Source organism: Parambassis ranga, chromosome 2 (genome assembly GCF_900634625.1).
Source record: "Parambassis ranga chromosome 2, fParRan2.1, whole genome shotgun sequence".
Classification (NCBI taxonomy): Eukaryota; Metazoa; Chordata; class Actinopteri; family Ambassidae; genus Parambassis; species Parambassis ranga.
Window position 1 is genome coordinate 36,341,484 of NC_041023.1, and position 71,418 is coordinate 36,412,901.

Genomic DNA, 71,418 nt, shown 5'->3' on the forward strand with positions numbered 1-71,418 from the left:
TGTAGGTAGCTTTTAATGCATAACAGACCAGAAATATATGATGTAACGACAACAAAAGAAGCTCAATTTCATAAAAATGATTGAATATAAAAAGACATCTCTTGCAATAGTTGGAGCTTGGCGTATACTTTGATGCGCCTCTAAACCGAAAAAGTGTATTTCTAGTCTTTCCTATGAGACATCTTAGACTTTCATGTCTACATCGACTCTTTAGGGATTTCACCCACAATGCTACAGTGACACAAAGATGAAAAAGACGGTGAAACATCGCACAGACACAGGAGCTTGCTGTATGTGTGTTAAATGTTGTAGTATCTCTCAGCGGAGTGTCAAAATGACGCAACAAGAGATGCAAAGGAACCTTTAATAAGACATCTTATGAATGTATAATGTAGCATTTAAAAAAACTTTTTTAGAATGAAATCTCAGAATTCCAATTGTTTTTCTCATAGTAATGATGATGAATGCAACAGTGTTTTTCTCATTTGTTTCATTTTTTTTTACTCAGAAAAAAGAATTCTGAAAAATACAGTATATCTCAGAATTTTGATTTGATTTCAAAATTAATATATAATAATTTGGCCCTCTTTTTCCTCCTCATAATAGTTTTTTTTTCTCAGAAAGCAGAATTTTCAGAAAAAAAGTTTTCAGAATTCGGAACATCCAACGTCAGACTTTTTTCTTTCTTTTTAAATATAAAAAATATTATAAAATATAAATTGGAATAATTGAATAATTAAATCATACTAATAATATATTAAATGTTTATATATGGATATATGTATATATGAATTCAATTTAAATTAATATATTTTGTATAATATATTAATAATTTATATTGTATTTAATTTTTATTTATATAATTATTTTTTAAGATGAACAGAAACAAATTAAATTAAATTAAATTACAATTTTGTTTGAAAGAATAAGAAAAATTCTGAAAGTCAGAATTGGATTTATTAAATAATTAATTAATTTAATTATTTTTACAGGGTTTAAATAGTCTGCCTCCCCTTTCATAAAAAATGTGTTACAGGCAGGCATCATGTGACTGCTACTGGATATTTAAAAACATAAATAGGCATCAAGGTGTTGTCCATTGTATTTCGATATTATTTGTCATATATACACACAAAAAAACCTTTTAATCCCTCCTATGAATCTTTAAAAGCCTTATATATGAGTCGTTGAATTTACTATAGAGGAGGGAGGTTTTATTTTGAAATAAAATACGGACAGGAAGTAACTTCTAAGGAGGGTGTTCGACCAAAAAACACACGGATTTATCGCGAGACTACCTCATTAGCAGGTCTTGTATGGGAAAAGTTTGAATGTCTGGAGGTTTGATGGAGGACGATGAACAAAAGGTGTTTGACGTGAAATACGTCACGGTACAGGGCGGACGGTGCTTAGATGGAGCTTAGAGGCTTACGTCAGCGAGTCTGAGCGAGGACAGCGAGGTGAGTGAGTTACTTTACGTGACATACGTAAGGCTAATGTTAGCACGTTGCTATTGCTTTAAACTAGCTTCTAGCATCAAAGCATGAATAAAAAAACGGCTAATCTCACATACAGGAAGTGGTGAGTTTAATTCAGTATGTGATTTCAGCTGTGTGCTTTCATAGAAACTTTTTAAAACAAATATTTAAATTAAAATTGTATGTTTTCTGTATATTGTGCTCATAATACCAGGATCTGTGGGTCTAAACAGAGTTATGTGTGTGTTTATGTGTCCTCCAGTGTCTGTTCTGACAACATGAAGTCCACAAATCTACCTTCATCTCTCCCTCCTCCTCCTCCTCTGCTGTTGTTGCTGCTGCTCTTGGATATGAGCCACGTCTCCCTTCAGGAAAGCCGCAAGCCCAATTTTGTCCTGATGATGGTGGATGACCTGGGTATAGGGGACCTGGGTTGCTATGGCAACAAAACATTGAGGTAAACACAGGCCAGACTGTCAAAGGCTTTATTTTATGTGTAGTGATAAAAATGTAGGTCACAGTATGTAGCAGGCACAACCTTTGTATTTAGGAAGATTTAATGTAGGTAAATAATTTTCTAGCTTTTTTTATGAGGGTTATTAAAATCTGAAAAACAAAAAATCAAACAAAACAGAAAAATTAATGAAATTAAATTCATATATATATATATATATATATATATATATATATATATATATATATATATATATTTTAATAACAAAAATATTTAAACAAGTGTGTAAAAATGCAAGTTTCCCTTTGTCCTTGAATGCATCTTAGGTGTATATCTAATCAGAACTGTTTGATTTCACATATTTAATATAAAACATTTCTAAAAACTCACTTATTGCAATGGTTAGAATTTTTTTAAAACGTTTTTAAGTAAATAATTACAAATCATCATAAACACATCATAAACAAACTGTCTTTGATTGATAAAGATTATAAACTGAGTTAGCATGTGGCTAATTCAAAGGCTCGCCTATTAGCCTGAAGATACCCATCAAAGTAATGTTTGTTGTGTGTAAAGAATCCATTAGCATTGTAAATATGGCTGTTTGTGGTAGAACTGCACTTTTGGATGAACAAATATCCCAGAGGAAACAGTCTTGAATATTTTAAAATTGAATATTCTACTGTCATCCCAGTTCACATTTACATGTTAAAGTATGAAATTCAGACTCATATATATATATATATATATATATATATATATATATATATATATATATATATATATATATATATATATATATATATATATTCTTTATTTTTAATATAATGTTTGAGGGCAAAGATTGAGATTATTGTTTACACGACCAACAAAGATGCACAAAAGTGCTGGTATCTTTTTATTTAATTATAATTATGCTAATAATGTGATTATCTAGGACCCCCAATATTGACCAAATGGCACTGGAAGGGGTTAAGCTGACCCAGCACATCGCTGCGGCCAGCGTCTGCTCGCCCAGCAGAGCGGCGTTCCTCACCGGACGTTACCCGATACGATCAGGTTAGTTCAACAATACCTCTACACACACACACACACACACACACAGTTTTAGGTTTTATCCCAGTTCTCTCTCTCTCTCTTTTAACAGGTGTCGTTGGTACATCACAGCTTGTAGTCTTTATATTTAATGGTGCAAGTGGAGGTCTTCCCAACCAAGAAGTCACCCTCGCTAACATAGCCAAACAACAAGGCTATGAGACGGCTCTTATAGGTATGCTGTAATTATCCACGGCGGTGGTAGTATTATGGTTTAACCCTGTTTTGGTTTCCTACAGGGAAATGGCACCTAGGACTAAACTGCAACACCAGTGAGGACCACTGCCACCACCCCGACGCCCACGGGTTCAATTATTTCTTCGGCATCACTTTGACCAACCTGCGGGACTGCATGTCTGGACAGGGTACCATTTTTCAGTTTAGGAAATATTTACCTTACAAGTCGCTGGCTGTCGTCTTCGTCACCGCAGTTGTACTCCACGGCAGTCGGATTCTAACCATTCGCAGAGGGCTGGTCCTCGGCCTGCTGTCCTTGGCGGTCCTTCTCGCAGGTCTGGTGGCGGGATTCCTCGCGGTCGTGCCGTACTTTAACTGCATTCTGCTGAGGGACCACGAGATTGCGGAGCAGCCTTTTACACACGAAAACCTCACGCAGAGGATGACTCGCGAGGCGGTGGATTTCATAGAGAGGTACACGTCGGGATTTCTGTGGACCGTGTTTTTAAAACAGGTTGTCTTCACTGCTGTCTTCTTTTTTTTCTGCAGGAATTCAGACAGGCCTTTCCTGCTTTATTTCCCTTTCATCCTAGTGCACACCGCCCTGTTCACGTCTGCAGAATTCAGAGGAACAAGCCGGCATGGCATCTACGGCGATGCCGTACACGAGGTGGACTGGAGTGTCGGTAGGAGTCAACCCAAGCACCCTTGTACTTGTAGAGGAAGGGGATAATGGTTCACAGACTGCACTGTGTTTTGTGTGTGTCCTCAGGTCAGATCATGCAGACGCTGGACAGGCTCGGCCTGAGAGACAACACTCTCCTTTACCTTACGTCAGACCAGGGGGCTCACCTGGAGGAAGTGTCGGCCAGTGGGGAGGTCCATGCAGGATGGAACGGAATATATAAAGGTACGGCATGAAAAAACATGGAAGCCAAGAATACAGCCTTGGGGAACTTCGCGTCCAAAACAAAGTAGCGCTTATAGCATATCAGGGTGTTAGGTTCAAACCCCAAACATTTGTATTACACAACCTGTACAAAAGAGACACAGAGAGTTAGATATCTTTTACTTGCAAGGAGAGTGACCCCAGAGACTGCTCAGTTACAATCTCCAAACTCACTCTGAAACGGTCTCTGGCTCGCCTGCCTTTTATTGAATGTAGGAGTGCCCTATTTTTACAACATTGTTACTAAGGGGAAAAGGGAAACATCTTGTTCAGTATTTAAATCACTCTTTTCATATCTTCACTGACACCCTTCTCGAACCCGTGGTGTGCTTCCTTCTCGTTTCTTGGTAAAGTTGCTCCACTGCCCCCGCCGTGACTTGTCTACCAGCTATTTACATGCAAGCTGGCTACAGAAGATAATGCATGATACGACACGTCTACAGAAAATAAGGAACACTTTTATAAGAATAAATGTATAATACTTAAACAAGTAATAAGTAATAAAATAACTCCAACATTTCCCTCCTGTTTATACATTTATTCTATCAATTTATCCTTAGCATAACCACTTCTTTTGATTTTCAGTTATGTAATCATTTAGACCGTTTAAATGGTACACTCAGAGGTCAGTTGTAATCTTCTGGGTAAGGGAACAGATCTGGGAGCTGTTCCTCTGGATCGTCGTCGTCCACATCTGCTTCGGCCTCTTGTGTGTCATCAGCTGTGTTGTCATTTGCAGGGATTAATGCATACATTTGATCAACTTTAGCTTGAACAGGTCCAATTGCTGTTGTGATAATTCTGGCGCACAATACTCTAATACATGGAATACAACAACATCCACATAAGGTGAGAATGGCTGCAAAAACAGCAATGGATAACAGTACTGACGTCATTAACGTTTTATATTTGCCAAATACATCACCAAATCTGTCCCACACGGTGGTGTCGACTCCAGAATGGTCCTTCATCTTTTGGTTCAGGGTACGCAATCCCTCCACTGCTTTTGTGAGGCTGCCATCAGCTGCTGTGTTGTTAGGAATAAAAGTACAACACTGTTCCCCGAAAATGGTGCAGACACCACCTTCTTTTGCAAGAAGCATGTCTACAGCAATTCTGTTCTGGAAGGCCATAAGGGAGGTAGCCGACAATTGCTCATGGACAGCGGTGAGTGCTGCTTCAGTTTGATTTCCTAATCTCTGCACATTATAGTGGATGTAGTTGATTCTGTCTACGTTTTTATTAATAGTACACCACCAACACAATAGAGACTCAAATCCTGTAGCAACCTGATCAGCTAGTTTGTATTCATCTGGAACTCCTCTGGGAACTCCTATAGCATCAATATAGGTCGGATCAGCACTGATGCTTGCACTTCTTTTCTTCCTGTACCAAGCATCATTCATCATTATGACAGTAAGTATAGTTGTGTGAACCAGCTAGAAGCTATAGTGGTAGTATTGCAAGGGTTATCCGTAGCTATATCATAAGCAGATGAGCTCTTTTTGACACTCTACTATTTAAGGAGTCTTCATACCATAATAGTAGAAAAACCAAGACCACACACAATCTTATGACGTCGTCCAAACTCCATATTGCCTGTAGGACTCTCCTATACACCCCACCAGACTTAGAGTACAATCTTCACCAGGGTTGAGACAGTTAAGATCTGTTATCAATAACTCCCTTTGTAACTGGCCTTTTAGTCTATGGGTGCCTATTGAGGTCCTCTAGCCTACTCAGGGAAGCAACTATCCTATGACGTCACAGAGGGTTGATAATTTAGAACTTTCTTACAGTGTGAGAGATGAATCCAGGTTGATCTTTCCGCTATTTTGAGCGCGGTGCCCGTGGTTAGCAGTACTTGGAATGGACCTTCCCACTTAGGTGAATGCCAATGTCTGCATTTGATGCTTCTAACTAGGACCCAATCACCTAGCGTGACGAGGTGTTCCTGTGAAGAGACAGATGATGAGTTTTCAGTTTCTTTGTTTGCTTCCTTCTGCCTGTGTTCAAACAGCTTCCGCATGTGATCTGCGAGTGTGACTTCCTCTGCTGTCTCCCATGTGTTATCAAAAAGAGGAAGTCTGTAAGGTTTACCATATATGGTCTCATATGGAGTTAAACCTGTTGTGCTAGTAATGTTAATGTGTAACTTCACTAGGTCTAGACACTGTGTCCATTGTCGTCCTGTCTCATCCATAGTTTTCTTTAATCTGTTTTTAATAGTTCCATTCATTCTTTCCACTAACCCTGCGCTTTGGGGATGGTACGCACAGTGATTTCTGAGGTTAATCTGGAAAGCCTGACCTATTTTAGTGATTACCTGGTTTACGAAATGTGAACGTTGTCACTATAAATGGTTTCTGGAATACCAAATCTAGGGATGATGTCTTTGCATAAAGCTTTAGCGACAGTTAGGGCGTCAGGTGTTTTAGTGGGAAACAACTCTATCCATTTGGAGAAAGCATCTATGAAACAGAATTTCTTCCCTTCACTCTGATTTAATTCAATGAAATCCATATGTATGCTTTGGAAAGGATATTGAGGTGTAGGGAATTTTCCTCGTCTTGGCCTGAGGTTTCCCTGTGGATTGTGTCGAGCACAAATTAAACATGCTCTACAAAAATTTTTTGAATAGGAAGTAAACCCATAGGTTGTATATGTCCTGTGTACCAGTCCTACCATCCCTCCTGTTGAGACATGAGTTGATCCATGGCTCAATATAGCCGCCCATTTATATAAGTTTTTTGGTAGGATTGGTTTGTTTTCAGGTCATACATAGATATCATTTGTTTGTTTTGCTCCATTTTTTGTCCATATGGCTTTTTCAGCATCAGGCGATTGTTGCTGCATGTCTTTTAAAGTGTCGTGTGACATTTGGTCTTCTGAGACCACACAGAGCTTCATTTCTTTCAATGCAGCCGCTTTTGCTGTTTGGTCTGCAAAGTCATTTCCTTTAGAGACTGTATCAGTTCCCCGTGTGTGAGTGGGACATTTGCATATTGCAACTTGCTTTTTTGTTAGTGGCTTGGGTGCTTGTAGAATTGCAGCTTTTCTCTCCTCCAGTATTGTTCTCCCCCCTGTACATAACTGGTGTCCTAAATATTTTACTTTTTCCTGACAGAACTGTAGTTTGCTTTTGTTTACTTTATGGCCCTCTTGTGCCAAATGTTTTAACAATGCAATCGTGTCCGTTTTACAGCCTGCCTCTGTTTCTGACGCCACAAGAATGTCATCTACATAAGTAAGCAATTGACTCTTACTTGGAGGTTCAAAAGTGGAAAGACTAGAAGCAATTACTTGTGAATAAATAGTTGGACTTTCACAATAACCTTGAGGCAACCTGGTGTATGTGTATCTTTTTCCTTTGAAAGTAAATGCAAACCAGAATTGGCTATCTTTATGCACTGGTACCGAAAAGAATGCATTGCTTATGTCTATCACAGTAAAATATTTAGCTTTTGGATTCAGTGAATTTAATAGTGTATGTGGGTCTGCTACGCATGGAGACCTCTGAATTACTGCATTATTCACTGCTATCAAATCCTGAACCATCCTCCACCCTGTAGATGGAGGCGCCTTTTTCACTGGAAAAATAGGCGTGTTCACTGGGGAGTCTGCGCATTCTATCAATACACCTGCTTTCTTTAAATCCTCAATTACCGGTTCTATTCCTTCCATTGCATCAGGCTTTAAAGGATACTGTTTTATTCTAGGACGATGTTCTGTTTTGGGCCTGATTATTACCGGTTGTGCTCGTTTCACTAGTCCTACATCCGTGGGTCCTTGTGACCATAGTTCAGAGGGAACTTGTTTCAATAAATTCTCCTGCTCATCAGTGAAGAAAATGTATCACTTTTCAGTTTCAGCCAAATGTACTCCTGCTTGGACAGTCACAGTCCAGAATAATGCTTTTCTGGTCAGTTCAGTTGAATCACTATACCAGGTGTTTACACCTGTTGCTGTCCAATCACAAGCTTTCTCTCCTCTATTCACTAGCTGTCCGAGATCTCTCCATCTAGCATGTGTGTGTTTACATAGCGAGATGTGCATGTGGTTCCAGTGTTGTCTGTACAAAGTTTTAACTTGATCTGGTACAGTGACTGCAGCTGCAGCATTTGCTATACCATCAGAATACAAGTATGTCACTGTCACTTTAGCAGGTGTGACTTTATCCATTTTATCTTTTTTATCTTTACACTCTGTTTTTATTTTTACCTGCAAAGCTTTTAATTCTGTGGTTTGTAATTTGCCTGAAAATCCATATTTTTCTACCCATATTTGTAATGGTTTTAACGCTTCTGGTTTCGTAATTTCGAATATTTTCCAATCTTTATTTTGCATTCCTTCAAGAAATTTGCTTTGTTCTTTACCCATGTTTAAATGTGTTTTAGATCCAGTGGGTGTCAATACCTGGTGTATTCTAACACTGGATTTTTGTCAACGAGTTTGGTGAAAACAGTCTGTTGTGGTAAAACTCACTTCAACCTTATTCAGGTGGAGTTTTCTTGCCTACATGCATCCACAAGGACTCACCAAATTTACTCTCGTTGTATTATATGAAACTCAATTTCCAAGTGGAAACAGAATTTCCATTCACACTCTCATTCACACTTTCATTCACACCTTTTTGTTCGAACGTGCACTTCACTTTTTACTTTTAATTTTAACACAGTTGCCAAACAGGTTCCGCTGACCTACGTAGAATTTAACTAGTCGTTTTAAACTAGGGGAGTCTACCCTCCTGCGGACTTTTTTACTTGACCTGATAGAGTCTAGAATTGTCAGGGTTTTATTCACTTTTTCAACACACAGAGGATCTCACTATCCTCTTGTCACTTCTTATCTTTTACTGCGCGCGTCTTTCACACATTCCCCCTTTTTAAGGAAATCTATACTCACACTCGTCTGTGTCTCCTGGACTTTCCGTCAACCATCGGACCCCAACCCGTAAGGGAGAGACCAGTCCCGGAAAGGGTCTTTATGCAGTGGCCACTGACTTTTCCTGGTGTCTCCCTCACGCGCTGGAATCGTCAGGTATCTTGGAATCCGGCTCGAAGGACCAATTAAATGTTAGGTTCAAACCCCAAACATTTGTATTACACAACCTGTACAAAAGAGACACAGAGAGTTAGATATCTTTTACTTGCAAGGAGAGTGACCCCAGAGACTGCTCAGTTACAATCTCCAAACTCACTCTGAAACGGTCTCTGGCTCGCCTGCCTTTTATTGAATGTAGGAGTGCCCTATTTTTACAACATTGTTACTAAGGGGAAAAGGGAAACATCTTGTTCAGTATTTAAATCACTCTTTTCATATCTTCACTGACACCCTTCTCGAACCCGTGGTGTGCTTCCTTCTCGTTTCTTGGTAAAGTTGCTCCACTGCCCCCGCCGTGACTTGTCTACCAGCTATTTACATGCAAGCTGGCTACAGAAGATAATGCATGATACGACACGTCTACAGAAAATAAGGAACACTTTTATAAGAATAAATGTATAATACTTAAACAAGTAATAAGTAATAAAATAACTCCAACACAGGGTCAGCTGCTCAAAGGTCAAAAGAGGATGGATGACCTCCCTTTTCATGACTTTTATGTTCTTTCCGAGCAGCCGGGAAAGGGACGAATTGGGAAGGTGGGATCAGAGTCCCGGGAGTTCTGAGCTGGCCAGGTAAAATCCCAGCTGGCATCCAGATAGATGAGCCCACCAGCAACATGGACCTTTTTCCTACAGTGGTGAAGCTGAGTGGAGGTTCGGTCCCGCAGGACAGGTGTGAGGCCTAGAATCTAGGTCACATTTTTGGAAGTCTCATTACTTCCACTCTAACTTTGTGTTTTGTGGTTGGCAGGAAGATTGACGGACATGACCTGATGGATTTACTGCAGGGGAGGGTCGATAAGTCCAACCACGAATTCCTCTTCCATTACTGTAATGCCGAAATAAGCGCTGTTAGGTGGCATCCCCGAGACAGTAAGTACAAACCAACTTCCCATAGACCCTTCCGACTTTGCTGCTCTGTCCAATGACGTTTGTTACAATGGCATTTTATTTTTTTGAATTTTTTGATTTTAATGAATTATAAACTGAATAATCTAGGATTAAAGAAGTCTAAATTTGAAAAAAAAAAAAAAAAACAGGACCCAAAATCCTACCTTATGGAAGAGGATTAGGGCCACAAAAAAAAAGGAAAACATTGTCACGACAGAAAAAGTCATTCTGACTTTAAGCTGAGAATTCTGACTGTAATCTGAGAATTCTGACTGTAATCTCAGAATGTTATTCTCAGAATTCTGACTGTAATCTCAGAACTTTATTCTCAGAATTTGACTTTGTTAGAATTCTACCTTAATCTGAGAACTTTATTCTCAGAATTCTGACTTTAATCAGAACTTTATTCTCAGATTTCTGACTGTAATCTCTGAATTTTATTCTCAGAATTCTGACTTTGTTCTCAGAATTCTGACTGTAATCTCAGAACTTTATTCTCAAAATTCTGACTAATCTCAGAACTTTATTCTCCGAATTCTGACTTTATGCTCAAAATTCTGACTTTAATCTGAACTTTACTCTCAGAATTCTGACTGTAATCTCTGAATTTTATTCTTAGAATTCTGACTTTATTCTCAAAATTCTGACTGTAATCTCAGAACTTTATTCTCAGAATTCTAACTTTAATCTCAGAACTTTGTTCTCAGAATTCTGACTGTAATCTCAGAACTTTATTCTCAGAATTCTGACTGTAATCTAAGAACTTTATTCTCAGAATTCTGACTGTAATACCAGAACTTTATTCTCAGAATTCCGACTGTAATCTCAGAACTTTACTCTCAGAATTCTGACTGTAATCTCAGAACTTTGTTCTCAGAATTCTAACTTTAATCTCAGAACTTTATTCTCAGAATTCTGACTGTAATCTCAGAACTTTATTCTCAGAATTCTGACTGTAATCTCAGAACTTTATTCTAAGAATTCTAAATGTAATGTCAGAACTTTGTTGTCAGAATTCTAACTTTAATCTCAGAACATTGTTCTCAGAATTCTGACTTTATTATTAGAGTTCTGAGTTTTTTCTAGTGGCCCTAATCCACATGCGTTGTTGGAGCCATTGTGGTTGACCTCTGTCTGGTTTAAAATGTGTCAATTTCCTGTTTGACCAGAAGGTGGAGCACGTGGTGTGGTGAAGATATAAGGTGTGCAGGAAGTAATCATTTCAGGGTTGTTGGCCGGAGGAAGCACACAGTTTTTTGACCGTCGGGTAGCGTGTCATGATAAATTTGATTTTATTTCAGCATGTAACTTAACTAGTGGTTCTCGTTAATAATATGTGGATCAATGATCAAATATCTGAGTGGACATGACGGTATCAGAATAAAATTGCACTTATTAATCATAGGAAGTTTGGACTGTGATTTATGACACGCTGGACAGGAGACGCGTCAGGAAGAAACCACCGGCATAACAGCACGCAGTGACTGATTTGTTTTTTGTTGTTAGGTTAGGGTAAATCAAGTCACTATATTAAGTCAAAAAACTTTGCTTATAACTGGGATATTGGAATCGGACTGGTTGATCATGGTTTGGAGCGCAACAGAGGAGGATGCGGAACGCCGGGAGCTGTGGTCATTGTCGTGAGGATGCAAGTCGGCGCATACAGAGGCTACAGCTGATTCGCCTGACGAAGGACGCCAATCGTCGGGAGCCACAGGGAGCCACGCAAGGACGCCGATCGTCGGGAGCTACAGGGAGCCACGCAAGGACGCCGATCGTCGGGAGCTACAGGGAGCCACGTTAGAACGCCGAGCGTTGGGAGCCACGCTAGGACGCTGAGCGTCGGGAGCTACAGGGAGATCACCCGGCCGGAGCACGCAAGAAGGACGCTGATCATCGGGAGCTATGGGAAGTGCACCCGGCTGGATCAGTTAAGTGGCGCCCGACAGTTCATGAGGTATGCGTAGCGCTACTAGTTAAAAGATGGCAATTTTTCTAAAATAGGTCTATGTGTGCACACAACATTGAGCGTAATTCCAATGCATTGGTTGCCATATAATACTATCGATCACGATCATCCCTGTGCCGAAGAAGTCCACCCCCGCCTGCTTCAATGACTACCGTCCAGTAGCACTCACACCCATCATCATGAAGTGCTTTGAACGGTTAGTCATGAAACACATCAAGACGGCCCTCCCTCCCTCTCTGGACCCCTTCCAGTTTGCATATCGGGCCAACCGGTCAACCAGTGATGCTGTTTCCACAGCACTCCACACAGCTCTCACCCACCTGGAAAATAAAGACTCATACGTTCGAATGCTGTTCATAGACTTCAGCTCAGCATTCAACACCATCATCCCACAGCAGCTCATCAACAAACTGGACCAGCTGGGGCTGAACTCCTTGCTGTGCAACTGGCTGCTGGACTTCCTCACCGGGAGACCTCAGACAGTGCGGGTCGGCAGAAACACATCCAGCACCATCATAATGAACACCGGGGCTCCCCAAGGATGTGTGCTGAGCCCCCTCCTCTTCACTCTGCTGACCCATGACTGCACGCCAACACACAACACCAACATCTTTGTGAAGTTTGCGGACGACACAACTGTGGTGGGTCTCATCTCCGGTGGAGATGAAACACAATACAGGAATGAGGTGCACCTTCTGGCCGAGTGGTGCACAGACCACAACCTCTCCCTGAATGTGGAGAAGACAAAGGAGATGGTTGTGGACTACAGGAGAGCACACAGTCAGCACACCCCTCTGACCATCGACGGTGCTGCTGTGGAGCAGGTGAGCAGCACCAAGTTCCTGGGTGTGCACATCACTGAGGACCTCTCCTGGACTAACAACACTGCATCACTGACCAAGAAGGCACAGCAGCGCCTCTACTTCCTCCACAAGCTCAAAAGAGCCAGAGCCCCTCCCTCCATCCTGTGCACCTTCTACAGAGGGGCTGTTGAGAGCATCCTGTCCAGCTGCATCACTGTGTGGTACGGAGCCTGCACCGCCACCTGCAGGAAGACGCTTCATCGCATAGTGAGAGCAGCTGAGAGGATGATCGGCGTCCCTCTCCCCTCCCTCCAAGACCTCTACGACAGCCGTCTCACCCGAAAGGCTCTCCGCATCACAGGAGACCCCACCCACCCTTCACACCGCTTCTTCAGTCTGCTGCCATCAGGAAAGAGACTGCGCAGCCTCCGGGCCAGGACCAGCAGACTGAGGGACAGCTTCATCCACCAGGCTGTCAGGAAGCTGAACTCTCTCCCTGCTGCGCCCCACTTTCCACCACCACCCACCCACCCCACCCCCTACCCCACCCCCTACCCCTACCACCATCCCACCACCCCACCACCCAAGATAGGAACTCTTTGTACCAGCCACATTACCAAAGGAACTCTGTGCACCAGCCACTTTACCCTGTGCAGTCTCTTGCACCTTTTAGTCATGTCATACCAGTCTCATATAAGCTGCTATAACTTAAACTATTCCTGGACTGTTTACATTATCCCAACTGCACTGTCTTGCACTATACATCTTTTGCACTCTTACTGCATTGTGCCTTCATTATGTGCCTTGTATTTTGTGTGTGCCTCATTGTAGGTACATTTTTTTACACTTTATATTTATCTTTAGTTTTTAGTTACATGTTATATGTTGCGGAGTGAAGAGTAACGCAATTTCGATTCTCTGTATGTCCAGCACATATAGCAGATTTGACAATAAAGCTGACTTTGACTTTGACTTTGACTATTCATTTTACGTGTTTGTGACTTTATGGAGACGCAATGGCTCATCAGAGGTTATAATAAAGACAATGACGGACAGTGATCAATTAAGTTTGGACAATGTTGGGGCCTGCGCAGCCGCGTCTGAATCCAATGAATGTCATGCTGAAGAGGAAACGGCTGTAAAAAAGTAAAAGGGTTCCTAAAATAACCTATAAAGCCTTGGTTGATAAGTTGGACAAATTGCAAAAGGAAAGAAAAGATAAACTTAAAAAGGTAAAAAGCTTAAGGGAGCTCATACCAGGGCTTATGCTAATCAATGATGTGTCTGAGGTGCAATGTGTACTTAAAAAGATCATTAGTCTTTGTGAAGAAGCAAAGGGTGTTCATGAATCTGTGGTGTCTTTAATGCCAACTGAAGAACAGGACAAACAAAATACATGGTTTGGGGCAAAGGTTATTATTGAAGATGGTTTCATTAATGATGTAAAGCAATGGTTGGTAAATAGGCCCAGTGATTACACTAGTGGTCAAGGTGATGTGTTTGATGATGTTAACCCTGATGATAGTATATCAAACATAGCGAGTAAGCATTCTAACAGAAAGAGTGTGGGTAGCCATAAGAGTGACAAAACAACATCCTCAACACGCATCAGAGTTGAAGCTGAAAGAGCTGCACTTCTGGCTCGTGCTGCAGCTTTAAAGGAAAAGCATGCTCTGGAGGCACAGGAGGAACAGCTTCGAAGAAAGAGGGAGCAGCTGGAATTGGACTCTGAGTTGGCAGCATCTGCAGCTAAGTTAGCTGTCTTGCAAGCGGCTTCAGACTGCCATGTGGGCACCCAGGTCCTAAGCAATGGAATTAATTCATATCTTGAAAAGAACATTGGCCATCAAATGCCTTCTAAGGCACTTAATCCAGCAGCAAACCCATATGAGCCACGAAGGATGAGTGCAATGTCACAGTGTAACATGCCATCTTGGGATAAAGAAATGAAGCAGGAAATACATTGCAACGAAACACATCAACAGCTACACTTTGAACCAAAGCTGAATAGGAAGGATGACAAAGGTGACAAGCAAAAGATTGAAACACACAGAGTAACACAATATCAACCTCCTTCCATATTATCCAAAGATGTGCAGCCTGTGCCAGGAGATGACCAGAGACGTGGCTTCCTCTCATCAATGCAGGCAGAAATTTGCACAATTTTGCACCGTCAAACTGAGATAACGGCTACACTGGTGGAACAACAACGTTCTATGTCCTTGCCACAGAGGGACATCCCAATATTTGATGGGGATCCTCTTCAGTACAGACGCTTTATAAAAGCATTTGAGTATGGGGTGGAGTCAAAGGCCAGTAAAGCAGACTGTTTATATTTTTTGGAGCAGTTCACCAGGGGACAGCCACGAGAACTGGTGAGAAGCTGACAGCATATGGCTCAAGACAGAGGATATATTGTTGCAAAGGAGCTTCTCCATGAGAATTTTGGAAATAAATACAAAATTGCTACAACATATATAGAAAAGACTCTTTCTTGGCCACAGATAAAGGCAGAAGATATAAAGGCTCTGCAAGCCTACTCTCTGTTCTTGCGAAGCTGTTGTAATGTGATGGAAGAGCTGCAATATATGGAAGAATTGAACCTGCCCACAAACATGAGAACATGAGAACAGAGCCCTTTAAACTGAGAGAAAGCTGGAGGACAACAGCACATGACATAATGGAAAGACACAAGTACCGAGCGTCAAGCTAAGATTTTAGCTGATCCACTCTTTGGAGACATTCAGGATAGGCGTCCTGCGATGGTTGGAGCCAGGAGTATCAGCAAAGCCAAGTCTCACCTAGAATTTAGCAGGGGCAAAAGTAATAGTTTTGCAACTACTGTGTCAGCCGTGGACTCATTCAAAAAATCTGTAACATCAAAGGCTGCACAGGGAGTTTGTGATTCGGTGCTTAAGAATTGTTACTTGTGTTCGCAGAGCCACCTTCTGGAAGAATGTCCACAGTTCATAGGAAAGAGGCACCGGGACAAAATATCATTTCTGAAGGAAAGAGGACTTTGTTTTGGTTGTTTGCATACTGGACACATGAGTAAGGAGTGCACTAAGCGCTTATCTTGTAAGGTTTGTGGAGAAAGTCATCCCAGTGTGCTTCATATTACCAGGAAAGTTGATGACAGTTCAAGGAAGGAGCAGCAAAAAAAATCAGCATGTGATGTAGCAGTTGTTTCAGAAACTTGTGGGCTTACAGGGGCCGGGAAGGCAGATGGCATTCTGTTTCTTACCAGTACAAGTGAAATCTTTTAAAGGAGACAAAATAACACAAACCTACGCATTTCTGGATCCTGGTAGTACTGCTACATTTTGCTCAGAACGTCTTATGCAGGAATTAAATATTACTGGTAAAAGAACTAATTTCCTGCTGCGGACCATGGGTCAAAACAGGATTGTGGCTGCTACTTCTCTACATGGTCTGGACGTGGCTGGATTGGAAGGAGACTACTTTTACAGACTTCAAGAAGTGCTCACTCAAAGAAGGCTGCCTGTAACAACAGACAATATAGTTTCTCAAAGTGAGCTGAAAAGATGGCCGTATCTCTCAAAGGTCCACATTCCTTGTATAGAGTCTGAAGTTGATTTGCTGATTGGTACCAACGCCCCCAAAGTATTAGAGCCTTGGGAGGTCATCAACAGTTGTGAAAGTGGGCCATATGCAATAAGAACTGTATTGGGCTGGGTGGTTAATGGACCACTTCGGGAAGGAGATGATAGCAGTTATAGGACAGGGCTCCCCCTGGCTGCTGTCAATAGGATCTCCATGTGTGAGTTGGAACAAATGTTAATGAACCAGTACAATCACGACTTCAATGAAAAGAATTTAGAGGAAAGAGGGATGTCACAGGAAGACAATAAGTTCTTGGACATCATGGCTAAATCTGCACGGCTGCAGAATGGACACTACAGCCTGAAAATGCCATTCAGAAAGGACCAAATCACCTTCCCTAATAACATGCATATGGTTAAACAACGGTTGCTTGGATTGAAAAGGAAATTCATTAAAGATGAGCTGTTTCATAAGCAATATGTCAGCTTCTTTACCGACATGATTAGAAAAGGCTATGCTGAAGAAGTGCCTCGGCATCAGTTGGATCCTGGAAAGGGGAAATTATGGTATATTCCTCATCATGGTGTATATCATCCCAGGAAGGGCACATTACGTGTGGTGTTTGACTGTGGGGCTGAGTTTGGGGGAACCTCACTGAACAGACAACTGTTGCAAGGACCTAATATAACTAGTTCTCTTTTGGGAGTCCTTTTAAGATTCAGACAAGAGCCCTTTGCATTTATGGGAGATATACAGGCTATGTTCTACCAGGTAAAAGCAACACAGAAAAGGATGTGGTACAGTACAGGATGACTGTTCATTTGTTCGGGGCCATATCCTCCCCAAGTTGTGCTAGTTATGCACTCCAGAGAACAGCTGAGGACAATAAAACCCACTACTCTGAGGAAGTCGTCGAAACAGTTAAAAGAAACTTTTATGTAGATGACTGTTTAAAGAGCATGCCTTCTGAGGAGGAAGCAGTTATTATGGTCCATGACTTAAACAAACTTTGCCAGAGAGGAGGCTTCACTCTGACAAAATGGATCAGCAACAGTCGAGCTGTACTGCAAACCATTGCAGAGGAGAAAAGAGCGGAGAATTTGAAGGAGTTAAACATGGACAGAGATGAGCTTTCAGTGGAGCGAGCACTTGGGCTACAGTGGTGCGTCGAGAGAGACTCATTTAAATTTAAGATGCAGTTAAAAGAACAGCCTTCTACTAGGAGAGGAATGTTGTCTATAATCAGCTCTGTTTATGATCCTATCGGTTTTCTTGCACCATTTTCTCTACCAGCCAAAATCATGTTGCAGGAACTGTGCAGGAGGAAATGTGGCTGGGTTGACAAGATACCCAGCGATGTGGAGGGTAAATGGAAAAGATGGCTGGAGGACTTGGAACAGATGGCATCATTTGAAGTAAGGAGGTGCATCAGGCCCAAGTATTTCGGACAATCTGTTCATACCCAGCTACACCACTTCTCAGATGCAAGTGAGCATGGATATGGCACTGTGTCCTATGTTAGGATGCAGGACAGTAGTAGTGTACATGTCTCCTTTCTGCTTGGTAAAGGTAGAGTTACCCCCCTGAAGCAAATAACCATTCCCCGGCTGGAGCTGACTGCTGCTGTTCTTGCTACCAGAGTGGACCAGATGCTGAGAGCAGAGCTGCAACTGCCATTGGAGCGGTCAGTGTTTTGGACAGATAGCACTTCTGTGCTTAAATATATACAGAATGAGGACAAGCGCTTTCACACCTTCGTAGCAAACAGGGTGTCAGCCATTCGAGAAGCAACACAGACCTCTCAGTGGAGATATATTAACTCCAAGGATAACCCTGCTGATGATGCTTCTAGAGGGTTGGCAGCTAAAGACTTGTTAAATGGCAGTAGGTGGATTGAAGGACCTGTGTTTCTTTCTCAGGTGGAGACGAAGTGGCCTTCATATGCCCTAGATGTCACCATTACAGGTGATGACCCAGAGGTCAAGAAGTCAGTCCTGATGAATGCAGTCATTGTTGGAAATTCACTTAATGGTGTGGATCGGCTCATCGCATATTTCTCAGATTGGAGAAAACTTAAGGTCGCGGTTGCATGGTTCTTAAGGTTGAGAACAATGCTGTTGCAGTTATGTCAGAGGAAAAGAGAAGGTGGTCTTGTGACACGTGTACAGTCAAAGGTAACACTTACAGCATGTGGTCAGACTCTGTCCCATGAAGAACTGCTGAAGACTGAACAATTTATTATTAAGTATTGTCAGCATCAGAGATTTAATAAGGAGGTGGCTGCACTATCAGCTGGTAAAACTGTGACCCGAGACAGTAGCATCTATAAACTTGATCCACAGTTGGAGGATGGATTATTGAGAGTTGGTGGGAGGCTAAGTAAGGCAGCTATGCCTGAGGAAGTGAAACATCCCCTTATTCTGGCAAAGGACCAACACATCTCTGTGCTCATATCCAGACATATTCACCAACAGCTGAGCCATAGTGGGAGGAATCATACATTGGCCAAGCTGCGGAAGAAGTTCTGGATAACAAATGGAAATTCAGTTGTAAGAAAAATGATATCTCAATGCTCTTTTTGCCGGCGCCACAATGGGAGAGTTCAAGAGCAGAAAATGGCAGATTTGCCAAAGGAAAGGCTTCTGCCTGATCTGCCTCCTTTTACAAATGTAGGCGTAGATTTTTTTGGGCCTTTTAACGTGAAAAGAGGACGAAACTGTGTTAAGCGTTATGGTGTCATTTTTACCTGTTTCTCAAGCAGAGCCGTGCATTTGGAGATGGCACAATCATTGGATATGGATGCCTGCATTAATGCTCTGCGGAGATTCATCTGTCGAAGAGGACAGGTTTCTTCTATGAAATCTGACAACGGTACAAACTTTGTTGGAGCAGAAAGAGAGCTGAGGGAAGCTCTGTCATCTTTAAATCATAACCAAATACACAGAGCCCTGCTTCAGGATGGAATTCACTGGAGTTTTAATCCACCAACAGCTTCCCATCATGGTGGTGTGTGGGAAAGACTCATTCGCATGGTCAGAAAGGTGTTGAATTCTGTGTTGCATTTACAAGTTCTGGACGAGGATGGATTAAATACAGTTCTGTGTGAGGTGGAGGCTATATTAAATGATCGACCCATCACCAAGCTCTCCGATGATCCTAATGACCTCGAGCCTCTTACACCTAACCATATACTGCTTTTGAAGGGTAAGCCCTGCTTACCACCTGGCTTATTTCAGAAGGATGATTTGTACATCAAGAGGCGTTGGCGACAAGTGCAGTATATGGCAGATCTTTTTTGGAAAAGATGGGTGCAAGAATATCTGTCTTTGCTACAAGAACGGCAAAAATGGAATCAAAGAAAAGGAAACTTCGTTCCTGGAGACATTGTTTTGTTGGCTGATTCTTCTGCTCCTCGAGGATCTTGGTTGATGGGGAGAATTCTAGAGGTTTTCCCAGACAAAAAGGGCTTTGTGCGCTCAGTGCGTCTTAAGACCAAAACAAACATCTTAGAAAGACCGGTGACTAAACTTTGTTTATTGCAGGCGGTGTCAAACTCTTGAGGTTTCAAGTAGGACCAACCGTTGAACTAATTCAGGAGTTAAAGGGCAATTGGTGCTCCCTATCTCAGTTGTATATAGTATATATTTGTGGGGTTTTCTTTTGTTGTTGTTTTTTTTGTTTTGTTCGTTGTTGTTTGTATTTTGAAATTGAGTAATTATTATGTCTACACGCCATGAACAATTAGGGGCCAGTGTGTTGGAGCCATTGTGGTTGACCTCTGTCTGGTTTAAAATGTGTCAATTTCCTGTTTGACCAGAAGGTGGAGCATGTGGTGTTGTGAAGATATAAGGTGTGCAGGAAGTAATCATTTCAGGGTTGTTGGCCGGAGGAAGCACACAGTTTTTTGACCGTCAGGTAGCGTGTCATGATAAATTTGATTTTATTTCAGCATGTAACTTAACTAGTGGTTCTCGTTAATTATATGTGGATCAACGATCAAATATCTGAGTGGACATGACGGTATCAGAATAAAATTGCACTTATTAATCATATGAAGTTTGGACTGTGATTTATGACACGCTGGACAGGAGACGCATCAGGAAGAAACCACCGGCATAACAGCATGCAGTGACTGATTTGTTTTTTGTTGTTAGGTTAGGGTAAATCAAGTCACTATATGCGTATTGGGGAAATCCATGTCAACCATCAGTGAACATCAGTAATCAAATCAAAGATATTTCTCACACTTACTTCCATTTATCTCTCTTTAGGTAACTCGGTGTGGAAAGCCTTTTACTTCACACCAAACTTCTACCCAAAAGACCAGCAGGCCTGTTTCCACACACACCTCTGCTTCTGCACACCATCGTACGTCACCTACCACGACCCCCCGCTGCTCTTCGATCTCTCGAGGGACCCCTCGGAGACGACGGTGCTGACCCCTGAAACCGAACCGGCATTTCGCTCCATCCTAGCCACCATGGAAGAGGCCACCGAGAAGCACCGGAGGTCGGTGAAGCCCATGGAGCACCAGTTGAGTCTGGGGAACTATATATGGAAGCCCTGGCTGCAGCCCTGCTGCTCCACGTTCTCACAGCTCTGTCAGTGCCAGAAGGACCAATAGAAATGCACCCTGTCAGGGCTCCAGGTGGATTTTTATGTAGCAAGAGTATGTGAGATTGTCAAGATTATTGCTGTAATCACTGTGAATGATACAGAAGATGATTGTTTCTAATCAGAAAAATATAACTTACATTACAATTACATTAGAATACTGTTTATCTGTTAATAAAAGTTGTTTTATAATTGACTGTTATTTAGTTTTTTTTATCTTGTTGACATATTTATGTGGTTTTGATTTTTTTCAAAATTGTTTTAGAATGTTGACAATTTTATTTCATTTTTTTCCTCAGATTTTACTTATTTCAGGATATTGACATTGATATCTCCGAATTTTAGCACATTTATATAATTAAAAAGTGACATTTATTTTAGGATTTTAACACATTTTTTTTATATATATATTTTTGTCTCAATTTTCATTCATTTTTCCCCCTCAGAATTCTGATGTTCTTGTGAGAATTTTCACATATTTTAGAATTATTTTTTTTTTTACATTTTAATCACAGGATCATTTTCACAGCTGAATTTTCGGGTATGTATGTCAGAATTTTAACATATTTATCTTCTGGCAATTTAAATTTTTAATTTAGTTTTTTTTTAATTTATGTATTTATTTTATTTTTTAATTTAATTTATTTTGTATTATTTATTTAGTATTTATTAAATTAAATTAAATTAAATTAAATTAAATTAAATTAAATTAAATTAAATTAAATTATTGTTGATCAGCGGCAGGATGAACATAAGGACCACACCTGTGTGTCGTCACTGTGCAGGGGAGTTTCCATCTTGGGTTGGGTTGGGTCTACCATCATCAACGATGACCAAATGAAGGCGAAGACCTGGTAGAGGCTCCAACAGGAGACCCCCCTACAAACTGGGCTTTCTCGGTTGCTTGGAGATCCAGGCAAACAGCAGGGGAGAGGGACCGTGAATGCAGCACACGGTGGAGACATCAAAACAGGTAAAAAAAATTATATATATTTATTTGACTCGGCGTGTTAGCATTCTTTTGTTTTTAGCCAAGAAGCTAATTTATTTTATTTATTTATTTTAATGTGAAGCTACCTTTTTTTTAAACTTTATTAACAAGTAAAATGCAGACAATTACATTTACACACGGAAACATATACAAATGAAATAATCCAACTAATGTAGCTACACATGTAGGGAAAGGCACAGCCAAACACATGGCCATATGTCACATAACCATGTGTTACTGTAACACCACCAGAGCCCCTTGATATAACCCATTTAGAATCAGAATATCAAGGGTGTTTGGGTAGGACCAACTATAGGATGATAATCTGTTGTTAGGACGACAGAAAAGAACAGAACTTAACCCTTTCTGCACCCAGGAAGGGTTAATTTTTACATTTTCTATCTATTATGTCAATCGATATTTTGATAGTTTATAGTTTATAGTGACACATTAAAAAAAAAAACATAGACAATACCTACAAAAAACACACAAATATTTAAATCTGTCAATATTATGTATATTTGATGTATTAATCACTACCCACAATACCTCTGTAGATCCACCCATGTTTCTATTGGTCCCACTGGCATTGACGGAGCTGTGTGAATGTGGGGTGCTCCACAGGGCTTCAGCAGCCTCCGGCGGCCTCTTCCATTGCAGTGAGGATCAAAGTGAAATGCCAGGTTCGGTGCCAGGGGTCACCGTCGGAGAGATCAAAGAGTTAAAGGTGGGTTATGGTAGGTGACGTATGATGGTGCGCAGTGTGGAAAAAGGCCTGCTGGTCTTTTGGGTAGAAGAAGTTTGGTGTGAGAGAGACAAATGAAAGTAAATGTTACATTGCATGGTCTTCTAGAGTGGTGCTAGGGATTGGATCATTGGAGGTTTTCACAGAAACCATTTCAGAGATGCTACCTGACAGTGCTCAAGAGGCCCCAGAAGGTTGAACATTGAAGGCACAATCCTTGTTCCTTCAAAAGTCCAAAGAATCAGACTCTCCATCCTTAAAATGTGACCTATATGTCCGGTTTCTTTTGGGCTCTTCTTCCGCAGAACTCTCAGGACTCTCTTGCCTGCCTTTACTTTACTTTTTACCTTTTTATCTTTCCCCCCAAAGATTTTACAGTTCAATTTTATACCCATGATACGTGTTGTACCACTGGATGTTTGGATTTTAACTTTTTAAACAAATCAACGGACCTGCTGCAGCTCACTTTGTCTACTCATCCGCCTAGTGAAGAGACACCACAACAAGCTTACGCTGCCAAAACTGCTGGAATTATCTTCAGGAAATCACAGAGCTTAAAGCAAAGATTTTTGCCCTGGAAATGGAAAAAGGACTCCATGAGACTCTCCCGATCACACCCGGTGGTAAGAAGACTAAATCTGCATCAACAAAATGCAGTGTTAATTATGATTCTGCCGCTGATATGCTAAACCTGGATGACACTGTGTCCTTTCCAAAACTTATGAAAGCTGGTCCTAAACAGACTGATGCCACCTGGCATACACTTGGTGCCAAACCAAAAAGGCACAGTGTTGCGGCCAGTGGATGGCCCTTTGTTTGGAGGAGGTTTTGTGACTCGCAAATAAAAAAAGGCACTCGCGGGAATCCACAGCTCGTTTACTCGTTCTCTTTTATTAACAAAAAATTATTTTCTCCGTAGTTGTCCTTCAAAAAATCCATCAAAATAAGAACTAATTAAATCAAATTGCGGTAACAAAACCGTATCTCTCCTCCTCCTGACTTCCTTCTTCTACACACCTTGCCCCACCTGGCTGCAGGTGTTTTAGAGCTGATTGCCAGGGAGGAGCGATCCATTGGTTTTACACAATAAGTAAATTTCATCCACAAAAACAATTAAAATCACAATCCAATCAGTAGCAACATAAATTCTGATTGTAAACATATTTAAATAAATTCAAAATTAATCTGGCTCCAACATTCCAGCCCCTAATTGTTACAGCTACAGCAAGACAATTACTTAAATTATTTTACAAGGAGCCATAACGATAATCAAATCATCATTTTCTAGATTATAACAGAAGTCTTTCATACAGACGGTAATCCATTTCATTTTAAATTCCAATATTATCATGTCAGTCAGTCCACTGCCTCCATTAGCAAGCACAGTTTGCTTATGGGCCTCTGAAGTACAGTAGTTCTGGTTTTTACCAAAACGCTTCTGACAAATCCTTTGGCATCAGGAAAGGTCTTCACAACACGGCCCATGAGCCATGAATTTCTTGGTGCTGTGTCGTCGGCAATGATGACAAGGTCGTCAGGATGAAGGTTCCGTCTTTCATGATGCCATTTGCTTCTTTGCTGCATCATAGGAAGATATTCCTTTATCCACCTCTTCCAGAAAAGGTTAGCCAGATATTGGGCTTGTCTCCATCTTCTCCTGGAATAAAGATCCTCTTTTACAAAGAGTCCTGGTGGAAAAGGTTGTTTTGTTTTCAGCTGAAGGAGATGGTTTGGTGTAAGTGGTTCTAAATCTTTAGGATCACTAGAGATGGATGTGATGGGCCGATCATTCAGGATAGCTTCAACCTCACATAGTGCAGTTTCATCATCCAGTGATTGTTGTTTTAAGACAGAGAGGAGAATCTTTTTGACCAGTCTGATTAACCTTTCCCAGACCCCACCATGATGAGCTCCATGAGGAGGGTTAAAGGTCCATTTAACTCCATCTGACAGAAGTGAATTTTGAATTCTTTGATGATTTATCTCTTTTAGAGCATCCTGTAGCTCCCTTTGGGCTCCTATGAAGTTAGTTCCGCAGTCTGTTCTGATGCTAAGGACTGGTCCTCTTCGGCATGTGAACCTGCGAATCACATTTATACAGGAGTTTGTAGTAAGAGAGTGAGCCATTTCCAGGTGTACTGCTCGACTCACAAGGCAAGTAAAAATGACTCCCCATCGTTTCACTTGTGATCTGCCTCTTTTCACTTCTATAGGTCCAAAGTAGTCGATGCCCACATGACTGAATGGTGGTAGATCTGGCCATATCCGATCTTCAGGCAGATCTGCCATTTTCTGATATGTGGGTTTTGACTGCATGCGTCTGCAGAAAACACAGTGACTGATAATCTTCCTGGCTAGAGAATTTGCATGTGGTAACCAGAATCGTGGTCTTAGTCGAGAGAGCATATGACCTCTTCCAGAGTGGCCTACTTGGTGGTGAATGTGGCGAAGGATAAGCAATGATATGCATGAAGTTTTAGGTAGGATGATTGGATTTTTCTTTTCTTAAGATGCCGTTGTCAATGATGGGGTCCAACTTGTAAATTGAGCTTTTTGAGGTAAGTGGTTTCCTGTTTTCTAAGAGGTCTATCTCCTGTTTGAAGTAACAGTGTTGCTCAGATAGGATGAGTGTTTTTTCTGCCTCTTTAAAGCTTCCATGCTGTTAGTTGCTTTAAGTTGTTTCCATTTTGCTTTCAGGGGTTCCTTCTGTGCATGTCCTAAGTTGGCTTTTCTCCCCTGACTTATCATGTGAAGCCTTTTCCTCACCTTCAGTATCCAGGCTACTGCTCTTAGGAGTTTGTTCCATGAGGAGTAGTAGTTAATCAGTGTGCTCACTGGATTTCTGTTCTCCACTTTTAAACTGTTAACTGTGATGCTTCTTCTCACTTCAGGATCCTCTGATGAGATCTCCTCTGGATTTTGTGCAGTATTTGGCCATTCACTTTTGTTCTTCTCCAGAAATGTTGGTCCTTTTAACCATCTTGAGCTCAGAAAGGATTGTACATGCAGTCCATGTGAAGCATTATCTGCAGGATTTTCCTTTGAGCTGACATGTCGCCATTGTCTGGGCTGTGACAGGTCATGGATTGTCTGTTTGACACAAATGTGTGAAATCTTGTAGTTTGAATGTGAATGTATTTCAATACAGAGGTGCTATCTGTCCAGAAAGTTGAGTCTTTGAGTGGTATTTGTAACTCTTTTCTCAGCATCCGGTCCATCTTCACAGCCAATGTTGCTGCAGTGAGCTCGAGTCGAGGTATTGTGATCTGCTTGATGGGGGCTACTCTGGCTTTTCCAAACACAAAGGCAATATGGGACTGTTCCTGGTGGTTTGTAAATCTAATGTAGCTCACAGTACCATAGCCTGATTCACTTGCATCACAGAAATGATGTAGTTCAGCTGTCTTAAGTGGAACAAAGTTTCCTGGTTTCAGGCATCTTTTTATGTGGAGTTCACTTAGCTGATTTAGTTCTCTCAACCATTTCTGCCAGAGCTTTGCATATTCTTCTGGGATTATTTCATCCCATCCCAACTTGGATTTGCAAAGTTCTTGCATGATTTGTTTAGCCTTGAGTACAAATGGTGCTAGGAAACCTAATGGATCATAAACTGAACTTACTATGGACAGGATTCCCCTCTTGGTTGCAGGTCGGTTTTTGATAGCTGCTTTAAAGGTGAAAGTATCATTCTTGATGTTCCACTGCATTCCAAGTGCACGTTCAACTGGACCTTCCTCTTTAATTCGCTCCTTATCTAGATCCAATTCTTTTACCTGTATTGCTCTATGAGACTCAGGGATGGAGTCCAATACTCTGTGGCTATTACTGACCCACTTTGTTAATGTAAATCCTCCCTGCTGGCAAGTCTGGCTCAGATCTTTACATAGCTTAACAGCACAGTCTTCTGTGGCTAGTGACTTGAGGCAATCATCAACGTAGAAATTGGTCTGGATGGTTGTGATCACTTCATCATCATAATCTTTTTTATTATCTTCTGCAGTTTGGCGCAGGGCAAAATTGGCAATACTTGGAGATGACACGGCTCCAAAGAGGTGAACCTTCATTCTGTACGCCTCCAGCTCTTTGCCGATGTCACCATCCGGCCACCACAGGAAGCGCAAAAAGTCTCTGTGAGATTCATTGACATGGACCTGGTAGAACATCGCTTCAATGTCTGCCATGACAGCAATCTGGTCCTGCCGGAACCTTAATAAGACTCCAATGAGTGTGTTGGTTAGGTCTGGACCTTGACGGAGCTCTCTGTTCAGGGATGTTCCTTGGAAAGAGGCAGTACAATCAAAAACTACCCGTAGCTTAAGTTTCTTCTTATGGTAAACACCATGGTGTGGTATATACCAAACACACCTGTCCTCTTTGTTCAGTTGTTCCTGTGGCACTTTCTCTGCATATCCTTTTCTGAGTACATCCATCATGAATGCTGTATACTCATCTCTGAATACAGAGTCCTTTTTGAAGCGCCTTTTAAGACCTTGTGTGCGTTCTTTAGCCATCTCATAATTATTTGGCATAACTTTGTCCTTGCTTCTAAATGGCAGAGGTAAGTAATAGTGTCCTTCTTTAAAGGTTACTGAGCTTCTTGCAATGTTCATGAATTGTTTGTCTTCCAAGGACATTTCATTTTTCTCCTCATATCTATTCTCACAGAAGTCCTGGTTGTATTGTTTTATGAGCAGATCCTTTAATTCCAACACAGAGATTCTATTTGATGTTACTGAAATAGGTCCTGAGTGGTCTGCAGTGGGGCTGTTTCTTAGTGGTCCACTTACAACCCATCCTAACAGTGTCTTTATAGCATAGGGTCCATTATTTTCACTGTTAATAACATGCCAAGGTTCCATGGCTTTTGGAACATTGGTGCCAATCAGAAGCTCAATATCAGCATCAATCTCTTCCAGCTGCACTTCACCGAGATGTGGCCAGTTCTTTAAGTCAGCTTTGGTGATGATGTTGTCTTTGGATACAGGTATTTTACTTTGAGTGTAAGCTTTTGGGAGATCCAAATATGCATCTCCATTCAGATGTCCTACTTCTAGTCCTGTGACCTCATAGGTCCTTGTTGGGTTTTCCTGTCCCATTGTCTGCAGCAATATTGTTGTTTTGCGTCTCCTTGCATGTAGTCGATTCATAAGTCCTGTAGTGCAGAAGGTGGCGGTGCTCCCTGGATCCAGAAATGCATAGGTGAGTATATATCTGCTCCCTTTTGTCAGCTTCACACGAACTGGAATAATTGCCAGAGCACAGTCTTTTCCAGCCCCAGTTACATCTCCAGCTGAAATGAGGGCACTACTTATTGGGGTTTCCTGTGTCTCAATTATTTTATTTTCTTTCACTTTTGCATTTTCTATGTGTAAGTATTGTTGGATGCTTCATTTGACATGCTTGACATATTAATCTTCTTTTACAGTTTTTGCTTATGTGTCCTTTGATAAGGCATCCAAAACAGTATCCATTATTTTTCAAGAACTCAACCCTTTTTTCATGTTCTTGTGATTTCAATCTTGTGCACTCACTTATCACATGTTTTCCTTGACAAAATCCACAGGATGTGATTGCAGCAGGTTTTGCCAGATGCTGCTGTTGTGTAGTAGGTCGGCTTGCTTCTGACTGTTTGTTTTCAAGATTTACAGCCACTGAAGTTACAAAGCTGCTATTCCTGTGTTTTGGTGGTTTTAGTTCCATCACTCTATTCTTTGGGGCAGGCCTTTGAACCTTTTTCATAAAGTTGTAGTCTTGAATGTCACCAAATAGTGGATCCGTAAGTACTTTTGCTTGCTTTTCAACAAATTCCACTAAATGTTTAAATTTGACTCTTCTTTGTGTCCTCTGTTGCGTTTCATATGCTGCTGCTCGCCACTTTTCACGAAGCTTATAAGGTAGTTTGGAAGCAATCAGTCTCAAATTTGAGGAATTATCAAGTTCATCCATGTAGCATAGGTCCTGCATTACATTATACCATCCTCTCAAATACATTGCATATGCATGTAATGCTTTTCCATCCTCAGTTTTAATTACTATCCAGTTTAATGCTTTCTCCAAATAAGCTTCTGAAATTTTTATTTCATTTCCAAAGTATTCCTTTAAGAGACGTTTAGCTTCTGGAAAACCTCAGTTCACATCCATATGCAGACAGCTGCGGACAAGGTCACGTGGCAAACCTGATGTAAACTGTTCCAAATAATACAGTCTGTCATGATTATTCTCTGTCTTTTCTTCAATTAAGTGCTCAAATGCATATATGAAAGACAGGTACATGAGAGGATTACCATCAAACACTGTAAGGTCTCTGGCTGGCAATAATGACAACTTTTGTTGTGAAATGATTAGCTGAGCAATGTCACTTTGTCCTTGAATAAGTTCATTATTTGAGTCCTGGTTATTCTGGACTCTTGGACCACGAGCAGAAATCCGGGTTAGGTGGTTGGAATCTGCTGTCTGGTACTGTACATGATACACATCTCTGTGTTGTGTAGGCATTTGAATTGAAGAATTGTCCAACAATGTTCTTTGCAGTGGATTTTTTGGTACCGCTCCTATCCTTAGAAATTCTTCTTCTCTTTCTTCTTCCTCTTCTTCGTCTGTAGTGACAGTACTCATTTTCATGTTTTGTTCTACATTTTGCTTTTGAGATTCATAATACTCATTCATGCCATCAGTTTGACCTTCTGCTTGGTCAGCCTCATCTTGTAGAGCTTTTATTTTTGCATTTGATGCAGCAAGTTTTGCTTCCAACTCAGTTTGCTCTAATTTGGTTTTTAATTTGGCTTGTTCAACTAGCAGCATGTGTTTTCTTCTTAAAACATCAGCTTCAGCCTTTAGTGCTGCATTCTCAGCTTTAGCTTTCAGTCTTGCTGAGTAAATAGAAGAAGTCCTTGATTTGGTGGTAGATTGCCCCTGTGATACATTTGAAATACTGTCCATTGGTCCCACCCTAGATTGTGCAATATAATGTTTCTTCCATTCTTTAGCTTCTTTGATGAAGTAGTCAATATTGGTAATTCTTGGCTCAAACCAATCATTATAATCCACTTCCTTTTCCTCTTCAGACAGAACATTTTGCACAGAATCATGGGCACATTTAAACTGTTGTACAGCCTCCTCAAATGCTGCATATCTTTTCTCAAATTCATCAATGTTCACATCATCTACCATCACGGACTTTACTTCATTCCTTCTGCGCGTGCATAGTGCCAATTTGGCTCTGCGCGTGGCTATGCACGTCTGGAATTGCTCCTCTGCTTGAGCTTGATCTGTGCTCTGCATTTTGCTCCTTCAATCCAGCAGGCCTTAATTTGAGCATATCCTTCCATTCATTTTATGACAAAGATCCTTTCTCTTAAAGATCGTCTCAGTGCGTATCATAAATCAGCTTAAAGCGTTCCACCAACAGCATCTGAATGTCCGTTCACGCTGCGCTGATAGCTTTCATTCATACATTCGATCAGCTGATTTTACTACTCACGCTCCCAATGATCAATATCCTTTCGCCGTTGCATTCACTTTGCGCTGCGTCGACTTTGTTTGAAGACTGGAAGGCTGAAGCGTTGGGTAACTTGGTGCGTTTCTTCTTTCTTGAGAGTCCTTTTGGATGGTTTTGTTACTTGTTGCGGCCAGTGGATGGCCCTTTGTTTGGAGGTTTTGTGACTCGCAAATAAAAAAAGGCACTCGCGGAGATCCACAGCTCGTTTACTCGTTCTCTTTTATTAACAAAAAATTATTTTCTCCGTAGTTGTCCTTCAAAAAATCCATCCAAATAAGAACTAATTAAATCAAATTGCGGTAACAAAACCGTATCTCTCCTCCTCCTGACTTCCTTCTTCTACACACCTTGCCCCACCTGGCTGCAGGTGTTTTAGAGCTGATTGCCAGGGAGGAGCGATCCATTCGTTTTACACAATAAGTAAATTTCATCCACAAAAACAATTCAAATCACAATCCAATCAGTAGCAACATAAATTCTGATTGTAAACATATTTAAATAAATTCAAAATTAATCTGGCTCCAACACACAGAATGAGAAAAATGAATGATAATATCAGCAGGGTATACGCTGCATCACCAGGCATACAGCTCAGAAACAAATATCAACCATTGTCTGAGTTGGCTGTAAACGAGCCAGTATACAATGCAGTCAATAAGAAATGGGACATAAAGAATAAAACAGAGAGGGAGACGAAGACGAAACATCGGGCACACAGAGGCAGAGAATCTGTGTCAGAAGTGAAGGACAAAGATATCTTGCTGCTTGGAGACGGCGCTATCAGTGACGTCAAGAATGAAAGAATGCTCACATGCAGCTATCCGAGTGCCACGGTCACTGATATAACAGGACTTCTCCCTCAGGTTATGTCAAACCACCCAGGAGTCAAACAGATCATTCTGCATGTGGGTGCAGTTGACACCAACAGGGGTGAATCAGAACTGTTGAAAAAAGATTTCTCTAAACTTTTAGAGATACTCAACAAACTGGAAGTCCAATCATTTATCAGTGGGCCGCTCCCAAACAATGATAGAAGGATAAATAAATTCAGTCGCCTGCTTGCACTGAATACTTGGCTGTCTAAGACCTGTGAGACACATGCAGTGACCTTCATCGATAACTTCAACCTGTTCTGGCAACGTGATGACCTGTTCAAAGGAAGAGGCCCTCATCTGAATGGACGTGGACTGAGGTGCACTGAAAGAAATGACTTGTAAGATTTACTTAAAAAAATTTCTGTAACAATTTGCACGAATATTTTTTAAGTAAATTTTAATGCTGCAATAATAAGTAAGACTTACTTTGTAGATTTAAGTACAGTTTACTCAATACTGGTAAGTTTAGAACCTACTTTTGTGAATATATTAAGTAAATGTTACTTAAATGCATTTAAGTTGATATGTTATTTTTATTTAAAAAATGAAGTAAAGAGTATTATTTATTTAATTAATGTGATTAAAACATTAAGTAAATGTTACCTTTTAGTTATGAAAGAACTAAGTAGAATTTATTTCTTTCTCCCTATTTTATTAATTATTTACAACAAATTCTACTCACTGTAATTAAAAAATGATGCAGGAATTTGATAAATGTAAATGACAAATCACAACACACAAACACGGCCAAATACCTTTTTTTTTTTTTATTGGAACTTGGAACTGTGTTGAACAATTTGATCTAAGCATCCATAATTGTAACAGTGGCCACAGTGGCTTGACTTATATCAATTTATAAAACATTTACCCACTGATTTAGACCGGTCATAGAAAAAGGACAATGGTACTGAAGGCTGCTGATGTTTCAGTTTCCTTGTAATAACATAAAGTTACCAAAAATAAGAAATTGTCACTGGTTTTGAAATGGTGTGTATGACATGAGACATATCTGATTGACAACAGTAACAATACATAAGTCTATTAGTACCTTGCTTTTAAAGACAGTTCTGCAAGACTTCAAATGTGTAGGGGAGTGGTTGAGCGTAGTCAAACTTAAGTGCTTAAATAAGTCCCAATGAGGAGCACACATGCCACTACACCCCTGCCTTCAAGAAGGATGGAGGCTTCCACTGGATCCTCTGCTTCCACTTCATGGTACATGAAGATCTTCAGGATGTGTTCCATGTCTTCCACCCAGCAGCCCACCTGCATACAATGTACAACACAAATTAAAATGCATACATTTAAAAATCAAACTTATTGTTCTTCAGACAGGAACCATCCATGCATCATTAAATAAAGATTAGATCACACTAAACAAAACAAAATTATTTTCCAATCAGCTGGCCCTATACAAATAGAACATCTTGATACACAACATCATTGGAGGGTGTGTGGAACAAGGATGCAGATCTCTTGCACATTACAAAAGATACGTGTGGAAAAATGTTAATACAGCTATTACAAAGATTTAGGGAAAAGTTGCAAACAACTGGACAGTGATGAGATTAGAAGATTTCTATTTACCATAACTAAGATTGTACTTGCAAAATAAAACACCATTTGACAATCATGTCTGACAGTTTGGGAACATTAAACACTTTACTTACCAGGCAATCTTTAAAAAGTTCCTCTTCTTTTACACCAAGGTACAGTCTGAGGTCCCAGAGAGCAGAGTCATGTCTCATCTCAATCCTCTGGGGCTGTGAACAGATGTTTGTGTCAATATTAAACCATAGTTTATTTGCCATGAACTGTCAAATGTGAAGAGAAGAGCATACATTTGCAAAGACCAGTAAGACCACTGCAGACACCAGAAACCAGTCAGCCTGTCCTCCCAAGACCTCAGCTGTCCACTGCCTGGGCTTGTGTTAGGGTTAGTTAGACATCACCCTGTGAATGAACAAACACCACATGTGTGTTTTAACAATATTACAAACACTTTATGTTGCATTAAGCTGATTTCCACCTACCTGAATGACAATGTTTTTACAAGAGGATGCTATCCAGCTCTCTGTTGACACAAACACAGATTACAGATTAAAGTAGTTCTGTCAATAGATTAAAAAAAATCTAATTAATTACAAGTTTAAAAATGAATTAATCATTTTTTAATACTTTTTATTAGACCAAATTCTTTTATTTCAAACAGTGCAAAAGGCTTAATACTGAAAACAATATGACTACAGCTATTGTTGCAAACGTGCCTTAATGTACATGTAGAACAGCTAAACAGTAACAGACCCAGGGCCAAGTGATGCCTCTTGCTTGCAAAGTGTCTTATAAGCGTCTGTACAGCTGCTCCAGTGAGGCTTGGTGAGGCTGCAGGCTAGCGGCTAGCTTGTGTTAACATTCAAGTGATACTTCATCACGTCAACAGAGCTGGTGCGCATGGGGGGGGGGCGACACGTTATTGTCAAAGGCAATAACTGACGGTAGTAGTTTTTTAACACGTTCGCTCCTTCGTTTTAATCTGCAGTACTAATCTTTATAGTTCTCCCTGACATGTTTTACTGTGCAGTCTCAGTGTGGACGGGGCTAGTCAGACCTTGGGAGCCTCCCAGTGACCGCACATAACGTCCACAACACGGCCTGTACCACACTCGCTGTCGCAGCGGTGCGACGTGGCTCGGTTGCCACGCATTAAAAAGAAATATTAAGGACTCACGTGTGCACCTAGCTAGTTGTCAAACTAGGCTGCATGTTTTAAACTCATGAGAACTGTCGCTGCCAAAATGCCTCTGGTTGATCTGACCAGATTATTTTGCACAATAAGCACAGTACATACGTATTCTACAGTCACAAATGTAAAACAGAAATACTTACATTGAACATGAGTATATCCAGCCGCGCAGCTCCTCCACCACAACCAAACAAGTGTGCGTGTCCGTTACAATGTCGTTCAACTGAGCATGCTCCGATTCAAACTGCTACCTACACTTCTGGATTAAAGATTACTCAATACTTATAGTATATGTGCAGTGAATACAAATTAGTTAAATACTATGCTCAAATACATAATAAAACTTACTCTTTTCATACAGTTCGATTGTTACATGATAAAAATGAGCATATATTTATGTTTTTACTTAATAAATTCTAGTATTCTCTTGATTTTAATATTGTTAAGTAGAAAATGTTACAGGTAATTTAGTAAATTTTAGAGTCCGTTTTTTCAGTGTGGCTAACCGATAATCTTCTCCACTCTGTGAGACACCAAAACGCCTCCGACCCCCCCTGGGCCCAACCTAAGGCTCCACTGCAAAGTGAACACCAGCTGCAGGGGGACAACAGCATGACCGCTTCACTGGATCTCCCCACCTCACCTCCTCCACTACAGCCCTGCACCCCCTCAGCTGCATCCTCTTCCAACTCCTCAATATCCATCTCCCCCCCTGCTTCACCTCTTGGGTTTCCAAGTCACATGGAGAGTTTGGTGAAGTCTGGGATCAAAATGGTCCCCCTCACCCCCAATCTAGCCAGATCATGAGTCCTATCCTCAACACTGCAACATCAACCAGCATCCCCCCAGACACCTCCCTCAAGGCCCCCAAGATGCAGTATCTCCCCTCCGTCCTCCCCCCAGATTATGCAGCTGAGGTCAACCCAACCCACCCCTCCCTCTTACACTCCCCTAAGCAACATCTAAGCCTCCCCGGCCACCACCCAGAGCACTGGCCTATAAGGCCTTTAACAGCACCAAGACTGCAATCAGGGACTAGGACACCCAGGGCTTCTGCTGTTTGAGGACTTGTACCCATAATAATCCCAATACCAACCTGAGGCCCAGGGAGAGAGTACTCTCCCACAGCACACATTCATCGATTCATGTTTTGATAAGTAAAAGGAAAGGAAAGCCCCATCATCCAAGAAATGTACTATCAAATTTAAAATCTATTCAATGTGAGCCAGAGTCTGTCCCCGAACATAGACAGGACATGGGTTTTAATACATTAAATTTAGCTCTCTTAAATGTTAGGTCTTTGGCAGGCAAATCGTTCTTAATTAATGATTTTATTCAAAAGCACCATCTGGATTTTATGTTTTTAACTGAAACTTGTTTGGGGCAAGACAATAGTGCAGCAGTTCTTATTGAGTCTACTCCTCCTAACTTTGGTGTCATGAGTGAAGCAAGATTGCACAAGAAAGGAGGAGGAGTCGCCATCTTGTTTAATGACTGCCTCCAGTGCAAAAAGGTATCCTATGGAAAGTTTGACTTTTATATGTTGCTCTTCAGCTAAAATCCTCCTGTCAAGCAACCTTTGCAGTTATTAAAAAACCCCGAAATACAATGCAAAGTTCTTTGATGAGTTTGCCAAAATATTGTCTATTATGTGCATAGACTTTGATTGTGTTGTGTTAGTGGGTGACTTTAACATTCATGTTGATAATCCTAATGATGGAAGTGCCAAAGAACTCTTTCACATCCTAGATAGCTTTCACAGCATGTAACAGACTCAACACATAACAAGGGACATATACTTGATCTAGTTATTTCCAAAGGTCTGAACATCTCTGAGGTTGTGATGACCGATGTTGCTCTTTCTGATCATTACTGTGTTGCATTTAAAACGACCAACCCTGCTAATCCCAACAAGGTAGAAGAAAAGGTGATCAGAAAGCGTCACATTAATGATAACCCCTGTGCACTGTTCACACAGGCTTTTGTACCATCACCAACCCTGCCCACAGCTCCTGTTGATGACCTTGTAAACAGTTTCAGTTCCAAAGTTATGACTGTTATTGATTCAACTGCCCCAATCAGAACGAAAGTTCTGTCAGGAAGGAAAAAGTCACCTTGGAGAAATGCCATACTGGTTAAAGCTCAAAAAAAGAGTCTGCAGACAGGCAGAACACGGATGGAGAAAAACTAAACTCCAGGTTCATTATAACATTTACAAAGAGAGCCTACATAACTACAACCAGGAACTGAAAAATGCAAGACAATCCTATTTTTCTGAGATCATCGATAGGAACAGCAACAATGCTCGCACATTGTTCTCTGTTATAGACAGACTAACAAACCCAGAAGTGTCAGTCCCACCTGAACTGCTGTCTAAAAAGTCATGCAATGACTTTGCATCTTTTTTTCAAAGATAAAGTGTTAAAAATAAGACAAACAGTCTGTAGCTCTAGCTCTGGCAAAACCATAATGTCACTTGTGCCTTCTCATCCACCAGTTAAGCTGGCACATTTTAACCTTCTAGATAATACAGCACTGACAGAAACTGTTAAACAGTTAAAACCCACAACATGCTCACTTGACAATCTGCCTACACATTTTCTTAAAAACGTTTTTAACTGCACATCGTCAGATGTGTTGCAGATAGTTAACAGTTCTCTTCAGGCAGGGCAGTTTCCCCAGGCCCTGAAAACTGCAGTAATCAAACCTCTACTCAAAAAATCAAATCTGGATGCTTCAGCAATAAATAACTACAGGCCAATATCTAACCTTCCTTTTCTGGGAAAGGTCATTGAAAAGGCTGTTTTTCAACAAATTCATGCATTTTTGGTGCAAAACAATCTTTTTAATGAATTTCAGTCTGGATTTCGAGCACACCACAGCACTGAGACTGCACTTATTAAGGTCTTAAATGACATCAGAACATCAGAATAATGATGCATCCAAAGTCTCCGTCTTAGTACTGCTGGACCTTAGTGCTGCATTCGATACAGTTGATCACAACATACTGCTCGACAGGCTGGAGCAATGGGTGGGATTTACTGGCACTGTGTTAAACTGGTTCAAATCTTACTTACATGATAGGGACTACTTTGTGTCAATTGGTAACTATGAGTCTGACCGAACTAAAATCACATGGGGGTTCCTCAACGGTCCATTCTTGGACCACTTCTGTTCAACATCTACATGCTGCCCCTAGCTCAGATCATAGAACAGCACAACATCTCCTACCACACCTATGCAGATGACACACAGTTTTATATATCACTGTCATCACATGACTACAGTCCCTTACACTCACTAAGTAAGTGTACTCAACAAATCAATGAGTGGATGAGCCAGAACTTTCTCCAGCTCAATGCTGACAAAACAGAGATGATTGTTTTTGGCCCCAAAAATGAAAGAGCTAAGATCAGCGCTTACCTTGAATCCATGTCACTGAAGGTCACAAACGAAAACGAAACGAAACGAAAAAAATCTCGGTGTAATACTCGACTCAGACCTGAATTTTAACACCCATGTAAAAGCCATTACTAAGTCTGCCTATTACCACCTGAAAAGCATTGCTAGGATCAATGGCTTTCTGTCCAAACAAGACACAGAAAAACTTATTCATGCGTTTATTTTCAGTAGGCTAGATTATTGTAACGGCGTCCTCACAGGTCTTAGCAAAAAATCCATCAGGCAGCTGCAGCTGGTCCAAAATGCGGCTGCTAGAGTTCTGAGTAACACCAGGAAAATGGACCACATCACACCGGTCCTCAAATCACTGCACTGGCTTCCTGTGAGTCAAAGGATACATTTCAAAACTTACTTACTCCTGGTCTACAAAGCACTGAATGGTCTTGGACCAAAATACATCCTGGACTTATTGGTTCCCTATGAACCATCCAGACGCTTGAGATCATCAGGGACAGGCCTACTGTGTGTACCCAGGGTCAGAACCAAACAGAGTGAAGCAGGATTCAGTTATTCTGCCCCTCACCTGTGGAACAGCCTTCCTGAACACCTGAGGTCTGCTCAGACAGTCACTTCATTTAAGTCAGGCCTGAAAACACATTTGTTTACTGCAGCGTTCTCCTAATTTCTTGACTGCACTCTTCTCATTTAATCATCCTGATTTTATTTGATGTTTTTTATGATTTTATTCTTTTTATGATTTTAATTTCCTTCTTAATTTAATGTTTTAAAATGTTTTTATTCTGTGACTCATCTCATGTAAAGCACTCTGAATTGCCTTGTGTATGAATGGTGCTACATAAATAAAGCTTGCCTTGCCATGCCTTGCTTCTTAAAACAGGTGGATAGCAGAGATAAAAGGGCATAGCAGACAGTGTATGCCTTTACAAAACTCTCACTGCTTTTTGAATCAGGTCTGCAGAGTCCACACTGTGAACCTTGTTCGCCAGGCTGTCTTAAATATTTGAAAAGCTGCTGATTCAAAGTAAATATGTTGATCTGATTTAAGAGATCCGTTGTTTTCCTATTATTTCCTGGAAGGTCTCCTGGAGTGAACAATGTGACTTAGATATCTAGAAGCTTTAAAAGCTTCAATCAAATGTAAGAAAAGCTCAGCTAAAGTCGGAGTAAACATTAATTTTTAAGTTCACAGTTGGAAACTTTGTTGGACTGTCAGGTTGAAATTTTGATTTATAGAAGCAAAGGTTTGGTTATATGAACAAAGAGGATGTAGAGTTCCCCAAGGAAGTATTCTGGGCCTACTATGTCTATCTCTATGACCCTGTTCACACTGGGCAAATCAATCTGGCTAGAACAGGATTTGGGCCAGAATCCAGATGTATCCGGATTGATTTCAATCCACCTTTCGGAGGTGGATCTAGCCAGATTGGGTTAAATCTGACTCAGGTCTAAACGCAAATGTGGCTAACAAATCCTGCTAGCGATGTCATACTTCTGGGTTCACAAGAACAGTGTCTGGGTCGCGTACAAATGAGTTTATTTTTACATTTTTACATTATTTTCAGATTTTTACTGGCTTCTTTGTTGTCGAGGTGACAACCACTAGGTGTCACCTCGACAACAAAGAAGCCAGGTTAAGCTGGATTGAGTGTGGACCAGTGTTAATTTTGGCAGCAATTTCGGATTTAGTTTTTATTTTAGTCTTGTGACTAAAATGTCATTTGATTTTAGTCACGTTTTAGTCATCAACATTTTTAAAGTTTTAGTCTAGTTTTAGTCGACTAAATATCAAATAATTTTAGTCGACTAAATCTGCCGTGGATTTAGTCGACTAAAATTCTATGATATATATTTTTCATGAAATATTTAAGGTTTGATTGTGCAATAAAAACAGGCACAGCTTTAACTTGTGTTATTTGAAACAAACATCTCTTTATTTAATTGCTATTACCTTTTCACAAAAGCAGCAGTGAACAGTGAGCTGCTCTCCCAGAATACACTGTTCAGTCATGACCTTCTTCATGAATACTCCATAACTACAGCAAAACACTTCAGTGACAACTTAGAAACAGGTCGCATGCTGTAAAACCATCAATCTATAAATCTTCATTTATAGATTTTGTCACGTGTATCTTTGAACGGAAGTTAAGATGACTCGTCTGCAAATGTCGCTTCAGGTTTATTGTTTTTACCGCTGATAGTCGCTCTGCACGGTTTGTAAACCGTCTTGATTGTCTTGAAATTAAACGTGTCTGTGTGTCTGTTCTCCTGTTTTGTGTGACCATGCATGAGTACGCCTTCTTCCAGCATCGCGGCGCAACGTCCTTACACAGAGAGAGCACTTCTGATTGGCTCTCTGCCGCCGTCTCCTGATTCGTCCCTCCCTTTCCACAAACAAAATTTGCTCTGATTGGATCTCGTCTCCATCAATAATTTCGTCTCGTTTTTATTCGTTGACGAAAGTGTCAATCCATTTCGTCTTCGTTTTTGGCACCATGCGTTAGTTTTTATTTAGTTATCGTCTCGTTTTTATCAGCAAAAAAAGGTCGTTAACGAAAACTATGACGAAAATGATTCGTCAACAAAATTAACACTGGTGTGGACACACGTGTGATAGCCAGATTTGAAAATAGGTCTGAATGTATACAGCTTAAAAGCTATCCGAATTCAAACCCACTCTAACTGGATTGACTTTCTCCAGGTGAGAACAGGGCCCATTATTAAGTCCCTTACTTATGACACTTCTAGCACGCACCACGCTATCCTCATGCTAATACTTGAAAGACTTTTGGAATGTGTCCATACTCTAGTGTGTCACAAGTGTACACACTGAATTTCAGCTCGATTGGATGGCGTAAAAAGTCGCGCGGGAGGGTCAGAAATTGACAAAAATGACTACAAAATTCAGTTTTCTGAGCAGTCAGTGACACTGAAAGCACTTCCTGACACTTCCTGTTAAGTAAACATTTTTGATAATTGCACAACTGATAAAATACAGCGTCGTTACATTTTAATTGATTTTAACCCAAATATCATTAATAATTTATATGAAGTGGCATGTACTGATAATAACCAGTGGATATGGGGGCCAAAAAAATTTTCAAGACAACTAATTTATAAAACCAAAAAATAGGCTATTATTGAAAAATTTGACATGTATTTTGTTTTTTTTTTGGAACAAATGTGTCATTTTTAGTTTGTTTTTGTCTTTTGTCTTCTCTCTATTTTGTCTGTTTTCCTGCTGCAGCATAGAAAACTAATAACAGCAAATGTAGAAAGCAGCAGCAGAGTCACTGCTGTCAGCATCAACAGCAGTACGTCTAAGTTGTAGTATGAGTACCAGGGCATCTTGTAAGCCTCGGTACGCAGGTGAGAGGCCCCTTTGTTGCGCATCACATATTCTACCCAGAAGATGGCCAGATCCATCAGCGCTAATGGCTTATCTCTGTGCAGATGAGACAGTCTTTGCATGTTCTCCCTGTAGCTGTCGCCATGGAGCACTTCCTTAACACCTTGCTCAAATGTGCGACCGTTAACCTCGGCCAATTGAATGATCTTTCCAGCTCCTCGCTCTTGCAAGCGTAGCAGGTTGTCATACTGGTCGAAGAACAATGGTATGCCAAGCACAGGGACCCCGTTGTAAATGGCCTCCTGCAGCCCGTTAGTGCCTCCGTGAGCTACAAACACCTTGACCCGAGGGTGACCCAGGAGATCTCTCTGTGGCATCCAGTCCACTATACGGGTATTGTTGCCCACCGTTGAGGGACGCTGACCTTTGTGTCTCCATATCACCTGATAATGAGACAATATGATTCTAAAAACAGCTTTGAAATTTGAAAAGTGAACCGTACGGAATCTGTTACCTTCTGGGGCATCTTGGCGAAGACACTGGCGATTTCGTCTGCGATGTCATCGGGCAAAGCATTAACCGAACTTCCCAGACTCATGATGATGACTCCATGCCCCCCAGCACTCTGAACAAACTTATCCAGGTCTGCCAGAAGAGGCCGGGCTTCTTTGCACTGGAACCCTCCGATGTAGACAGCGTTAGGCATGGTGGGCCGAGGGAAGTCGAACACAAAATCTGATCTGAAAAGCCAAATGTCTGCATCTTGAAGAAGTGAGATGATGTCACATCCGCCCTCGAAATATTTTTCACATATGGCATTGTAACTCGGCCCAACTAAGATTTTCTGCTGGAACAATATAATACCATAAAACAATAGGTTCCTGACCCTTTGGAGGAAGGTCATTTTGTCCGTCAAGCCCGATCCTGGCACTGGGATATAAGAAAGAGGCGAGGGAGCTAAGACGAAATGTCCTTCTCCGCTGGTGATCCAACGTACGTTCAGCACTAAGGGTAGTTTGAGATATTTGGCTAGTAAGACCCCCGGCCCCGTGGCTGGATCAGTGAGGACCAGGTCATATTGTGAATCTATTAAACTTTTGACCATATTTTTATCTTCAAAAATTTGACTCATGCCATCAATCCACAATGAATGGCCCATAGCAACCAGGAAAAGGAAGTCCTTGGTGAGTTTCAAGAATTTTAGAAAGGAAGCCCCTTCTCTCTGCGCCTAAAAAAATGGACAAAGACAAAATGTAATAGCGCATTCATTTAGAAATTAGTACATTGCCCAATACTTACCGTTATAGTCTCCTGTAGGTATGCATCAACAATGTCCTTCCTTTTTATACACATATCTAACGTAATAGACGTGTAGAGTGGTGACTTTTCTAGTATGGTTGAGCTGCTGGAGGGCCTGATCACGGTGAGGTTATGTCCCCTAGCGACAAGTTCTTCCAGGAGGACCTTCATGTTGAGCCAGTGGCTGCCGTCCACCGGGAACACCAGAATGTTTCCACCATTGCAGATCGGAGGAATCGGACATAAAGCGAGGAAAGCGAAGAATCCACATACGCGGCGCAGCAATGCGTCTCCTAAAAAATATCAAGAGACAGAAATGTACAGACAGCAGTATAAGACGTTGTTTTATATTTAAAAAAATAACTTACCCATGGTGAAGAGATGACAGTGACAGGGATGCCAGCTGCCAGCAGACTGACAAGTCTATCAAAAGTATGGCAGGTACAAAGTCCTGTATGTAGGTAAATGAGTTACAAAAGACTGCTCTGAATGTTCTGCAAATAACCAAAGGGGTGATATTAACCCTTGTGCAACATTCGCAAACACTACCCTTTCGTGTTGTAAATTAAGTTTACTGTTAAAACTTTAACAGTTTTAAAAATATATCAAATATTTTTTTCATATTTTTTTGCATAGACCTTTTAATTAACTTTAGTTCTGATCAAAAGTAGTGAAAAAAATCATTTTCCCCCAGGATTTTAATAGGGTCATTAAGTTGTTAACTGTAAAAATCACAAATTTAAACTCCTACCAACAGGGTAAACCACCAACAATCAAGAATGCATGATTATGTAGTGCCATGGCTGTGCAGTCAAAAAATGTGGTTATAATGTGGTGAATTCTGTCTTCATGCTGCTTGCTGCTCTCGTCACCATCAAATGACCAGGAGGATGCATGCAAGTCCACTAGTTTTTTTGTTTTGTTTAGTCTGAACCTCTCAGCATCAAAGAGCCACGCACTTACTTTTAGGGCTGCAACTAATTTACTTTACTTACTAACTACTTTTAATACTAATTTTAGTAAGGGACTAAACTGTAGATTAGATTTGGTTAGTGAACGATTATTTATTGTTATTAAGTTATTTATCTATGGTGTCTATTTAGTAACATGCACATGTACGTATAGTCGTGCGGAGCGCAACACACCATGGAAAATGGGCACTTAGACTTCACTTAGACTAATTCAGTAATCTCAACTGAGACACTAATCTAAAAGTAAAGTCACTCTACTGGAAGATGTGTTTTCCAAAAGCTATCAGAACTGAAGTTAATTAAAAGGTAAAGTCACTCTACTGGAAGACGTGTTTTCCAAAAGCTAAAAAAAAAAAAAAACAGCTAGTTTACCCATCCACAACTTCAGATGCCAGAACTCCTGGATGTTTTCATTTTACATGCTTATGCATCGCCATTGTACGCCTGTATTAGGTACACTTCACTTACTTAGTAACTTTATTTTTTTTAAAAACACCCAGACTTTAGATCATCGCGGTCTCAACTCTCCTTCAGTGCTCACATTGAGCCAGAGCATCTCCCATAATACTTTCTTTGTTTTTGTTTACTTTATGAAGACTCTGTGGTTGTGTGTACTCACACACAACAAGGTCAGTGTGCAAATGGCTCTCTTTCTCTCTAACATACACACACAGTGTGTAGACACACAATTATGTGTTAAAATACTCCCTATAACTCCATATACAAGCCAGAAACTACACGTCATAAGCACAGGCCTGTGGGTAAAGGGTTAATAGGGTCATCAGGTTGTTAACTGTAAAAATCACAAATGTTATCTCCTACCAACAGGGTAAACCCACACGTAAAGGAGAAAAAATGAAAATCCAGTGCTGTGCAAAAACTAATAATGCAATAAAGTCAATGTTGTTACTAATGTTTGACATGACCGAGACTGTAATAAAGGTTAAACAAATTCCAGTCCACATTCACCTTTTCTATTTAAAATTAGCCATATTGTGCGTTTTTTTCCAATTTTCAGCACCACCCCTTATGAAATTAGTGATTAAAGGGTTAAAATCCTGGGAAAATGATTTTTTTCACTACTTTTGATCAGAACAGAAGTTAATTAAAAGGTCTATGCAAAAAAATTTGAAAAAAAAGAGGACAAAAGGGGGTAAAATTTGCCCACAGTGTATTATTGACCTATGAAAAATTTTAAAATCATATTATCAAAATTTATGTAAAAGTTATTTAATTAAGCTTATTGAGCAAAAATGATTCAATTTTCTCACATATTGACAAAGTTATGGCCAAAATAAACAGAAAAATTACTCTCAGAGGACACAAATCTCCTGAACAATGCATAAGGGTTAACCCTTATTTGTAATGGCAGAGTCCGTATTAATCAAGTTAGAAATGTTGCTAAATTGTTAATAGTATCATTTACAGCATATTTTGTAGAGTTTTTCTGAAGACTCAACGTAGACTCACAAAAACTAAAGGTGAGCTTTAATACGATGATGTTGTTGTGTCCAAAATCACTCCCTAATCACTATATAGTGCCTCCGCCATTTTGTAGTGATGTCCGAATTCTTAGTGAGAAATTATAGACCCCATATAGGGCCCCTCAATGTATCCCACAATGCATCATGAAAAGTAGTGTCCATCCGATGGTCGCTACTTTTCATGCATTGCGCAGACCGGCGAAATGAACAGGAACGGAAGTTACGTTACCAGTGGTTTAAAGAATGTAGCATGACCGGTTGTGTTTACTTTATTAACGTTTATTGGGCTAAAACAGCTCAAATTATTGCTAATTGCCAACAACATAGTTTGTTTAGCCGGCAGAGATCGGCTTGTTGAATTTGCGACAGCAATGACGTCCCATCTGACCCAAAGGCAGATGCAGAGAATGACATAAATAAAGGCAAAGAAAACTATGACCCCATCCATCGGGTCAGAAGACTCCTGGACATGGTCCGCATCCGCTGCCTTTCCTTTTACCACCCCAAACAACACCTGGCAGTGGATGAGAGGATGGTTGCCACCAAGGCCCCACAAAATGGGGGCTAAAGCTGTTTGTGTTGGCTGATGTGAATGGATACACAGTGGATTACATCCTCTACACCGGGAAGGCCACCACATCTGTCTCAGGGAAGGGGCTGTCATTTGATGTAGTTGCTAAGCTGGTAAAAAATGAGTACTTGGGGACTGGCTACATCATCTACATGGACAACTTTTACAGCAGCCCCCTGCTCTTCCGCCACCTCATCCAGCAGGGATTTGGTGTTTGTGGTACATATCGGGAGGGGAGTCGGTGTGCCAAAAACTAAACAAAGTGCACTGGACAAAAAGTCACCAAGAGGAATAAGAGATGGTGACCTTTTGTTCATCAAATGGAAGGACACCCGGGAGGTCTCTCTTTGCTCCAGTGTCCATCCAGTCTACAGCGGGGACATGGTGGAACGTTGGCAAAAGACATGTGAGAGGTACCAGAGAGTCTCTGTGCCCAGGCCCACAGCAGTGACTCAATATAACAAATATATGGGAGGTGTTGACACTTCTGACCAAATGCTTGGCACCAATTCAGTTCACCGCAAAACAAAGAGGTGGACAATCACAGTGTTCCAGCATCTTGTGGACATCTGTGTGACCAACAGCTATGTGCTCCACAAGGAAGTGTGTGCCAGCCAACAGCAGGCACACATGACCCGGCAGCAATTTCAAGAAGAGCTGACTGCACATCTGCTTGGAACACCACTGAAAGTCAGTGGTCCTCCTCCGCCAGCCACCTTCCACTGCCCTGTCCCCACCAGCACAGGGAATCCAGCTTCCCAGTGGTCCACCAAAGGCCGGCGAACATGTAAACTGTGCACCAGCTGGATGTGCAACCTTTGCAATGTAGCACTGTGTCTGCAACCAGACAGGAACTGCTACAGACAGTTCCACATTGAATGTAATATGTCATAGTTATTGTTTACATTTTGTTGTAATTTAGGGCCAGGACATGTTCATGCAAGAGCTTGAAGTGAGGCAGCTGGACTAGTTTTGTGATGATGTTTTGCTGCTCCTCCAAGTAGTTTCATCAGTTCTGATGAACTACAGTTGATTTGTAGTGACAGTTTTAAAATTTGCCTGGATTGTTGACATATGTATGACATTTGTGTTATTCATATGGTATGGTTTTGCACTTTTTCGCCTATATAAATACTTCACTTTTGTACTGTTTTATTGTAAACCCAGAGCCCTAGGCTCAAAAAATGAATTAGATTGATTGTTTACATGTACAGGATCCCATTTCAAATGTTAAATTAAAACTTCATGTACAACAAAGAATATTTTCCTAACTAAAATCCTAAAAAAATCAAATTCGTTTTTTTTGTTTTTCTTCTTTTAAACTGCTAATACCTCTATAACATGTGCAATAATAACTTCCCAGGTGTTAAAAATTAAAATTCAGCTACTACTCTAAAAAAGGACCACAGCTCTCAGACACAGGGCATTTTCTGACCATTTTATAGCCCTAATATCAAAATATGTCCAAACGGCCATTTTTAGCCTTAGTAGGTAAAGGGTTAAAAAATGTCCATCCGATGGTCGCTACAGAAGGTTCTTCTGGAAGAACTTCACGCTAGGGGACATAACCTCACCGTGATCAGGCCCTCCAGCAGCGACTTTTCATTATGCATTGTGGAATACATTGAGGGCCCTACATAGGGTCTATAATTTCTCACTGTATGTAGGGCGCCACATAGTGAACTTCCTGTGAAAGCATTTTCAGACATTTTGGACACTACCTCTGTCATTTTCTGTCGCCATTGATGATGTCATCGCTGTCGCAAATTAAACGAGCCTATCCGTACATGTCGCTAATTGTAGCGACCATCGGATGGACGCTACTTTTCATGATGCATTGTGGGATACATTGAGTATTCCCCTACATGGGGGTCTACAGTTTCTCACTAAGAATTCGGACATCACTACAAAATGGTGGAGGCACTATATAGGGCCCTATAGGGAGTGATTTCTAACACAGCCGTAGTGTCCAAAAATGCTTTCACAATGAGTTAACTCTACGGTGACCTACATTGAATGCCTTTACCCAGCATTCATGCAGGACAAGAGGAAGACAGCGCAGCTTATAGCTGACAAATGTTCCTCTGCTTTTCAGTGGCGTGCTTATCACCGTGGTAACACATTGCAGGTGTGTATAGTTTTTTTTTCTAGGATGCTACAGTGAAGTCAACAGCTGAATAATTGCACTAACAAATGAGCTCCTTAGGCCTGGACTGTGTCCAGACAGCAGGGCCCTTCAGTGTTTTATTACTGAGAGTGTTTTCCAACAAGCATAATAGGGGAAAAAACGCACACACACACAAAAGCTGAAGAATCTTCGTCCCGGGTGGAAACTGTAATTTAAGGGAAGCCTTAATTGAGCCTCATTACCAGACCCAGAAAGTGGGCTTACATAATACCAGTGGGGGGAAACACACAACTGTTCTTCCTGCTGAAGTAAGAACTTAGTCCAAAATGACACATAAACTTTGTGTTATATATGGCTGCTAACAGAGATGATGGCAGAATCATCTTGATGTAGGAGGTGTAGCTGATGGTGGAAGATACCATCTGCTTCACAGGTCCTGTACGCCCCTGTAGTCAAAGTAGTAGGAGTAGGGTTTCTATGATGCTAAAATGATACGGATATGGCAGATTAGTGAGAAATTAGCAAATTATTAGCAACTGGCGTGCCTAATTTTGTTTATATTAACCCTACGTAAGCCTTATGTATAGTAATTTGAATGTTTTAAATGTAAATGTAATATGGCATCAGTATCTGGGTTTTTTTTTTGATTACTGTATTTTCCGGACTAGTCGCACCAGCCAAAAAACAAACAAAAAAACAAAAAGCCAGCCGTCTGTTCCTTTAACAAATTATGTGTACATTCTCAGTGCTATATGAGAATATTTTTTTTAATTATGATATGAATATATGATATGAAAACTTAATTTTTCAAGTAAACACTCTTCAGCATTCAAGCAAATAAATAAGATGGCATCCATCATCCAGTATTGAAGATCCTTACAGGTGAATCTCCTCAGAACGTGACTCCGCCCACCAGCTGACAGCTGATGGGAGAACCAGCTCACGTCTCATGACACCGGAGGAAATCAAACCGGTAGCGGAGAAGGGGGGGGGCAAACTTCAAAAGATGATGCCTTCTTCCTTATGTCCTGAGAGGTTTTCCCCCGCGACATCCATGACGACAGCGTGGACTTCCTGTGTAATGGGTAATGGTTATCCAATATTTTTTTCTCTCATTGCTTCGAGCGGGGGGGGGGGGGGGGGGGGGGGCAATTGATGAAGAGTCCATGTTCATGTGAGGGCCTTTCATCACACACCTCCTTTCATATGCTGTGCTATAAATACAAGCCAAGGCCTTGATCCTAGCTTCGTGGAAACAGAGGCTTTGGTTCCTTTCAGTGTTATTTAAAAAAATATATATTATATTAATTCTCAGTTCATCCAAGCCTCTCTCCTCAGGAACCTCAGAGCATCAGAGAAACCCTCTTCACATAAAGAGTGCATGGTGCTGCTGGGTGGAGGGAACAGAGCCCAGTTCAGACGTTTGATGTTCTCCACGGAGAACTGAGAAGGAGACCGATGGGCGAAAAAACGCTATAGTCGCACCAAGGAGAGTAAAGATTTGCCTTGCCTAACTGCATGATTCCCCCATACTCACCATCACGTTCATGTTGGCCAGCCTGAGATGAGCACTGAAGCACCCTCTGTGGACGGGACACACATCTTGCGGTCCAGCGAAGGGGGACGCGGTGATGGTTCGTCCCAGGGGGAGAATCGGCAAGCTGTCTGTGAAGCCTCCGTCGATCCATTTCTAACGAACCAGAAGAATCATCGTCAACAGGGCAATATTCTGGGTCCACTAAAGGTTTTCCTTTTTAACCCTTTCACTACTATAATTATTGTGCTCATGCTACAATAATTAACCCCACGAATCCCAGGTTAGCAGCATAAATCGTGGCTACACGCAGAAAGAGAACTAATGTAACGCAGTTTATTAATTTGCATTTTTTCCTTTTTAACCCTTTTACTACTAAAATCATAACAGTTCGCCTTCTTTTTTTAATGATACTGTCAGAAAATGTTCTTAATATTGTTTGTTTGACCTGTTTTTTTTGACAGATGAAATATAACTTTCAAAACACGTTATAAATGCTCAGAACAGTGTGTAATAACAAGAAAAGTAAAATAACATTTGAATTTTCATCAAATATAATAAATACAGCAACAAGACTTTTGAAACTCAAACTATTTTACATCAACTCTCCTACGCTCCCCTGGCACAAGGCTAGCGCCCATGTGTCAACGTTGATGCCACAAATCGCGTCGGTTCGAATCCCGCTAGCGCCCATGTGTTGACGTTGATGCCACAAATCGCGCTGAGAGCGTCGGTTCGAATCCCGCTAGGCGCGTTAATAGTTTGCACTGAAATTACGCAAAACATATCGGTCGTTGTATGACATTTTACCGAGGTGACGTTATAATTAAAAACAAAGCGAAAGGAGAGTGATGCACACCGTTTGTATGTGACAAATTTCACGTGTCATTTGCTGTAATAGTCCAATTGCACATGCATGCATTGAGTGGAATAAATGCAATCTGCTCGCTATTTAGCTAATATGGACTGTATAAAATAATTTTATCCTTAATAACAAGGTGTAATACGTTAATCTGCATTTTTCTTAACATCCTTTTTTGTATACCGACCGTGTCTGCAATATAAGGCTCATCAATGGCTCCAGACTCTTGATTAACCCCCACAAACCCAAATATATAAGAACAATGGAAAAAACCTTTTAGATGTTAATACCATTTCAGTAACTTTTTGGGGGGAATATTGCTCACATTGAGCACATGTAAAGGACCAGTAGGAGTTTATTTGCAGTCTTTACTGCTCATAAAGCCTCTTAATATTAGTCTAAATTCATATTTGGATAAACATCATTTTTATCAAAGTATTTTATGGAATTAAATTGTATTTACAAACACACTGAAATCAGACTGTATTTACAAATCCTGTAAAAACGAACAAAAGCTTTTGTAACATTTATAGCCTCATTTAATTGTGATAAAGGCAGATTCACAGTTTTAAGAATCCACACATTCCAGAGGTCAAACAATACTGTCTGGCAGACCTGTTGTTCAATCTACTATCATTCTATGAAGCTGTACATGCCCAACTACCTGAACATTATTATTAACTGAATTACACAGAGGGGGAAACTGATACCAAAAGAATGTGTTTATTTACACTATATACACACTGATATACACTGCAGCAAAGATGCTGCGCTGGTGGCAGGATGCTGCAGTGAAGCAGGTGCCGGGCTGGCCTCAAGATTCAGAGAAGAGATGGGGGTCTGTCTCCCCCAAACACCAGCTGCCTTTTAAACCTGGCCATGCTGCTGTATTGGCTGGCAGGGTAAAGCTGTGCAGGTTGTCCCCTGCAGCCATGGTCAAGAGAGCTTCTCTCTGAGGTGTGGATGGCTGTTGCAATTGAAGCCTTTGGAGACTCAATGGCTTGCTGAAGCACCTTGGTCTCCCGAGGCCGACTCTGCTTGTTGTACCTGGAAAAAAAAACAACAACAAAACAGTAGTTTTACAGAAGCAATATATTCCACAAATACAGCTGACATGGTTCACATAGTTCATGGTTTACTCACCGTCATGCCAGCATTGCTGTGTTCACCTCAGGCAGCTGGATGGTGGTCTCGGCCATCACACAGGCTTTGTTGACAACACACTGGTGTATGCTGATGAAGAGTCTCAGTCATCCAGGTCATAATCATAGAGATGATTGAAGCAAGGCAAGGACTTGTAGAGTTTTCTTGAATGGAGTCGAACAGGTCTGGCTGCCCTTGGGACCCAATGAAACACCTGGAAAGTTAAGGCAGTGTGAAATATAGCAATAAAAGATAAGTGTACATGCTAGTTTGAAAAATAATGACCAGATATTACAGTAGCTGTCTTATAATTCACAATTATAAAGCCTGCAGTGAGTGGAGGTGCTGTGGCAGATGTACCAGTGAGTGGAGGGGAATCCAGCAAGGGGACAGTGACGTCCTCAAACTCCTCTGGCTCCAGCAAAGCGTAGCCCTCATCCTCAGCCACAGCCACGCTGGTGTCTGTCTCCATGGCATCCAGTGTGCACTTGTAGTCTTCCAGCGCCCTGCCTGTCTGGTCATATAGATACTCCACCCCATACTCCTGAAAATCATACAGACACAAACACATCAAATCATATGTCATGTACTAATATATGCACTAAACCTAAATACAAATGAGTTTTTCCAGACATTAGGAAACTGTACCAGTGTATGTTCCTTGGTGTTGTGTAGTCCACCAGCTTCAGGATCCATGTCTGTCAGTAAATAGTCCTAAAAGAACAACAATAGAAGAACAAGGAGGAGAAGCATAATGTTTATCAGAACACTAAGAGAGAGTTCCTCACTTTAACACAAAACAATAATTTAATTATAACAACTACATGATCATAGGATATTGAAAACCAATACAGTGATGCTATGACACAGTAATACTACACTACAGTAATAATAGTCCATTGAAAGTTACGCTAACTGAAGACAAAGAGAGAGCTAACTAAAGCTAACAATAACAAGAGGCTTGTCTGTAGCTGATTAGCCGCCGAAGCTAACGCTGTAAATGGAAATGTTTGCTAAAACACACTAAATGTAGCGTTCTCCCAGTCAAATGCTTTATAGGTGTAAACAACACAGAGGCCAGTCTATGATCAATTATTCCATCTGAGCCGTCGGTAACTTTGAATTTATCCTAGCCGGTAGAGCACCGGCTAGGTACGTTCATACATACATGCTACACAAACGTAGCGCTTTACAATCACATACCAGCATGTACACAACGACACTCACCGACACGTCGGAATCTCCGGTAGAAATTAATCTTGCAGACGGTTACTGGGGTAAATTATCCTGATAGCCGTCCACGGCGACGTAGCTCGGTAAAGGGAATGACGAAGCCATAGCAACAGCGTCGTGACCGGGCCACATCCGCCTCGAGCAGTGGTCCGAGCTGTGATTGGCCGGCTCGTTGCCAGGGGCGGGGGCTGGCGAATCGTGGTAGAGGGCAGCTCTGTCATTGGTCAATTCGTGGTCAATTCGTGGTAGCACTCGGCCTCGTGGTTGGCCGTCGGCGGAGGTAGGCGGGAGCTGGCGAATCGTGGTAGAGGACGGCTCCGTCATTGGTCAATTCGTGGTAAATTCGTGGTAGCACTCGGCCTCGCGATTGGCTGTAGGAGGAGGCGGCTTGCTCGACACACGGGCGGCCGGAGGCGCCACACACGCAATTTGGTCATTACCGTAATGAATGTAATAGCGATGGAAAGAGCCGTTTCTCAGCTTTTTTTTTTCAATAGCGCGAACATAACCAGACCTACGATAGTTTGAAACAGCTTATGTCAATTTCTGTTGCCGGCGACAGCTCCGTGTTAGGAGGGTTTTAACTTGTTTTTACGGTAACAAATACTGGCAGGAGTGGTTGCCAAAATAATCCAGTGAATATGGGCACAGTTTACAGTTTAAAATGACAATATATAAATTCTTGCACATTAAATTAGCATGACGGTTTTGATAATAAACCGTATTTTTACATGATTTGTTTAGATTCATTGTAAAAGCAGCTTTATAATTTCACACGTGCGTCACTTCTTTGCCCCTTATTTGGATCAACCGGGAGCTTAGGTGGATCAGATTCTGCTATCACACAGTAAATATAGTCTATGTGTTAAATATGCTTTTGCAGTATTTGTCATCAGTGAATAAGGCCATTTACCTGTCCTCTGAACTCCACGGGTTTGAGTCCTGCGTACACGGGAACAAAGCTGCTAGCTAGGAGAGCCTGCAGAAGATATTTAGACAATGATAAATCAACAAAGCCACTAAGATGCTAGGACTGGAGTGACAAACGTTTATGAATTACACATAGAAAAAACAGTGGGTGTTACCTTTATGAGTTCCTCCCTGGAGCTAAAGCTGGACACGATGTGGTTCTTGCCGCTTTTTGAGTGTGTTATTGAGAGGTGGAGGCGGTCGGTTGCCAGATTGTGAGCCTCTCTGGGCAGAATCTCTTCAATCCCCTCCCTGGAGTGCAGCCACAAACACACTGCTCAATTAATAATTCTCTAATCCCCACCAGGTCAATACGCTGCTTTCCAAACAATAAACCATGGGTGACAAAGGACATCAAGGCATCACTCAACAGAAAGAAGACAGCCTTCTTGAGTGGAGACAGAGAGGAGATGAGGAGGGCCCAGGCAGAGGTGAAGGAGAAGATTGGAGAGGGCAAGGAGAGCTACAGGAGGAAGCTGGAGAGCCAACTTGCCCGGAACAACTTGAGGGAGGTATGGAGTGGCATGCGAACCATCACCGGCCACAATAGGATCTCCGACCAGCTGATGGATGGAGATCTGCAGGAGGCCAACCAGCTGAACCTGTTTTTCAACAGGTTTGATAGTCCACTCCCTGACCACCCTCCCCCTCCCCCTCCCTGTGATGCACCATTAACACCTGTCGATAACAACAATGTACCTCCTCCTCCTCCCCCTCCCCCTAACCATACTAACCAGTTTCACCTCCCCATCAATAACATCACCCTGCCCCCCTTACCCCACCTTCCATTAACAACCCCCCACCCTCCCCCATCAGATCTCTCTCTCTGCTCTTCTGTGTCCACAGTTACCATCACCACAGAGGATGTGAGGAGGGAGTTCAGTCGCCTACGACCGGGAAAAGCTGCAGGACCGGACGGACTCAGCCCCAGAGTACTCAGGGACTGCGCCACACAGCTGTGTGGGGTCTTCCAGCACATCTTCTCCCTGAGTCTGAGCCTGATGACTGTCCCTGCCCTGTGGAAGACAACATGCCTTGTTCCTGTGCCCAAGACCAAACATCCAAGCACACACAGCGACTACAGACCAGTTGCTCTGACTTCACATGTGATGAAGTCTCTGGAGAGGCTGGTCCTGAAACACTTGCGTGCTGTTGTGGAACCATCGCTGGACCCCCTGCAGTTTGCTTACCAGCCCCGTATTGGAGTGGAGGACGCCATCATCTACCTGCTGCACAGAGCACACACCTACTTGGAGGAGGCAGGTAACACTGTTAGAATCATGTTCTTTGATTTTTCCAGTGCGTCCACCGTCTCGGACACGATAGTGAGCAGCACGGGGGCACCCCAGGGCACGGTACTGTCTCCATTCCTGTTCACACTCTATACATCGGACTTCAGACACTGCTCACAGTCCTGCCACCTGCAGAAGTTCTCGGATGACTCTGCCATTGTGGGCTGTACCAGCAGAGGTCGGGAGGCGGAGTATATGAGTGTGGTGGACAGCTTTGTGGAGTGGTGCGGACAGAACCACCTGCAGCTGAATGTCACAAAGACAAGAGAGCTGGTGGTGGACTTCAGGAAGCACCAGACACTCCCAAACCCGGTCAGCATCAAGGGTACCAACGTGGACATTGTGGACAGCTACAAATACCTGGGTGTCCACATTGACCACAAACTGGACTGGTCCACAAATGCAGAGGCAATATACAGGAAGGGACAGAGTCGCCTGTATCTACTGAGGAGACTCAGGTCCTTTAACGTCTGCCAGACCATGCTGCAGATGTTTTACCACTCGGTGGTCTCCAGCGTCATCTTCTACGCTGTAGTGTGCTGGGGCAGCAGGATGAAGACGGCTGACACCAACAGACTCAACAAGCTCATTAGGAAGGCTGGCTCGGTGCTGGGAGTGGAGCTGGAGTCTGTGGTGGAGGTGACAGAGAGGAGGATACTGAGGAAACTCCTCAGTATTCGTAACAACACGTCTCACCCCCTGCACGACACACTGCTGTCCTACAGGAGCACATTCAGCGGTAGACTGAGACTACCGAGGAGCAGCACAGAACGCCACAGGAGGTCCTTCCTGCCAGTGGCCATCAGACTGTATAACTCCTCCCCTTTCTGTAGGGAGAAGCGCTAGATAATCATGTCAGGCATCACTGTCATTCCCTCCACTTGTCTATATTATGTTTACTTAGCACCTTACATCTCCATATTTGTATCCATGTATCATATATTGTGCTCATACTGCGTACTGTACTCTTTTTTTGGATTATAGTGACACTTATACTTATACTCTGTACTTAACTGCATTTATTGTGACTTGATACCTCTGGCACAAGAATTTCCTTCAGGATTAATAAAGTTTTATCTTATCTTATCTTATCTTATCTTATCTTATCTTATCTTATCTTATCTTATCTTATCTTATAATAATAATATTAATAATAATAATAATATCTCCACGGAGCATCATAAACAATGTGCTATTTACAGCAACATGTAATTAAATGTATAAACTATTACAAAAAAGTGATTTTATTGAATTTTCAGTACCTTATTTTCCAAACTTTTTTTTAAGTCTAAACAATCAATGGTTAAAATAATAAATAAATACATTTGTATATGGAAGTTGTCCTGATTGCTGTTTAACTCTTTAGTTCTTGGTTGTCATTTGTATAATTTTATTCTGGTTATTTTTTTGGTATTCAGCATTATTTGTATTCTCTTAGATTGCTTGCCATTTCCTGTTTTATTTTGAAGGGCTCTGTTTTACTTCCTCCTTGGTGATTGCCTAATGTGTTTCACCTGTGTCTCCTGGACTCCCTGCCAGAGAGTGTGTTCCACCATGAGTTTCAACCTTTTTCCTATTCATATTTTGTCTTTAAATAAAATCTAGAGCAACAGCATCATACTGAGGCTTAACCCTTTCTAAAACAGAGACAGAAATTGACATGCGCTGTTCAAAACTACCGTAGCTCTGGTTATGTGCACACTATTGAATTGAATTCTGAAAGCTGAGAAACAGCTCTTTGGATCGCTATTACATTCATTACAGTAATGACCACATTGCGTGTTTGTGCCAGGGGGCGGGAGTTTTTTGGAGCGTAGGAGAGTTGATAAAATAGTTTGAGTCTCAAAAGTCTTGTTGCTGTACATTTATAGTTTATAAAGAGAAATTTGATGAAAATTCAAATCTGTTTTTTTACTTTTCTTATTACACACTGTTCTGAGCATTTATAACATAATCTTTTGAAAGTTATATTTCATCCGTCAAGAAAAACAGGTCAAATAATTAACACAAAATACATTTTCTGACAGAATCATTAAAAAAAAGCAGGTGTTATGATTATAGTAGTGAAAGGGTTAAAAAGGAAAAAAATGCAATCTGCTGGTATTGTGGAGTGAGATTAAACTGTGTTTATGTAGCTTGGTGTTAGTGTAGCCGTGATCGTGCTGCGTTTATGCCCCTAACCTGGGATTCATAGGGTTAATTACCGTAGCATGAGCATGAAGTCAAATCCCGGCGTGACGGCTCCGAGGCGCTGCTTCCTCACGCTTTCCGCGAACCTGTAGGCAAACTCTTTGCATTGCTGAAAAAAAAAGAGAAGAAGAAGTTCCCTGTTGCACCCTCACCACAGAAGAAGAAGAAATAATAACGCTTAAACATACCTCTAACTTATCAGGGGAGGTTATCATTACGGCGGCTACGAGGGCCCCGGCTGAAGCCCCTGCGCAGGCCCTGAGTGATGCCAGCAGCTTGTCCCCGTGACGGAGGATGGCCCCCAAGGCTCCCAAGTGGTAGATCCCCATGAAACCGCACGCAGCGAAGGACAGGTTCACGGTGGTCATCGTTCACCTGTACGGAGAGACACATAAGTAAAGCAAAGACAAGCTACATATTTATCAATTAGTATATATATTATCTATTATTAATATCCCATATCAGGCTTGATATTGACAAAATCTGAAATCACACATCTGACATTAGCAGCTGATCCGTGGTTAACGCAAAGCATTCTGGGATTTCACTAGCTGTGTTCCAATTCAGGGTCTGCATCCTTCGGAGTGCACATTTTAAGACCGCTTACGTCACAACGCTGCGCGAAGGCTGTCCCAATTCGCCAAAATTCAAAGGGTCCTTCAAATGCGGCCTTCAAATGGGTCCTTTTGTTGCCTGAATTCGGAGGATGCATCGCTACCATCCTTCGTGGCCTTACATATCCCAAGATGCTTTTTGGGCCTATTTTTTTCAACAGTAAAATGACGGACCAAGCGAGCGGCATCGGCACAGGCAGTAGTGCTGAATTCACATTAAAATGTAAGTAAAGGGCAGTAGTTCGAGGGATTTTTAAAATGCTAGTAGTGATAGCGGCATAAAAAATGATAGTTTTATATTTAAAACCATGATGTCCATTGATACGAGGCGCTGTAAACGTAAACTAAACATTTTCATTGAATGTTGTTTCTTGACTGTTTACTGTAGTATAGTATAAAGCATAGTTCACTTGAGGAGCAATATTATCGTTATTATATTTGCCTGTCGTCATTTTGTTGTAGGAGGTAGAATCAATCTTACAATTGATAACGGAGGACATGAGGCTGCAAAGAGAGAGGGAGGGAGAGAGAGAGAGAGAGAGCAGAGAAAGAACGGACAGACTTCAGCTCATTGGAGAGGATGGTGGACAGGCTGTGATTTTTTTTGATGTTCTGTCTTGTTATTTAAATGGTTACTTAAATTGTTATTGTCTTTGTGTTCTTAAACTCTTCTAATCTTGTTACATTATGTGTTTCATTACTTATTTCTAATTTAAGTAAACTTTTGAACAACTTCTCAGTGACAACAGTAAATAATTTATTTTTCTGTTATGTACAATATTTACAAAGATACAATTTGAACATTTCTAACTATTTACCAGTGGGAATTATGAAAATGTACAATTTATTATTCATAAAAGATCAGCAGAAAATAGTATTCACAAAGAACATATATATAAATGTTCGGCTGAGCAGGAGTCCTTGGTGGTGCTGCTGGACTGGATGGGATGCCACGTTGAAGACCTTGGAGTCCTCTGGCTGTGAGTGGTACATCGTCTGGGGGTGGGAGGTGCCTGTCTCCTCTGTCCACCACATCATCCATCAGGGTTTACAGGACTGACGATCGGCGGCTGCCATGTTACTAAAGATGTTTTTAAAAAGGGCAAAAATAATAATAATTACTTCAACATTGCGGTTTCCAAAGCAGCTTAAAATATGAATAGCTCTTAAATATACTCACCCTCCAAAGATAATGATGGTTAGTACACCTCCTCCAGGACAGACAGCTGATCCTGCCAGGGAGCACCACTGGCTCCTCCAAACAGCAGTAATTCTCTGGTGTAGTGACATACCTGAGGCACAAAGGTGAGGTGCCGCTCTGATGCTTAATGACACAACATTAAAGCAGTGATTTCAGTCGGGGTTATTTGCAGGGTTCTTACACATTTAGCTATGTAATTTAAAGTATTAAAATTACAAACACAACCCTGTATCAAGTCTTACAATTGAATAAAATATAAATTACATTTAATCATATATGTCTACTGGTTATATGGCTAGCCTTTGCTCAGTAACTAGTATATTAATTATGATCAATAATATGGGTTAAAATAGCAGCTTAACGTTACCTCCCCACTGCGCACTCCCAGCCTGTAAAAAAAATGAGCCATCACCGGATTTGCTGCTGCTGGAGCCGCCGCTCCTCTTCCTCCAACAACAAATAAATATATTTAAAAAATTCAAATTTCTAAATCCACACTGTTGTCCCGTTTGTTGTGTAGTCCGTGTTGTGTCGCTGTCGCTGCTTTTGTTTTTCCGGGGCCTGGAGGGCAAAGGTTATGACGTCGTGCCACAACCAGGAAGTGCTTTGAAGGCTAGACCGTCCCATTTACCAACGGTTGAGGATCCTCCGGAGGACCCTCAGGAGGACGCGGCCTTAAAGTTCCAACTTTAAGTTGGATCCATACTCCGCGAGACAAAGACATTTTTCCCCCCTGCAGACGTTACGCCCACAAAATGACGTCATTTTTTGTCTCTGACCGCCCGCTGATCCGCACTCCTGTGCACAGGGTCCGGGCCGAACTTTGTCTTTCAAGGCTGTGCGGCAACCATGCTGTGATTGGTCGGAATTTATTGTGGGCGTGATGAAAGTGGAGAAGCGCAAGAGCCTCTCCAGGTATATAGGTAGGTGTATAAACAGCGCTGATTCAACAGATTTAGATAAGACCATACCGGTTTGCATGATGAGCAATAAAAGAAAGAAAGAAAGGCAAGTCAGGGTGATTTGTCACCAATAACTCCAGACAGCCGTTCACACATACCAGATGGTGACTGTTATTACCATTCTATATACTCCTACATACCCGGGCATAATAGGCTCGTTAACAATGTCTGTATATCTTTGCTATTGTTACTTTTAATGTCGCATCTTCACAGCTCATCACCGGACAGTTTGAAGTATCGCAGGCACATTGGAACACAGTAGATGTGCAAATGTGGTCATAAAGGCACAAACACTGAATCTTTGCTATTGTTACTTTTAATGTCGCATTTTTCACAACTCATCGCCGGACATCTCACGCTGTTGCAGGCCCCCTCTCTGTATAATGCCCTCTTGCCATGGCACACGTCCTTGTGGTGTGTTAAAAAACTCAGTAAAGTCTTTCCTTATAGTTTAGTGGGCGGGCCGTATGAGGAGTTCTGCACACACGCGTCTCGCGGAGTATGGTACCTCAGTGCGGAAAAGACCTTTTTTTTGTATCTCTTACCACCCGTGGAGCGCGTTCTCCGCTCTTTGTCTCGCGGAGTATGGATCCAGCGTATGGACCGCGTAGGCTGCGTCCTCCGAAGGATGCAGACCCTGAATTGGAACACAGCTATTGATGTTCGCCAAAGTAAACTAATCATTACAAGCGAACACAGAAGCACAGCAACTCCATGCTTTTCTGTACACTACACACATATTACACAGATATGTCAGTCACCAAGTTAAAGTGCAAGCTTTAAGTTCACAACTTCTGCTTAACTTTTTCTTCGTGACCCGTCTTAGTCTTTAAATCTAAGCTAGCTAACATGACCGGAAAGCTACTGAATTAAATGGGAGAGAAGAAGAAAACAAACCGTGTGTATCCCGCGGCGACACAGACGACATTAAAAGCGTTAACTCAACTCAATTTAACGCTAATAAAGCTGATAAAACTGATAAAACTACACGTTTTTACCAACAAGTTACTAGTTAATACGTGGCTTATTGCAAAACTCTCCATGGACTCGCACAGAGGAGGGTAAACAACGCTACTTCCGCCGATGACTTTCAAAATGAGTTGACTACGGAAGCCGAGTGCGTTTATTCAATTTGTACTTTATAGTTGCTTAACTAGTTTTTTTTGCGATGAAAAGCATAAAATAATATAATATTAAATATATTTAGCAATAATGTTTTATATGTGAACAAATATATATGCTTTCTGAATGTCTAACAGAAGATTTTCTGTGTAAGGTTCAAATACCCCAGTGATAATTTAGCATTGCTTATCATTTTATATAGCAATATGTAGTAATAATTCTGCATTCTGATTGGTTGATGAGGCTCAGGTGGGTATTTGCAGCAATTTGTTTTGGTATACTGACATGAATAAAATCAAATAATGTTGCTCATGCTTCTTCCTTCCCCCTTGCTTTCTTCTTCTCTTGCTTCCTTTCATTTATTTTTAGCATCCTTCCTTCCTTCCTTCCTTCCTTCCTTCCTACGCCCATAATTCTGACTTCCTTCCAACTTTGTCCAACATCCTCAACAAGGGAGGCGTCCTGGGCGGCATCCCAACTGTTGACGAATTATCTCGGAGGGCAACGGTATTTGGGGGTATTTGGGTCTTGTAGGACCACCTCATTGTCAATGACTGGTAGACGCTGCGACTTCCAATCTTCTTATTATTTGTTATAAAATAAAATAAAGTAAAATAAAACCAAGCAACATTTTAAATAAAATTAAATTAAAAACCAAGCAACAAATAAAACCTGATTTCATAAATCACAACAAATAAATTAAATTAAATGAAAGTAAAATAAAAGTAAAATAAAAACTAAGCAAAAAATTAAATTGAATTACATTAAATCAGCCATGAATTATTTGCTGCTGGCTTTAGACCTCGAAGCTGGTTACAAAGCTTGATCCTCACACTGCGCCTTGTTGATTAAATATTTATATCTAGCTCTAAAAATAAATTTTTTTGGAATTGGGAGGAAAGGAAAGCAGGGATTTTGTATCATTATTAACCCCCGAAAACATATTCTCTCACCCCCCCATCTCATGTCAGGCTGCAGGCTCGCCTTTACAAATCCAATCGATAAGAACTCGCTTCTGTTTTTCACTTTACACCTGGGCTTGAATAACTACACACACACACACACATCTGTAAAAAGCAGCAGATTTGATTTTCCCAGAAACCTTTGAATTTACATGAACATCTTCAAACGGGACAATCAATAATCACAGCAGCAGAGGCAAAAATTCAGATTTTTAGTCCACGGTGTGCTACGGTACTACATTTCCCACAATGCAGCTGAAAAAATGAATCCTCAATTTATATCTGGAAAAAGCCCTTATGTAGAGTGTTGTGCGACAGATGCCGCTGGGACCAGCATCACTCTGTGCTAACAAAATGATGTACCGGTATTTGCTCATTTGTTAGCATCATTTTGTGTTCATGCGCATATATTAGCATTGTTTGCATATTTGCTTGTATTAGCATTATGTTTTTGTATTAGCCTATTAGCAAATACACCAGTGTTAAGCATATTTGCTTGCGTTATTAGCATCATGTTAGTATTTTCTTAATTTATTAGTATTAGCATAGCTTATTAGCATATTAGCTTTGAATACTTTCCACATAATATTGCCATTTGCGGGATCAAACTGTACATAAAGCAGACAACCTTTCAGGCTCCTTGGAGACCACCATGTGTGTTTTGCAGGGTTTGCCTTAAACAAACAATCTGATCCCTGGAAAATCAAATAGTTATTTCAAGAATTAGAGATTCAGCTCCGAAACAAATAAATAATTAAATAAATAAATGCATAAATAAATCTTAGATTGTTTTTGCTACAGGTGAGATTTTGTCTTGTTTAAAACAAACAAGGGCAGTCACATATGTTTGGTCACATTTCTAATTTTCATCACTAACCAGCCCCCCCCCCCCCCAACATTTCACGCTTGTATGTCACAGGCGATGCTTCTAGTCTCCATGGAGATGGGATGCCTGACTAATTCGAACAACATACAAAGTGATTGCGAACAGGATGTCCTGCGAGGCGTTCGCTGCTCCCTCACAATGTGGGAGTAATGAGTGGTCGATAGCAAGAGAGGCGTCCATCCGCAGGCCTCAGAGGTCAAAGCAGGGTGCTCTCCGGATAATTGATGATTCCATTGATCTGTTATTGGTCTTTGCTTGGAAATGCTGAGCAGGGAAGGGTGCATAATTAACCAGAGCAGCTCCACTTCTCCACATGACACGGTCGTTGAGTTAATTCAACTCAGTTCCTTCCTTCCTTCCTTACTTCCTTTTCACTATTCTTTGTTTTCCTTCTCCCTTCCTCTTCTCTTGCCTTCTTTCATTTATTTTCCTTCCTTTTTTTTACATATATGCAAAACTTTATTGGACATTTTATAAGGTAAGGCAAAACTTTAGTATTTAATTTATTAGATTTTTTTATTTATTAGATTTTTTTTCTTTTAACCCTTTATTCTTTACGATTTTTACTTTCCCACTTCCCCTCTGCGCGCTCAGCTACACACACGACCGGGTTAAAATGATCACATTCTGTGTGCAACGCTGACATTTTGTCCAGAAGGTCACAGTCTCACCCGGCGTCCTTAGCATTCATCCTCATCGGACCATGAATGTCAACACACAAGTTAAGCATGATAATCCATAATCCATAATCAAAGACTTTACATTACATTTGGACTTTACATTAAGAAAAACTGAACAATGAAGACCGTTCGGGATGATTCATGCATTACAATAAGTTATGATTAAAAAAAAAAACATTGGAAAATACCAAAATTTGGTGCAAAAGGGGTTAACAAATAGTTCATAAACAGGAAGTAAAATACACTAGGCAAGAGAACTGTCAAAATAAATCAGGAAGTGAAATAAACTAGGAAAGAAAACTATCAAAATAAAACAGGAAGTGAAATAAACTAGGAAAGAATAAAACAGGAAGTCTAAATAAGGAAAATGAATGCTTAGATAAATAGATATAGATATCTATATGGATCTCTGTCATAATTATAATAATAATTAAAGCTGCAAGCAGCGATGATCGGGCCCTCGCACTCCGCGCGACCGCCCCCTCCCTGCCCCGCTCCTTCTACGAGCTGCGGCGATTTTGCCAGCGGTGGGAAAAAAGCAGCAGACAGAGGCAGAGACATGTCAGAGCAACAAATCTGTCAATATATGTAAAAATTGTTAGTATGCAGTAACCTCCTGTTTACAGTAGGTGGCGCTGTCCACAGATGTCCACACATGGGTGGGGTTGGGTCTGTATCACATGTAAAAAATTTGAGGATTTTAGGAGCATCCTTGGTGGAGTTATACCAGCTGCAGTACCCTATGTGTCCATATGATTCATACAGGAAAATTGTCAAGAAGCAGTTACTTCCGGTTTCCTGTAGGTGGCGCTGTGCAGGTGACTCATGATCATGCAGACGTGTCCGGGGACGGACCGTTATGACATGAAAAAAAATTTGAGGAGGTTAGGACGATGCAGGGCGAAGTTATAAGCAGTTGATGTTTAATGGCGAAGGTTCGACAGTCGCCACCGCCACGGAAAGCCTGACACAGGAAACCACACAGGTGTCTCTGTGGGACTTCAAATCTGTGATCCTCATTTGGCTGTGTAATGACAGGGAAGGATTAAATACAGTGCATGTCAGTGAAGAACATGGCACTTCCTGTCTCCACCACAAGGGAGCGCCATAGATCATGATGACATAGAGACGTTCAGGGAGGGGCTCTGATCACGTGCAGAAAGTTTGAAGCCGTTTGGAGCAAGTATGTAGGAGAGAGAGCTGTTCATGTATGAATGGCGAAGTGACGCCAAAGCGGCCACGCCCTTTAACTTAGAGAAAAGCTTTTGATAACTTTTGATCAGCATGGTCTCTAGGTGACAGCGACCGAATATGAAGTCAATCGGTCGAAATCCCTAGGAGGAGTTCGTCCGCATACCAAAGGTGGAAATCGCTGAAATTTGACAGCCAAAATCAAAATGGTTGACTTCCTGTGTGGTCTAGATCAATGGTGCAAGAGACTTTTATGTGCGTCTGGACATGTTCTGTGTGTGTGCCGATTTTTGTCTTCCTACTCCAAAAAAACCCCTATGGAGAGGGGGCGCCATTGAGCCAATTTGAGCCAATTTGCCCCACCCACTTACGCAACCCCCATCAGTTGCTAGGACACGCCCCCGTGAACGTGTGTATGAATTTTCATGATCATAGAAGGTCGTTAAGGTCAGTAAAAACTCAAACGTAATCTCACGGTGAAGGATCGACAGTCGCCGCGCTGCCACACAGACACCATTGCACGCAGCTTCACGGCCTTCATAGTGTAGCTTCACCAACTAGTTGGGAAGGTTCTAGAGGTGAAATGAAGTTGATGCTGTCAACTATGTAGGAGCAGTACACGTCAGAGTAAAAAGAGGCCATTTCCTGTTACCAGCAGGGGGCGCCACGAGTAAGTAAGGGTTTCAACCACTATCTATGAAGAAACTAATACATTTTATAATGCATTGACCAATAGGAAGCCACGATGTATCGTGTTTGTGTTTGCGAGTCATCACAGAGTTTTGGAATGACGGGGGGATTTAATGTTAGCCCTTCATGGTTAAAATGTCCAAATTTACAGGAGATAAAAACATATTTACAGTGTGTTTTTATGAGACGTATGTTGCAGATTGCCCCCCCCAAAGGCTACAGAGGGAACTGCAGTGTTTTTTAGTCCTGAATGATTAAAATGTCCAAATTTACAGGAGATAAAAACATATTTACAGTGTGTTTTTATGAGACATATGTTGCAGATTGCCCCCCTAAAGGCCATAGAGGGAACTGGGGATTTTTTTAATCCTGAATGATTAAAATGTCCAAATTTACAGGAGATAAAAACATATTTACAGTGTGTTTTTATGAGACTCACGTTGCAGATTGCCCCCAAAAGGCAACAGAGGGAACTGTAGGTTTTTTGTTTGTTTTTTAGTTCTGAAGGGTTAAAATGTCCAAATTTACAGGAGATAAAAACATATTTACAGTGTGTTTTCGATGAGATATATGTTACAGATTGCCCCCTAAAGGCCACAGAGGGAACTGCAGTTTTTTTTAAGATGGGCTCCACCAATGGCTACAATGAGACATGTAAGGTCAAACACTGCAGTTCCTCAAATGGCCACTATTAGGATGACTCCAAATGTGAGTTACCCCACCCCCCCATATCATATTGCAGAAATGTATATGTTTACATGACCTATATTGATATTTAGCTTTTTGAACCCTGCCCCCTAGAGGCCAGTGGGTGGAACTGCAATTGTCATTTTTGAAGTCGTCATGAAACATCAGCCATAATTATTCACTATAGATTAGTGTTAAACCAATAAACAGGTTTTTTTCAGATTGTGGGCGTGGCCAACAGCAGCTTATTTGCATATAAGGGTCACAAATGCCCTCTTTTATGGATTATGTCAATGTTTTCCCTCACCAATATGGAACACTAGGCAGCACATATTTAATAAAAAATGATTTCTTGTTTTGCTTTTTTTGCTGTATGGATGAAAAAAAAGGTTTTTATAAATGCAGCTGCAGGGCCATTGTATCATCAAGCATTCAAACAGGCACAGGTTTGCTGCTACTTCATCATTCTACAAGGAGGGGCCAGACAATAGTCTTTAGAATCAGAGAGCCGCCAGCAGCATGGCTGCTTTGTTATGATGTTATGTTTTTTTTTATATACACTATTGATGTGGACATGTGTGTGTGGATCGATGTGTGTGTGTGCACATCTGATGCGTAGGCGTGTGTGAGTGCTTTAGTAGTACCATCAATGGTCGTGTGGGGGAGCAGTCGATCTGCAGCAGCAGCGGGCGGCGGGGTGTGTGTGTGTGTGTGTGGGGGGGGGGGGGGGGGGCGTTCCTGCTTGTTATTCAGCCTCTCTCTCTCTCTCCAACCACAAATCAAAAAGAACTCTGAAATAGATGCGCTTTAGTCCCGTCAGTCACCGCAACGCAATCACTTTTTACCTTAAAGAGAGATGTTCTACCGATACCCATCTATGCATCTTTGCAGCATCACCGCAGCAGCCTCTGTTGCTCTAGCGATCCTCCATGTGTTGTTGTGAGTGTAGAAAGCCGGTTATGTCACAGCTGGCGGACAAGGCAAAAAGGGGGTCATGTGTGTGTCTGTGTGTGTGTGTTTTCCCCTTCCACACCAATCAGGACGGGATTATACAGCCACCTTGATCCATTATTCATGACTCAACAAAAGTAATAACTCTTCCTCGAAAGCAACCGATTCCTCTTTTTTTAGGGGTGTTTATATTCCCAGAGGTCTACCATTATAGGTTATGAACCATAATGAACTGTAAAGTGTTACAAAAATGTAGGTGGGTGGGTGGGTGGAGGCGGGGGGGGGGGGGGGGGGGGGTCTGGGGGAGTTAGGGGCTTTTGCTGCCAGGCCAGATCAGGGGACCGACCAAAGACACCAAGACCTCCCTTTCTCCTTCTCCTGGTGGATTTCCAGCATCCTCCATGGCCAGATTAGTGGTTTCAAACCTTCAGCAGGTCCTGGGTCACCCTGGGGCTTCAAACTGGAGTTGACCAGGGGCATCCTAACCGATACTACCTGAACTAACCCTACCTCTACAGATTGCAGAACTTCCCATCCAATGTCCAAAGAGTAACCTTAAGCCTCGCTTGGGGATAGAGTTCGTCAGGTTTCCAGGTTCTGGGCTAAGCTTATAAGGTCTGGGACATGGGTGTCAGACTTTTTGGGGTTTTGGAGGGGGATGGAGCCACTGCTCTTCTGTCTCTCAGTTGAGCTGTATCAGTCCTACGATGGTGTCCCTACTTTTGGTCCTTCACTGACCATTAGGCCAGGATTAGGCCTGGACTTTCTTTGCACATTAGAAAAAGTTCATCAGGGTGGAGTCACCTAACGAGATCCGTTGTCAACGGTCGTCTACGTAGCCACTGTTTGCAGGGCGAGCTGAGCCGGATTTGACTCCACCTTAGACCAGTCGCTGTGTCTAGTCGACTTGTTTTAGGGACACCGGAGTGGTGCATACCCCCTTCTTGTAGGGTCGACTTGACGAAAAGGTTGGGGGAGTTTAAGGATGCTGATCCATCCACTACGTTCTTCCTACCGCAGGCAGGGGTGCTAAAACCACCGAATTCAAAGTCGATTTTAAGGTAGCCCATGTGGAATCTTGACCCAAGGACAACCGCTGGGGTTAAGTAGGTGAAGACAAGAAGCGCAGTACCTCAAGCAGCGACTCAAGGGTGGCCTCAATCCCTATAGACCTCCCTGTTGTTTACAGATTCTTATTGTTCCTCAGTGTGCAAAACTAGCTCACATTAGCTTGCTTGCTAACATTGCCTAAGCATGTATTTGTCATGAGCCTGTTTTGTATTCATTTTGCTTTTGCTTATCATTTTTAGATTATTTAGTATATTCCTTCCTCTTATTTGTTATTATTTAGCATTTTCGTCCCTCTCTCTCCCTTCTGCCATCTTCTTTCTTCTCTTCTCCTCCTGTCCTTTCTGCTGTCCTTCCTCCCTCTTGTTCTCTGGTGTGCTTTGTAGTTCTGTCTTGATTTGTAGTCCTGTGTTCCCTGTTTCTTCCTGTTGTGTCTTTACTTCCTCCTGTTTTCCTGCCTCTGTTATTACCTGCTCCTCCCTGATTGTTTCCACCTGTGTCTTGTCTTCCTCCTCCCTTTAAGCCCTGTGTTCTCCTTTGTCCTTGTGGGATCATTGTTTGTTCGTCGTCCTGTGTGTTGGTTTACCTGTCGTCGTGTCCTCCTTGTCCTCCTTGTCCTTTCGTCCTCTCGTCCTCCTGGTTCTTGGTTAGGTTTGCTATTTATTTCTTTGTTTTATGTTGTTCTTTAGCCGTAGTCTGATTCTCAGTCTAGATTAGTTTCTAGCCTTTTGATATAGTTAGGGCCCGAGCACCGAATGGTGCAAGAGCCCTATTAAAACGCAAGCGTTTCTTATTATTATTAGGGCCCGAGCACCGAAAAGTGCAAGAGCCCTATTAAAATTCAAGTAATTATTATTAGGGCCCGAGCACCAAAAGGTGCAAGAGCCCTATTAAAATTCAAGGAATTATTAGGGCCCGAGCACCGAATGGTGCGAGAGCCCTATTGTAATGCAAGCGTTTATTATTGTTCCCTATTTTTCTTCCGCGTCATTGGGCGCAATTTTGACCCCCTGAACGTGCTCGAAAACTCACCAAAATTGGCAGACTGCCCCAGCTCGCGAAAAATGGTGATCTGAAACTGTCGCGAGGACTGCGACTTGCAAAATGGCTCTGCAGCGCCCCCTAGATTTTCAAAATATTCAGAGTAACAGCTCCGGCAATGAAAATTGGTATGCTGATATATCGCCTCATACCAGGAAACATGGCTTTGGAAAAAAAATTCCACCCCCTACAGGGCGTCGGCCATCTTGGAAAAACCACGCCAAGTTCCAATTTGCTCACCCCACACTTTCGCGAACTCCTCTTAGGGGTCTTGCTTGATACAGCTGAAAATTGGTGCACACACCCTTCAGGGGTCAGGGACCAAAAGTTATCAAAAACGCAGCACTTCGTCATACGGTCTGGCTGTGGCGCCACCATGAAGTTGACCCTTCGCCAACGCACAGGAAATACATGCATTTGTGGCTGTATCTCCCACATGCTTCATCCAATGTGGATGAGAAAAATCAGGCATGCTGAGCCTGTCATTCTGAACAGATTGATATGCTAATGACCACAAACTCTCATAGTGCCACCTACTGGCGGTCTGAATTGTGTTCAGCCTGATTATCCGTGTTCCACACCTCGTATTTGAACAAACTCCTCCTAGGGAAATACTCTGACGGACCTGAGATTTTGTCACCTGATTCTGAAGACATGGCTGAGCAAAAGTTATCAAAAACGCAGCTCGATGTTACACCGTGCTGGCGGGGCATCGCCACAAAGGTGACCCTTCGCCACCATACAGAAAGCTGCTGTGTTTCTAGATTTGCTCATCCTACCTACCTCTTACTCATTGACAGTAAAAACTATGGACAGAGCTTCCGTGACGTCACCCGTTTGTTTCTGAAGAGCCGTTTTGAGTCTCAGTGGGAGGTTCCGGGACGTGATGATTTCCTGTAGGTGGCGCTGTGCAGGTGACTCATGAGCATGCAGACGTGTTGGGAGATGGACCGTTAGGACATGAAAAAAATTTGAGGACATTAGGACGATGCACTGCGAAGTTATAAGCAATTGATGTTTAATGGCGAAGGTTCAACAGTCGCCACCGCCAGGGGCAGCATGATACAGGAAACCACACAGGTGTCTTTGTAGGACTTCAAATCTGTGATCCTCATTTGGCTGTGTAATGACAGGGAAGGATTAAACAGTGTCAGTGTAGAACATGGCACTTCCTGTCTCCACCACAAGGGAGCGCCATGAGCGGCACAGATCATGATGACATAGAGACGTTCAGGGAGGGGCTGTGACCACGTGCAGAAAGTTTGAAGCCGTTTGGAGCAAGTATGTAGGAGAGAGAGCTGTTCGTGTATGAATGGCGAAGTGACGCCAGAGCGGCCACGCCCTTTAACTTAGAGAAAAGCTTTTGATAACTTTTGATCAGCATGGTCTCTAGGTGACAGCAACCGAATATGAAGTCAATCGGTCGAAATCCCTAGGAGGAGTTCGTCCGCATACCAAAGGTGGAAATCGCTGAAATTTGACCGCCAAAATCAAAATGGCTGACTTCCTGTGTGGTCTAGATCAATGGTGCAAGAGACGTTTATGTGCGTCTGAAAGTGTTCTGTGTGTGTGCCGATTTTTGTCTTCCTACTCTAAAAAAACCCCTATGGAGAGGGTTTTTTTTAAAATTTAAGGGGGCGCCATTGAGCCAATTTGCCCCGCCCACTTACGAGACCCCCATCAGTTGCTAGGACACGCCCCCGTGAACGTGTGTATGAATTTTCATGATCATAGAAGGTCGTTAAGGTCATAAAAAACTCAAACGTACTCTCATGGCAAAGGATCGACAGTTGGCGCGCCACCACACAGACACCATTGCACGCAGCTTCACGGCCTTCATAGTGTAGCTTCACCAACTAGTTGGGAATGTTCTAGACGTGAAATGAAGTTGATGCTGTCAACTATGTAGGAGCAGTACACGTCAGAGTAAAAAGAGGTCATTTCCTGTTACCAGCAGGGGGCGCCATGAGTAAGTCAGGGTTTCAACATATGGAGGCGTTCAGGGCGGAGCCCTCATCATGCTCATTAAGTCTGAAGACGTTTGGATAAAGTATGCGAGCGTGAGAGCCGTTCAAAGTTACATGGCGAAATCATGAATTGTCGCCAGACTTTGGCCACAGAGGCCACGCCCTGTAAGTCAGAGAAAAGCTTTTGATAACTTTTGATCAGCAGGTCCTTTAGGTGACCTCCAGCAAATTTCAGGTCAATCGGGCTACAGCTCTAGGAGGAGTTCGCTCACATACCAATGGTGTAAATCGCCAAAATCGCCATTTTCCATCCAAGATGGCGGACTTCCTGTTGGGTTAAGGTCATGGTGTCAAGAGACTTTTTGGTGCGTCTTACTATGATAAACATGTGTACCGATTTTCATGCACCTACTCCAAACTAAGCCAAATGCGAGGGGTGTTTTGAAAATTTCAAGGGGGCGCTGTAGAGCCATTTTGCCCCGCCCCTTTGCAGCGACCACAAAATATCAAATTTTTCGCCACCCCTGATGAGTGTGCAAAGTTTCGTGAGTTTTCGTGCATGGCAAAGGGGTGAAAAATGCAGTTAAACAGGCAGGCTAATAATAAGAATAATTAAAGCTGCAAGCAGCGATGATCGGGCCCTCGCACTCAGCGCGACCGCCCCTTCCCCGTCACGACGTACCTTCCCACCCCCGCTCCCCCACGAGCTGTGACGATTTTGCCAGCGGTGGGAAGAAGCAGAGATGTGTCAGTGCTGTTGGGTTAAGGTCATGGTGTCAAGAGACTTTTTGGTGCGTCTTACTATGATAAACATGTGTACCGATTTTCATGCACCTACTCCAAACTAAGCCAAATGCGAGGGGTGTTTTGAAAATTTCAAGGGGGCGCTGTAGAGCCATTTTGCCCCGCCCCTTTGCAGCGACCACAAAATATCAAATTTTTCGCCACCCCTGATGAGTGTGCAAAGTTTCGTGAGTTTTCGTGCATGGCAAAGGGGTGA

At 41.8% G+C, this 71,418-nt stretch overlaps 4 protein-coding genes and 1 long non-coding RNA gene across 6 annotated transcripts; 1 reads left to right on the forward strand and 4 right to left on the reverse strand.

The window, feature by feature from the left end:
- Window positions 1–1,282: 1,282 nt before the first annotated feature.
- Window positions 1,283–21,295, forward strand: sts (steroid sulfatase (microsomal), isozyme S). 2 transcript variants are annotated; one of them, XM_028397026.1, is made up of 10 exons: window positions 1,283–1,460; window positions 1,741–1,935; window positions 2,870–2,991; window positions 3,080–3,202; window positions 3,267–3,678; window positions 3,754–3,890; window positions 3,977–4,114; window positions 9,772–9,931; window positions 10,010–10,131; window positions 20,757–21,295. In XM_028397026.1, the coding sequence occupies exons 2-10, from the start codon at window positions 1,757–1,759 to the stop codon at window positions 21,107–21,109; spliced, it is 1,746 nt and encodes a 581-aa protein (XP_028252827.1). In that variant the 5' UTR covers window positions 1,283–1,460; window positions 1,741–1,756; the 3' UTR covers window positions 21,110–21,295. The 2 variants fall into 2 exon arrangements, with proteins under 2 accessions (XP_028252827.1, XP_028252819.1); XM_028397018.1 differs by having other exon boundaries at window positions 1,451–1,581.
- Window positions 21,296–23,707: 2,412 nt separating this feature from the next.
- Window positions 23,708–28,077, reverse strand: LOC114432614 (uncharacterized). The gene is made up of 2 exons (XM_028400733.1): window positions 28,072–28,077; window positions 23,708–25,339 (listed from the first exon to the last, which is right to left on the reverse strand). Exon 2 carries the CDS (start codon window positions 25,239–25,241, stop codon window positions 24,192–24,194), a length of 1,050 nt encoding a protein of 349 aa, XP_028256534.1. The 5' UTR covers window positions 25,242–25,339; window positions 28,072–28,077; the 3' UTR covers window positions 23,708–24,191.
- A 4,126-nt stretch (window positions 28,078–32,203) lies between these two features.
- LOC114432475 (uncharacterized) lies at window positions 32,204–33,132 on the reverse strand. The gene is made up of 3 exons (XR_003670279.1): window positions 33,050–33,132; window positions 32,879–32,971; window positions 32,204–32,474 (listed from the first exon to the last, which is right to left on the reverse strand). It is a non-coding gene; the product is annotated as an uncharacterized LOC114432475 (long non-coding RNA).
- Window positions 33,133–40,319: 7,187 nt separating this feature from the next.
- LOC114431631 (UDP-glucuronosyltransferase 1-2-like) lies at window positions 40,320–42,490 on the reverse strand. Its single transcript, XM_028399201.1, has 4 exons — window positions 42,388–42,490; window positions 42,020–42,312; window positions 41,235–41,948; window positions 40,320–41,163 (listed from the first exon to the last, which is right to left on the reverse strand). Exons 1-4 carry the CDS (start codon window positions 42,389–42,391, stop codon window positions 40,564–40,566), a joined length of 1,611 nt encoding a protein of 536 aa, XP_028255002.1. The 5' UTR covers window positions 42,392–42,490; the 3' UTR covers window positions 40,320–40,563.
- A 3,501-nt stretch (window positions 42,491–45,991) lies between these two features.
- On the reverse strand, window positions 45,992–60,247 carry pnpla4 (patatin-like phospholipase domain containing 4). Its single transcript, XM_028399202.1, has 7 exons — window positions 60,071–60,247; window positions 56,585–56,771; window positions 56,411–56,505; window positions 53,031–53,166; window positions 52,859–52,924; window positions 48,711–48,863; window positions 45,992–48,616 (listed from the first exon to the last, which is right to left on the reverse strand). The coding sequence occupies exons 2-7, from the start codon at window positions 56,762–56,764 to the stop codon at window positions 48,485–48,487; spliced, it is 762 nt and encodes a 253-aa protein (XP_028255003.1). The 5' UTR covers window positions 56,765–56,771; window positions 60,071–60,247; the 3' UTR covers window positions 45,992–48,484.
- Between the last annotated feature and the right edge of the window lie 11,171 nt (window positions 60,248–71,418).

What these genes read in the sequence shown, in the direction of transcription:
- sts (XM_028397018.1), top strand. Translation starts at nt 1,544, where the DNA reads ATGAATAAAAAAACGGCTAATCTCACATACAGGAAGTG. An exon ending in CGAGGTGGACTGGAGTGTCG is followed by an intron (nt 3,891 to 3,976) that starts GTAGGAGTCAAC and finishes GTGTGTCCTCAG; the next exon opens with GTCAGATCATGCAGACGCTG. An exon ending in ATGGAACGGAATATATAAAG is followed by an intron (nt 4,115 to 9,771) that starts GTACGGCATGAA and finishes CTTTCCGAGCAG; the next exon opens with CCGGGAAAGGGACGAATTGG.
- pnpla4 (XM_028399202.1), bottom strand. Translation starts at nt 56,764, where the DNA reads ATGACCACCGTGAACCTGTCCTTCGCTGCGTGCGGTTTCATGGGGATC. An exon ending in CCAGGGAGGAACTCATAAAG is followed by an intron (nt 52,925 to 53,030) that starts GTAACACCCACT and finishes TATCTTCTGCAG; the next exon opens with GCTCTCCTAGCTAGCAGCTT. An exon ending in TGGCCAACATGAACGTGATG is followed by an intron (nt 48,617 to 48,710) that starts GTGAGTATGGGG and finishes TCTCCTTCTCAG; the next exon opens with TTCTCCGTGGAGAACATCAA.
- LOC114432614 (XM_028400733.1), bottom strand. Translation starts at nt 25,241, where the DNA reads ATGCTCTCTCGACTAAGACCACGATTCTGGTTACCACATGCAAATTCT.
- LOC114431631 (XM_028399201.1), bottom strand. An exon ending in ACCTACAGGAGACTATAACG is followed by an intron (nt 41,949 to 42,019) that starts GTAAGTATTGGG and finishes CCATTTTTTTAG; the next exon opens with GCGCAGAGAGAAGGGGCTTC. An exon ending in TCGCCAAGATGCCCCAGAAG is followed by an intron (nt 41,164 to 41,234) that starts GTAACAGATTCC and finishes TCTCATTATCAG; the next exon opens with GTGATATGGAGACACAAAGG.